The sequence below is a fragment of the Wolffia australiana genome, chromosome 10 (genome assembly GCF_029677425.1).
Source record: "Wolffia australiana isolate 7733 chromosome 10, ASM2967742v1".
In the NCBI taxonomy this organism is placed as follows: Eukaryota; Viridiplantae; Streptophyta; class Magnoliopsida; order Alismatales; family Araceae; genus Wolffia; species Wolffia australiana.
This window is the reverse complement of record NC_135844.1, coordinates 2,766,172-2,837,035: the sequence shown is the minus strand read 5'-3', so window position 1 is coordinate 2,837,035 and position 70,864 is coordinate 2,766,172. Positions and strand designations below refer to the sequence as shown.

General features: G+C 39.4%; 5 protein-coding genes across 12 annotated transcripts; 2 read left to right on the top strand and 3 right to left on the bottom strand.

Moving 5' to 3' along the window:
• Window positions 1–16,849: 16,849 nt before the first annotated feature.
• On the bottom strand, window positions 16,850–18,380 carry LOC144708679 (Cyclophilin-like peptidyl-prolyl cis-trans isomerase family protein). The gene is made up of 2 exons (XM_078582097.1): window positions 17,662–18,380; window positions 16,850–17,215 (listed from the first exon to the last, which is right to left on the bottom strand). The coding sequence occupies exons 1-2, from the start codon at window positions 18,326–18,328 to the stop codon at window positions 17,007–17,009; spliced, it is 876 nt and encodes a 291-aa protein (XP_078438223.1). The 5' UTR covers window positions 18,329–18,380; the 3' UTR covers window positions 16,850–17,006.
• A 15,854-nt stretch (window positions 18,381–34,234) lies between these two features.
• LOC144708693 (uncharacterized) lies at window positions 34,235–36,295 on the top strand. 3 transcript variants are annotated; one of them, XM_078582114.1, is made up of 4 exons: window positions 34,235–34,392; window positions 34,553–34,836; window positions 35,634–35,657; window positions 35,728–36,295. In XM_078582114.1, the coding sequence occupies exons 2-4, from the start codon at window positions 34,593–34,595 to the stop codon at window positions 36,039–36,041; spliced, it is 582 nt and encodes a 193-aa protein (XP_078438240.1). In that variant the 5' UTR covers window positions 34,235–34,392; window positions 34,553–34,592; the 3' UTR covers window positions 36,042–36,295. The 3 variants fall into 3 exon arrangements, with proteins under 3 accessions (XP_078438240.1, XP_078438241.1, XP_078438239.1); XM_078582115.1 differs by having other exon boundaries at window positions 34,239–34,392; window positions 34,540–34,836; window positions 35,737–36,295; XM_078582113.1 differs by having other exon boundaries at window positions 34,239–34,392; window positions 34,540–34,836.
• Window positions 36,296–40,578: 4,283 nt separating this feature from the next.
• Window positions 40,579–45,762, bottom strand: LOC144708563 (Calcineurin-like metallo-phosphoesterase superfamily protein). 5 transcript variants are annotated; one of them, XM_078581955.1, is made up of 10 exons: window positions 45,558–45,693; window positions 44,769–44,859; window positions 44,447–44,497; window positions 43,557–43,578; window positions 43,371–43,485; window positions 42,005–42,037; window positions 41,781–41,920; window positions 41,159–41,265; window positions 41,013–41,084; window positions 40,579–40,948 (listed from the first exon to the last, which is right to left on the bottom strand). In XM_078581955.1, the coding sequence occupies exons 6-10, from the start codon at window positions 42,005–42,007 to the stop codon at window positions 40,638–40,640; spliced, it is 633 nt and encodes a 210-aa protein (XP_078438081.1). In that variant the 5' UTR covers window positions 42,008–42,037; window positions 43,371–43,485; window positions 43,557–43,578; window positions 44,447–44,497; window positions 44,769–44,859; window positions 45,558–45,693; the 3' UTR covers window positions 40,579–40,637. The 5 variants fall into 5 exon arrangements, with proteins under 5 accessions (XP_078438081.1, XP_078438078.1, XP_078438077.1 ...); XM_078581952.1 differs by lacking the exon at window positions 44,769–44,859 and having other exon boundaries at window positions 40,579–40,930; window positions 41,781–41,906; window positions 45,558–45,762; XM_078581951.1 differs by lacking the exon at window positions 44,769–44,859 and having other exon boundaries at window positions 41,781–41,906; window positions 45,558–45,761.
• A 2,506-nt stretch (window positions 45,763–48,268) lies between these two features.
• LOC144708348 (deSI-like protein At4g17486) lies at window positions 48,269–52,414 on the bottom strand. Its single transcript, XM_078581602.1, has 6 exons — window positions 52,285–52,414; window positions 51,688–51,802; window positions 51,469–51,589; window positions 51,145–51,364; window positions 49,728–50,015; window positions 48,269–48,731 (listed from the first exon to the last, which is right to left on the bottom strand). The coding sequence occupies exons 4-6, from the start codon at window positions 51,281–51,283 to the stop codon at window positions 48,475–48,477; spliced, it is 684 nt and encodes a 227-aa protein (XP_078437728.1). The 5' UTR covers window positions 51,284–51,364; window positions 51,469–51,589; window positions 51,688–51,802; window positions 52,285–52,414; the 3' UTR covers window positions 48,269–48,474.
• A 255-nt stretch (window positions 52,415–52,669) lies between these two features.
• LOC144708347 (serine/threonine-protein kinase GRIK1-like) lies at window positions 52,670–63,020 on the top strand. 2 transcript variants are annotated; one of them, XM_078581601.1, is made up of 13 exons: window positions 52,670–52,804; window positions 53,159–53,524; window positions 60,215–60,289; window positions 60,360–60,404; window positions 60,660–60,734; window positions 60,845–60,932; window positions 61,025–61,149; window positions 62,126–62,221; window positions 62,289–62,355; window positions 62,437–62,552; window positions 62,635–62,713; window positions 62,789–62,887; window positions 62,972–63,020. In XM_078581601.1, exons 2-12 carry the CDS (start codon window positions 53,213–53,215, stop codon window positions 62,875–62,877), a joined length of 1,167 nt encoding a protein of 388 aa, XP_078437727.1. In that variant the 5' UTR covers window positions 52,670–52,804; window positions 53,159–53,212; the 3' UTR covers window positions 62,878–62,887; window positions 62,972–63,020. The 2 variants fall into 2 exon arrangements, with proteins under 2 accessions (XP_078437727.1, XP_078437726.1); XM_078581600.1 differs by having other exon boundaries at window positions 62,789–63,020.
• Window positions 63,021–70,864: the final 7,844 nt, after the last annotated feature.

The window sequence follows — 70,864 nt, the reverse complement described above, 5'->3', positions numbered from 1 at the left end:
TTTTCAAGCGGGCACGTCTTACTGCTGAAAGCATCGAGCACCTGGTCACAGTCAAGTGTTGGTTATCTGCTAAGAATGCTCAGTTGTGTGATGGAGATAGTGCGAATGACTCTTCTGACGACGAAGACTAGTGTAAGTTACTACTCTTCATTTACTTCTATCGGTCCAATCTTCTAAGGTAATTGTATTAGACAACTTTTTTGCAGCTATGGCGATCGTCATCAGGAAAATTGTTTGTTCCATTCTTCTAGCCCGATCGATGTCTTTTGTCTTGATCCAGGAGCAGGTACCTTTTTTTTAGAACAAAGTCGCAATCCTCTTTGAGTTGTGGACCGGTATATTGATATTAATTATTTACGTTAATGTTTCAATATTTGGGTTCCACTCCCCATAACGGGCCACAAGTCAGACCTATTTAATTTCTGCTGTTTTATAAGTTTCTATTCACGCTTTCTCTCTTTTTACTCAATGTTCCTATGACTTTTAGGTATGGGTTGATGAATGTGATAATATCGAATAAAGTTTCAATATGTTGGTGAATTAAGATTTTTCTCATGTCGGAACGTGTTGGATAACATATGAAGAGTCAGCAGGTCTGCCCAACACCTTCTTATTTTCATTGTTTCAAGTCAGGCCTATTTAATTTTTGCTGTTTCATAAGTTTCTATTCACGCTTTCTCTCTTTTTACTCAATGTTCCTGTGACCTTTAAGTCCCTAGCTTCACTGCCCATTGATGTTTCTGCCTTTTGGAAGAGTGCTTCTAGGCGTACAGATGTCGAGTGCATGATATTCAGATTGTTTTTATCTCTATATATTTGGCTTTCAAAGTGGATGCCATTGGAGGGCCCAAAACATTCAATGCGACGTGTCACGTGTATCCAAATCATTTAAAAGACCTTTTGCAAAAACTTCATACATAAAAATTGTTCATGATTCTTAGGTTGCCATATCTACTTTCAAATCGTGAAATGCGTACTCAGCTAAACATATTCTTTTATGCACTTGGAAATTAGTCACTTTCACCGTGTGTATATAACTTAATAAATAAATATTTCAAACCATATATGTCTATGCATACATATTTATTCTCATATATTATTATGTACGAAATGTGATTGAAGTTGAGCAGCTCACAAAATAGTTTCGCCACAAATGGTAAGTTAGTCAGCCATACAATAATTCAAACTAAACAATGCCTTTAAGGCACTATTATGTTAATAGAAAAAATTTGGAGTAGGGTTTTGATTTAACAGAAAAATAATAAAAAAGAACAAACACTAATGATTGATTATGAAAAAGAGATATTGAAAGTTTGAATCAGGAGAATAACACTTTAAGAAATCACAAAAATAAAAATTATAGCAAACGGCCGACAGCAAATTAATTACATTCACAAAATTTAGTCAATAAATTAACTATTAAAATGTATTAAAACAAATGTCACTAAATACTTACTTTTTTGGAAAGAATTTAATAATTACATTAATTATATTCATAACTTTTCGTCAATAAATTAATTTTTAAAATGTATTTAAAATAATGTCACTAAATCCTTAATTTTTCCGTCAAGAAAGTAATTATTAAATTAATTATACTCATAATTTCTGGCAATAAACTAATTATTAAATTTTATTTTAAAATATGTCACTAAATCCTTAATTCCTCCGTCAAGAAATTCATTATTACATTAACTATATTCACAATTTTTCATCAATAAATTAACTACTTTAATGTATTTAAAAAAATGTCACTAAAATCCTTAATTTTTTTTCAAGAAATTAATTTTTATATTCGTAATTTTACGTTCAATAAATAATTATTAAATTGTTTTTTCAAGACCTTACTAAGTCCTTAATTTTTTCGTCAAGAAATTAATTAATTACTTAATTATATTCACAATTTTACATCAATAAATTAATTATCACAAATTATTAAAACAAAAGTCAGTAAATCCATAATTTTTCTGCCAATAAATTATTTATTTAATCAATTATATTCAGAATTTTCCTCCAATAAACTAATTATTAAAATGTATTGAATAAATGTCACAGCGGTCATCCGTGATGGCCGTTTCGTCATGTCACACATCCTGGGCACCCTCACCGTCACATCACAGTCACGCCAGCATCGTCACCCATCACCGTCACCGTCACCAACCCTGAAAATCGTCACCGTCACTGTCACGTCATCCGTCACATTTCCGTCACAATGACGTGTGACGTGACAGATGACGAGTGTCGTTCCCTCACAATGACGTGTGACGTGACAGATGACGAGTGTCGTTCCCTCACAATGACGTGTGACGTGACAGATGACGAGTGTCGTTCCCTCACAATGACGTGTGACGTGACAGATGACGAGTGTTGTTCCCTCACAATGACGTGTGACGTGACAGATGACGAGTGTCATTCCCTCACAATGACGTGTGACGTGACAGATGACGAGTGTCGTTCCCTCACAATGACGTGTGACGTGACAGATGACGAGTGTCATTCCCTCACAATGACGTGTGACGTGACAGATGACGAGTGTCGTTCCGTCACAATGACGTGTGACGTGACAGATGACGAGTGTCGTTCCCTCACAATGACGTGTGACGTGACAGATGACGAGTGTCGTTCCCTCACAATGACGTGTGACGTGACAGATGACGAGTGTCGTTCCCTCACAATGACGTGTGACGTGACATATGACGAGTGTCGTTCCCTCACAATGACGTGTGACGTGATAGATGACGAGTGTCGTTCCCTCACAATGACGTGTGACGTGACAGATGACGAGTGTCGTTCCCTAGGGAAGAAGAAAATCCGCATCGAAAGAATCCAAAGGGATTCCAGAGAACAGTGGAGAGGACGCCCACAGAGGAAGAACTCAACGAAGGCACCCTGTCGATCTCGAATGGGATAAATACTCCGAAGCTCGATTTCAGAAGAAAACTGTCGATGGCGACGGTTGAGATGAACAATCGCCACGACTGAGCTTCGAAACCAAGATATTGTCCCAATATGGACCAAGAATTGTGGACAATTTCAGTCAAATTACAGCAACAACGTCATCGGTGGTCGCGGAAGACTGATGAACACTGGAGTTTTCGGATTTACGATGAACGGTACCAGCACTCGACCAACAAGACAAACAGGGAGGAGCCTTGATCGGGCACGCTGCCGCAGCGTTCGAATGCGGCAGATCAGAGCATGATGATGATGGTGAGCAATATCTCACGGCAAAGACTCAAACGGAGACGAGAAGATCGATTTGAATTTTGCGATGCTGACGTTGAGTCTCCGAGGGCAGTATCGGGTTCGCAGGGAGAATCAGATAGAGTGGCAGCGACGACTTTCTGCCTTCTTCTTGCACGATTTGATTTCCAACAAGGGATCACGGCGGAGATTGGGCGGAGGCAACTTCCTTCCCCAGTAACCGCTCCCTCCAGTTAGATCTGTGGTGGGACCCACCACTAGAAGGAAGAAGAACAACTAACACCAATTTGAAAATTTTCCAAATACCAAGCTTGGCCTTCCATTAAGGCATACCCCCATTTATATATAGGTGGATGCCTTAATGGATCATTAGGGGAATGGTCCAATTGAGAGACCTTCCCCTAATGGGCCAAATTAAAACAAATTACAACGTAAGATAAAACTAGGCCTAAAAGGTGGCCCATTAAATGTCCTTACCATAAAGAAATGCATAAATAAAATAAACATCATAAATTACCCGATCAATTGTCGAGCAGTGTACTTGAAGGTCGGGTTCTTCGTGTCGGCTCGGGCGTCACGTCACTGTTGCTGGTGAGCTTGAATAGGAGCTTCTCGATGGTCCTCCATCAATTCACTTACAGAATCTTTCTGTGGCCATCCTGGGCAACCGCTGTTCAGATGAGCCCCACAGCAATTTTTACATATTTCTGGTCTAAACTAATAATATTTTATGAATGGATTGAAACATGGGAAAATTAGAGGCTACCCTTAAATTTTCAGCTTGATCCAATAGTTGGATCATGATATATCACATCCCAACATTCGGCCATTTGTGATATTTGGACTCTCCTATAAGGTGCCATCAGCTTGTTAAGGTTTGTATGCTCCGATTTGTTTCAAAAGGCGTGCCCCAATTTTCACAAAAAGCCCTTATTCATAGTGTTGTCAGTGTGAATCCCATGCATACTTGTGTCCATGAAAAATCATGTGCGAAATAATAGTTTGATCAGAAAATAAATATTATATTCTCATCTAGTTTCAGTGTGTTGCGCGTGCTTTAGGCTCCAAGATGCTCTATCATATTTGATTATCATTTCAGTTAGAATAATTTTCAATTCATCCACAGTGTCAAGGATCCTCTTGAATTTATTGTGAAACAGTGGAGAACATGTTTTTATTGGGTCACATCATCATGTCATTAATTACATTTACTTTGATTGAAAGAGCTCAATTTTTGTCCATGATTAGTCATTGATTGGTCATTTTGACTCCACAAATTCCATGGTCAAAATTACCTGTCTTCCAATATTATGAATTTAACGATGACATATGGGGAAACAACATTGTGAATTTAATGATGACACATGGAGAAACAATGTTGTGAATTTAATGATGACACATGGAGGAGTAATTTGTGAATATAATTATGACACGTGGAGGAGAAACTTGTGAATTTAATGATGACAAGTGGAGGAGAAATTTAATAATTTAATGATGACAAATGGAAGAGAAATTTGTGATGGTGACACATGGAGGATCAACTATTAATCAAATATAAACACAAAAAATCCATAAAACATTTAGAATAATTCAAATAAAAAAAATTAGGTGTATAAAACCATTTGAACACAAATTCGACATCAAAAAGTTCTATAAAAATAAAACAAAATCTGGATAGTCACATAATTAGCTGCAAGTGAATTAAATACAGTTTAGCAATGATAAAATGGAAAGATGGCCCTTTAAGCACACAATTTTAAGTTGATTTATATCTTTTAATTAATAAGCAGCACATTTTTTTCGCAAATAATGGCCACATAAAGAACTGTAGGGTGAAAATCATTTCATCGAGTTGTGTCACCACCATGTCAAGTTTGTAAAGTCACCTAGCCTAAAGAAATTGAAGGTATCTTTATCGATTATTTGAAATGACCTACTAGATGGTTAAATAACTAAAAGGTGGGGGTGAATTAGTTCATTTTGCTTTCTGTTTAAACAAGAATTCATGAATGGCAAACAACCAAAGCCTATTAATCACTACATACAAAAAATTCCAATTAATGAAACCATGTAATCGATCGGAAAAAAGTACACATGTCTGATGAAATGTGCTATCTGCTCCAATAACAAAGCATTGGTTTGGCCCCCATATGGCATTTTGTTTGAATGAGGTCTCCGCAACGAAACATAAAAACTCTTTTATCTTTTTATTTTATTAAAATTTCATAGAAAAAAATCTAAATTAAGGTTGAACTAAAGCATAAAAAAAGCAAAGAAAAATCTACGTAAGCATTAGAAACAATTATGAAATGGAATTGTATTTATGTATACACATTTTTTACATGTTTTATTAGAATTAGATTTTTTATTATAGTGTATTTAGATTTAATAGATTGATATCCAGATATATTGAGATACATGTATAAAGATATAGATATGAGATTAAGACTAAGTTTTATGGTGGGTGTTCTTTCTAGAGTTGTTGGATATAAGTCTAATTACTCCAATTTTTTATTCCTTTTTATATATTCTTTCTTTTTTCACTCAATTTCTCACATCAGTCACACACCAAATTTGTATACTTCAAAAAGTATCCAAACCCCTGTGCCAGTTCCAAGGGTAGATAGTCCCAATAGATTCTCAAATGAAGGCAAATTAAGGTGATAAGATAGGTAAATTTAACTTAAGGTGATAAGATAGGTAAATTAAGGTCATTGTAAATTTAACTTCCCTAAATCAAATAAAATTTCTAATTACGTAAACTCACTCAAATATTTATGCTGGGAGTGAGGTCCTCTCGACAGGGACTTGCCTTTAAAGATATGTCTAATGCTAGAATGAGGATTAAGAAGAATAAAATGATAATAAGGACAATAAAACAAATTAGTCAAATACTAGGATGAAATACAAGATGAAGTAATAATAATAATAATGATGTAGTGAAAGGTGATAAGATAGGCAATAAGGTAAAAAGAGGTAGAAATTCGGATGATATATAATAATAAGCAGAGTTAGGAGGAAGTAAAGAGAGATAGAAGCAAGATGTCTCTAACTAAGATAATATATTTTATATTATTATAATGAGAATTATTTTTTATATAGATTAGAGGTTGTGAGTAAGTGGGATAATGACAGTCATATAAGAGAAATAATCTAGAGAGAGATAAGTCAAAATATTATTCTTTGTAGAAGATATTTCTATTGTGATTATTTATTTTAATTAATAATTAGGTTTTATTTAATATGGGAGACATAGATATAATAAGTAAACGGATATTAAGATTTAAGTGGATAGGGTTATTTTATTTTTAATAAAATATAATAAGAATAATGGAGAGAAAAGTGGATAGTAATTATCTCGATGGTTAGAAGACGTTGATTCAGTATTTATATACATTAGTGGCGTGACTTCGATTGTATATATAAGATAGGATTTTGAGAGCTAGAGAGATGAGGAGAGAATATGTTTTAATTTTTATAAGAATTTATGAAATTAGATAAAGAAGGAGAGCTAGAAGATAATGGAGAATTATCAGGGTTAATTAAGGTTTTCTTCGATATATATATACATATGTTTCTTAGATATATCTATGTTTATTGCTTTATTATTTTAAAGATTTTTACAGTATAATATTGAAAGAAAATATGAAAAAAATGGAGAAAACTAAATGGGCTCAGTAGGTGTTTGCCAAAATACCTCAAAGAGACTCAAATATTAAACACAAATAAAATTATGATTTTAGATTCAATTTGTACTATATCTTTGAAGTCAATGGTGTTTGTTAACTGGACATAAACCATATTGAGTTTAGAAATCACCCTACGTTTCCCTGATTCAGTTGAGCAGGGTCAGGGTCGCAGATCATCACCCCTTATCTTTGGTGTGCATCCTTGCTAGCAAAACTCAAGAAAAAGAAAAATATAACAGAAAAAATCAAGAAAAAGATTAGTTTAGATACTATTCTTAAGAGAATATATTTTACTGTGATTAGTAGAGAAAAATATGGGAGAGATGGATTTAATAACTAAATGGATATTAAGATTTTAGAGGATAGTGAATTGGGGTATTTTATTTCACTTTGACTTTCTGCTGATGAAATGTATTCTTTGATAAAATTTATTCTCTGACTGAATGATATTCCTTTATATTGATATGTTGTGACAACAGAATCAAATTTATCTCTGATTTAAATTCAAATTGAATCAATCTATTTATAGATTCATAATCAGAATTTTGGGAACCATAATCTAATAATCTAATAATCGCAAAAGATCTTTGAATCTAGTCTTCTAAATCAGAAATTCAAAACCAGTAAGTACTTCAGTGAAATTAGAAAAAGTAGATCTAGGATTTACAACTAGAAGAAATATATTTTGAAGATGATATTTGAAAAAATATTAAATAATTCTTAGAGACCAAAAAAATGATATTTGAAATCATAAATTCAAAATCAATCAATGCTTAAGTAAGATTAAAAAGAATAGGTCTGGAATTTGGAACTAAAATAAATAAACTTAGAAGATGAAATTGGAAATAGATTTTAATACTAGTAGAGCCTTGAAATCAGAGAGTGATTTTTAAAATAAAAGAATTGGAAACATGAAAGAAGATTGAAAATGAACCATATGGAAATCACATATGGAGATTTAAAATGAAAGAATATTGACCATGAAATATTTTGAAATCAGAGATTGAGCTTTTATATAATAAAGAATTGGAAAAATAAATAATTAATGATTTAAAAATCAGAGATAGATATTTAAAAATGAAAGAATTCGAAAAATGAAAGAAGATTGAGGATGAAATATTTTGAAATCAGAGGTAGAGATTTTATAAAAGAAATAATTGAAATCATAGAAAGAGATTTAAGAAATCAAATATTGAGATTGAAGTATTTAAAAATCTCAGAAATGGATTTAAAAGTGAAACAAGGCTGAGAATAAATGTTGTTTAAATCAGAAATAAAGATTTAAAAATGAAAAAAAAATTAAAAGAACAAAGAACTTTGATTCAGTTTGATGATCTCATTTTTATTCTATGAGATGTGGACTGGAGCAATGGCACCAAAAAAAAAATCTTGAGCAACCACACATGCATGGTGAGGGAAAGAATCATAATCTCAGGAGCATTTTTTTAATTTTTTTAGAAGAAAAAACTTTTCTTGAGAAATTTTTTGGAAACATTTTTTCTTCATCCTGAAGCCTTAGGTTCCTAAAGGCAAAACAATAAAGTAAGTGAACATGATTAATATGTGTGATATTTAAATTAAAAGTTTCTCAACATTAGGATATGATAAAAATATGAATGATATATATAGTTGTGATATACTTATAAAATATTTACTTTTGTATGTTAATTTCGTCTTTGAAAATATTTTTGAGATAATAAAAAATTATAAAATCATTCATACGATGATCTGGGGCTGACATAAATACTTACACTAATATTTAAATTACTTGAATTTAGTTTTCACTATCTTGTTTCATTTTATTGAGTTCCTGTCTTACAAAAATATATATATAAAAGATAAATAATTCCAAAACAATGAGATTTAATATAAACATAAACACAAAAAAAATTTCCCAAAACTGTTAAAGGTTTTAATGGCAGAACATTTGAAGAAAATCAAGGTTTATAGAAGGCAATGATACTGAAAAATACACAACACAGATAACAAACTCATGGGAAGCCAATTTTCATATCCACGTCCATTTTAGACTCACATAGAATATCATCATATAAGGAAACATAACGGCATGCGTTTAGAAATCTTATTACATCAGTTTACATAGTATCAAATGACCACACACATCTGGATGAAGATGTAGAACATAACAATTTTTTGAGAGTTACCTAAGAATATATATTTATCATATTCTATAGACATGATTGTCCACACTTAGAAAAACGTCATTTAACCTTATATTTATTGAAATCTCTTTTGTTTCATTGTACTGCACATACCTAATCCTTAGTGCACAGCCATCAGAGACAATATTACGACTGAGAGGACAATAAGGATTGAATTCACATTTCCTTACAGTCATTTAGAATATTGGACAATATGCACTATGTTTGTATATTATGGAAATAACATAATTCTAGTAGGGAGAAAAAACAGTTTCAAAATTATTATTTTTTTCAAAAACTATTTTCACCAAGAGGGAAGGTTCTCAAGTGTATTTAGGATCTAGAGAATACAAAAACACTAATGGTGTAGGTTCAATAGGGTGAAAGTTCTAGAATTGATGGAGTGAAAGTTCTAGAATTGATGGTATTCCATTGGAGTGATTCAAGACCACGTCAAATAAATTCAACACAAAAATATTTTACAAGGTGTGGCGTCTGTGCTTCTACTAGGATGCTAAAATTATTTATACAGTTCTGATCCTTGAGCACATAATTAGGGATACCAACTCCCTTGCGGAGTTATCTCCAGTCTTCATGGGCAACACACGGGTCAGATAATCATCATGATGCTTTTATTACATCCTACAACTTCTTAGCTCTATTCCCAAAATCAAAAGCTAATTGATGCAGAACGGACATTGTCGACGTCGTGCGGCGGGGGCGTGCAGTCCGTTCGTTCCTCTCGGGGACGTTCATCTGGGGCGGCACGCCCGCCTTGTTGGTGGGTGTCCCTGAAAGATCTTGTCCTGGGGTCCTCAATTCGTGGAGGGCCAAAGTAGACTCTATCTCCACATGGTCTGCGCTCCACAGGTAGTCGTCAGGGCGTTGGTGGGCCCGACTACCGGTGGAAGGGGGCTGTTCAGCCGGCCGGATGGCGAGGACGGCGACGAACTAGCAGCTGCATAAGACGGCCATAGGCGACGTCGTGTGGCGAGCGGCGATGGTCAGCAACAGTGGCGGCGGCGGCAGCCGAAGATGGTGGCGGCGACCGCCGGAGATGTCGATGACCGAAGGTGGGCAGCGGCCAAGATGGCGGCAGCGGCGGCAGCCGGATATAGCGGCGGCGGCGGCCGGAGATTGCCGGGATATTGAGCCGCGGTAGTGGGCCTCCTTCGGGGTAACAGACCACCGAGATGGTGGCGGTCCATTAGGTTAGGCCCGTAACGGGCATAGAGCTGTCGTGGCATCCTCGAGATGCCTGCATGGCGATTGGGCTTCCCGGAGAGTGGTTTGAGGCGCGAAGGCTGGCGGCTGGACTTCGCGGGGATTCGGAAGCGGCGACGGCGCTTTGAGGTGCGGGATGCGGCACCGCGGGACGCAGGAGCCGGTTCATCGAGTGGACCCCTTGGACCGGAATAGAGGCACCGACCCATAATGCTCCGGCCGAATGGGCGGAGTCGGCACGGCTGAGGACTGACCAGTGTGGGGCGCGGCGCGGCGGGCGGCCGTGCGAGGGCGCCTTGAAACTCGGTGCAGCGGCAACGTGCGCGGTTTCGGCGGTTGCGGGTGGCTGCGGCGGCTGCGGGCCGCTGCGGCCACTCCGGCGGCTGCGGGCCGCTCCAGCGGTTGTGACCTGGTGCGGCCGCTCCGGCGGCTGCAGGCGGCTACGGCCGCTGCGGGCTGCTGCGCGCCGCCGCGGCTGCTGCGGGCGCCGGCGCTCGGCGGCTGCGGCCGTACGCGGCGGCGGCGGTGTCAAGCGGCTGCGGCCCTGAGGGCGGTGGCAGTCGCTGCGCGGCTGCGGCCGCTGCGGGCGGCTGCGGCCGCTAAGGGCGGCTGCGGCCGCTGCAATCGGCGGTGGCCGCTCGGTGGCTGTGGCCGCTAGTCGCGGCGGCTGCAGGCGGCTGCGGGCGGCTGCGGCCGCTGCTGCGGCCGGCCCGGCGAATGCGGGCGGTTGCGGCCGCCGCGGGCTGCTGCGGGGCGGCAGCCGCTCGGCGGCTGCGGCCGGTACTCGCGGCGGCGGCCGATACTCGCGGCGGCGGCCGGTGTCAGGCGGCTGTGGCCCCTGAGGGCGGCGGCGGCCGCTGAGGGCGGTGGCGGTCGCTGCGCGGCTGCGGCCGCTGCGGGCAGCTGCGGGCGGCTGCGGCCGCGGCGGGCAGCTGCGGCCGCTGCGGGCGGCTGCGGCCGCTGCGGGCAGCTGCGGCTGCTGCGGGCAGCTGCGGCCGCGTCGGGCTGCGGCGGCCCCGGCGGCTTCAGGCGGTCGGGGGCGCCGCCGGCTGCTGTGCGGCGCCGCCGGCTCGGCGGCGGCGGCCGGTGTCAGGCGGCTGCGGCCCCTAAGGGCGGCGGCGGCCGCTGAGGGCGGTGGCGGTCGCTGCGCGGCTGCGGCCGCGTCGGGCGGCTGCGGCCGCTTAGGGCGGCTGCGGCCGCGTCGGGCGGCTGCGGCCGCTTAGGGCGGCTGCGGCCGCTGCGGCAGCTGCGGGCGGCTGCGGCCGCGGCGGGCAGCGCTGCGGCCGCGGCGGGCAGCTGCGGCCGCGTCGGGCTGCGGCCGCTGCGGGCGGCAGCGGCCGCTGCGGGCGGCAGCGGCCGCTGCGGGCGGCTGCGGCCGCTTTGGGCGGCTGCGGCCGTTGCGGGCGGCGGCGGCCCCTACTCGGGCGGCGGCTCCGCGATCCGGGCGGCGCTCCACCGACCTGGGACCCCGGCGGCGGCGGCCGCCTAGGGTTCCGTCGGCCTGTCCTGACGGAACGGGGGAGGGGCGGAACGGGACGGGTGGCCAAAATCGGCCCCGTCCCGTCCGCCCTTCACTCTGTTTCTCTCTCCTCTCAAAACGGGAACGGGATCTTTCTTTCCAAAAATTCAAAATTAGACTTGTTCTTACTCTTACCTTAGGGGTCCTATATATAGGCCCCTTGGGTTACAAAGGAAAAACCCTAAGCGAAAACTGGAAATTTTAACCTAGACTTAGAAAAACAAAAAAAAATAACTAGATAACTTGAGGGCTACGCCATCACTAATTTTTTACAAAAAATCAAATAAATACCAAAGATGAAAATCTTATACTCCATCAAATCTTATAACAAATAGTGCAAGTTTTACAGGCTCTTTTGTTATTAGAGTCATATTCTAATCACAATATTTATTGCTATCATATAGTGTGATATTTTATCTAAATATTGCAGAATTTTTAGCACTGGAAGGTTCTTAATGGTCTATAGTTGCGTTATGGTGAATTAGTTTCTAACCTATATTTAACACTGTACTGTTACCCAACATAGACACTAAACCACTTGAGATTAAGCATTAATGATCAATCGTATGAACTCAATTATCAAACATCATCAAGCCTAATGAAGACTTATAAACCAGAAACTGGGATTTAAAATTTCATTATATGGATCTTAATTATGAAGTCAAAGCCATGGCATTTTTATTAATAAGAAAAAAATAAAGGTTGACTCCATAGAGCACATTATTAAGAAGGTGAATTTTGGATACCTTTTAAAAATTTTCAATATATTTTTATATTTTTATGATTCTATAGGAATAATTTTAATACGATGAAATAATATAACTAAAATAATTTAAGTAAATTAATTAAATGATGATTTTATTTTCAACAACTTATGGAATTTTATAAGTTTTTAATTTTTTAAAAAAATTATAAGGAAAAAAAGAATTATAAATTACTAATATACCTTCACTTGCATTTGTGAGTGGTGGTTACAGGTGCATGTGCCCAAAGCAGGAGGCAGTTGGGGTAGAGGGGTGTAAGGGCTGGTTGAATTAGGTTGCGGTATGCAGTGTACAAAAAATGTTGCAACTTTCACAATAGGTGGAGTTTTGAGGTATAGTTGGTGGTGTTGGAAATCTCTGAATCTAGCATATCTTTCTAAATGGTAATCGAGAAATAAATAAAAGATAAAACCTTTGAAAAACTAGATTTAACATAATAAACTTATTGAGGCACAATTTAGTGCCTCAGGATGGTGCCTTTATTCTTGCTCTCCAAATAAACATACTTGGATCACTACTCTCTCAATATGAGACCCTTAAGAAACAGTGGAACCAAGAAAACTGATGCATTAGTGCTGCTAATAGTGTGATGGAACATAATTGAATGAAGATATGCGACGAGGGGAACGGGAACTTTAAATAGATAAGCCTTAATGTTCTTAGGCCTTAATTAGGTGACAGAAATATCTTGAATTTATGCTTTGATCTAAATTTTCATTTATCCTGAAATATGAAATAAGTTTACATATTTGAATTATGGAGTAAGTTCTATAAATCAAATCTCCTTTTGACATTGTATGTTGGGGTTTTTCACCTTGTCCTTATCAGGCATCCTATTCCTATCTACTTAAAAGGCTTGTCCTTGTCTCCTATTTATTCCCATCATAATATTTCATTTGCCAAAATCTCATAAATATCATAATAAAATCTCGATATTATAATGAGAACAATCCAGTTCATTCAAGAGAGTCAAGTGGGGGTAGTTTTCTAAAATAATAAAGTCAATAATATATGAATCAATTGCTATTGAATATTATTTATTTTGAATGATCAATAATTTATAACAAGTATAACTAAAAATAATTTATTAAGTACATCCATAATCATATACAATTATAGCTTTAAATTTGCATCCTAATCACACATCCACGTATTCATCAATACATTAATGAATTCAAAAGTAGAAGTTGGCATAATCTAATATTTCATTGAAAATTCTTATTTGCCTAAATATTGAGTTCTAGTTATTCTTCTCCATAAACTATTTCTAACATCATTTATGTATTCTAATAGATCACCTATGCTCACAACATTTTAGAGAACAAACCACATTAGAGAAAATACTTGATGAAGCCAGTTACTAAGGAAAAAGGAATTATTTTCCTCTTCACTCTCTGTTTAAGAGTATTCCATGAATTCCCCTTAGAGAAATTTACTTCATGTCTCGTCAGCACTATACCTTTCTTAGAGTTCATCCCAAAACTCTTAGAGTTGCTTCATATGTACATGGGCTATAAAAATTGTAACAACCTTAATAATCTATTTCTACCAATCTTTACTCCTAATACGTTGGTTGCTTCTTCCAAATCCTACATATGAGCTTCCTTGACAGCCATGCCTTTCGTATGGACAGCAATTGTACATCATTTATAGTAATAAAAAATGACCTTTATATAAAGAATTAATAAAATAACCAACCTCCCACTAGTCCTTCTATAGGTCCATGCCTTATCTTCATTCTCAATGAAGTCATGAGATTTGATCAATTTCTTAAATTTGAAATTACAACTTTGAAAATTTCGGTGAATCCGTATGCGGACCTTCTTAACTTTAACACCTTGTATTTATCATATTTAGGATGTATCGTATATAATTTTTCCTCAAACTTTCCATTGAAGAAGGTTTTCTTTGCATATCCATTTCTTAAATTTCATAATCATGGAGTGTTGTTATGGAGAAAAGAGTTCTTATTGACTTCATCATAGACATTTTAGCATAACATTTTTCCTCCAATACTTCTTTCAAACTGTCAAATTTTCCATAAACATATGTTGGTTGCTAGACCCTTGAGCAGGTCTACCAAGTTCCAGACTTGATTTTTGTGCATGGACTCCAGTTCAAAATCTATTCTTTCTTATAACTTCTAGAGTTAGAATCAGAGTCGCATCATTATAGGTCAAAGGGTCAGTAAAGATTGAGTACTGGGATGTTTATATTAATCATTATGTTTGTCATCTTTATCAACCTATCTAGTTACTATACCAGCCCTTTGAAGTTATTATGTGTGTACTTGAAAATTTTCAGGGATTGTGAATCATCTTCCAAAATTTTTTAATGAACCAGAACGGTAATTTTTTCCTAGATTACTTTAATCCTATATTCTTGTAGAACATCTGTATCTTCTAATATGACATTCCTTCTGGTGATAAATAAACCCTTTGATCTTAATGATGGTACTAGTATCCGAATGTCTCTGTGGACATATGTTAAATCCTTATCTCAGAGTCTTAGGCTACCTTATTCTAGTCATGCCTTTTCTCGTGTACTAGACTCTAGACACTTTAAATATGATTTTCATCATAAAATTTATATGGAATGTAAGTCATGGGTTTCAAAGTAACAGTCCGAATAGATATGTAGCTAATTCAGTTGCCTATCCCCAAAGGAAACACAATCAGTATTGAGTGATTATCATGAGTATTACCGTGCCTAGTATAGTCCAATTCTTCATCTTTGTTAAATATTTATCTTAGGTGCTTTTTGAGGAGTCAGCTGAGCTAGGATAGCATTTTCCTCCATAAAGTATGTGAATTACATAATCAAGTATTCTTATTTTTGTTCTGATAAAAACTGTTACAACTCTCTCTGGTTTGATTCTCTACTTCATTATTAAAATCGTTCAAATTCTCTAAGAACTCAGTTTTTTAATTCATTAAGTTCACTCATATGAGACTAGATTTGTTTTTAATTATGGAAATAAATAAATTATGAATAGCCACATTTTTTTGGATGGGAATAAGGCTCAATACATTGGATGTTTCAGATCCAATATTTCATTTGCACGTTTTACATTTCCAAAATTGGATAGTGGATGCTTGACACTTATATCATGATTAATGAATTTGATATTGTTCAAAATCAAATGCACCAAGTTATCCTTGTGAAACTCAACTAATCTTCCTTTGTCATTATTCCCGAACTCATAAACGTACACTATTTTTGCATTGTTCTTGCTCTTCTTAGGATCCCATAAATTTGGATACAGTTCAAAGAATATCCGATTAATATATTTATTGGACTAAGTATGAAGGAGCATTTAATTTATCTATGAAAATAAACATAAAAATTTTATTTGGGGATGCATAATTTCCAATTATGTTCAAATTCAAAGTAATGTTCTTTATTATTCTAGTAGAATAATGTTAATATGATAAGATTATGGATATGCCAAGGGATAATTTATAATCATTGCCCCATAGTAATCACCGCAAGCTCTGATATTTGTTACTCTCAACTTCATCTTGTCCTTTATCAACTTCCCTATGCATGGCAATTGAAAACTTGGCATGCTTCAATTTGTTTCATGTTATCTATACGAGGGAATACTTTTGGTTCTCCTAGTTATCTCTTTTACCATAGTGAAAGTATTTATTTTTGTGTATGTTTACAGGTACTGTCGTAGGTCCATCTAATGTTCCAGTTTTATGTTGTCCCAGATGGCACAGCATAATATTACACATTCTTAACTAAAAATGTATCATATACAAAATTTAATCCTTTTCAAGCGCTTGACAAATTTTAACATGATAATCATGCTTTAAAAAAACAAGATATAATGATTTAAATATTAATCAATGATTTCATAGATTTGATTAGATATAAATAATTTATTTTACATCTGCGGCATGTGTCAATCCAATGCTGGCTCTAGCCAATGTTGCAGCTCGTGATGGTGTTGACACTGATCGGTATTAATGTTGGTGATGGTTGTCATTGCGGCTAGAGATGGCACTCGCACTAGATGTCATCAGGGTTATCAATGGGAGTGGCACTCAAATTAGTGACCTTATATCTGGCAACAATGCTGGCATTGGCCCTGGCTTTTGTCCTGGATGGTACACATGTATTGGCCTCCATAGTAGCAAGCAATAGCATTAGCCCTAATGGCCAGAAAATAAGTTCCTATATGTAAATCATTTTTGGACAGAGTAGAGCACCAATTTGATGTGAATCATGTAATAACCTACGTCTACCCATAGGTGTTGACTCTAATAAAGTAAAGTAAAAGGATGAGAAAAGGAATGAGGGACTGAGTATTTTTTCAGTATCTATAATATCTCACACAAAATCTCCCCATCACCACAACCAAGGAATGGAGAAACCGAAACCACCGAGTGAGACAGTACCATGTACAAATGAGAATATTGGGCAGCAACTCTTTCAGCAATCACGGCAAGCTGGGGGACAAAGACGGCTTGGCCACCTGCAACTCTCCGCAGCCACTGATGAAGACGGTCTTCAATGGCCGATTCCACATCGCTCGTGCATTCTGCGCCCTATCATCCCCCAAGAACTCTGCCAGATCATTGAACTGCCTAATCCTCTCCGTAGGCATGTACGTAGGAATGCTCCCTATCCCTGTCACCACGTCCATACCTACAATCACCAACCCAATATCAAAACTGTCAAAACCAAATAATCAATAATCACTAATCACCACTCCAATTATCACCAACCCATCCCAATAATCAAAACCGTCAAAACCCAATAATCAATAATCACCAACCCAATAATCACCAACCCAATAATGAAAACCGCCAAAACCCAATAATCAATAATCATCAACCCAATAATCATCAGCCCGATAATCAATAATCATCAACCTGATAATCATCAGCTCAATAATCACCAACCCAATAATCAAAAGCGTCAAAACCCAATAATCAATAATCATCAACCCAATAATCAAAACCATAAAAACCTAATAATCAATAATCATCAACCCAAAAATCAAAACCGTCAAACACCCTGAAAAAGTGTAAGAATAAAAGTAGCACCCTTGCTATCAGCTATAGCTTTAAGCACAGTACATTCAGCACTACCTTCGAGGACCGTGCCAAAGACTATATTCTGGCCATCCAGCCTAGGGCAGGGGCCGGGCCCAGTGGTAACCAGGAACTCCACATTCCTATAACTAGGGTTTAGCCTGATCTCATCGTAATCATCATTCTCGGTGAGGCAAAGGGAAAGTGTCCCGGGCCTCCGGTGGCCGAGATTAAAAGCCGCTGGAGAGAAAGTCTCAGTATTCGAGGCGAGGCCGGGCGGGGCCCGCACCTCGCCGCGCTCCCTCCGGCCCTGCCGCCCGGCCGCAAAGTACTCCCCAGGGAGGACTTTGTGGACGGTGGCGCCGCGGTACGCGCCGGAGAGGACGGTGGACTTGAAGTTGGCTACTGTTATAGGGACCTCGAGGCCGAAGAGGCCGAAGACGACTCGGCCGAGTGGGACCGGGTCGGGGCAGGAGCCGGGGTCCGCCGAGCCGATGGTGCGGTCCGACCGGGAGTGGCTCGGGCAGAGGCTGAAGTCGAGGAAGACGCGGTCCGTGACCAGGGGTTGGGGTTGGGTCTGGGCCTGGGCCGGGCCGGGGAGGAGAGAGAGAGAGGCGGTCGCCATGGAGAGGAGCTCGCGGCGGTGGAGAGAGAGGGAATTGGCGGAGCTCCGCCGTGGCGGCGGCGGGGGGGAGAGGAGAGGGGCGGCGGCGGAGCAGCCCATCGCGCGGAGATTGGAGAGAGGAGGGAGGAAGGGGGGGTGAGATGAAGGGATTGAAGGTGGCGGTAAGTTCACCGCGCGGTGAGGGGAAGGGGGCAGATTTACATCGGGATTGGACGGTCGGGATTGGCTGGATGAGCTGAGTGCGGATCGGACGGCCATGATCGCGCAGAGGTGAGCGGAGGACGAGAAATCGGACGGTCAGGATCGCGCTAGCTGGACAGGTGGTAGTGATGGACGGTGGATGAGGTGAATGAGTGGGGAGTTTGATCGGGATTGGACGGTCGGGTTTTGCTGGATGAGGAGAATGCGGATCGGACGGCCGGGATCGCGCAGAGGTGAGCGGGGGAAGAGAAAGCGGACGGTCAGGATCGCGTTAATTGGAGAGGTGGTAATGATCGGACGGTGGAAGAGGCGATTGATGAGGACTGGGGATTTTGATCGGGATTGGACGATCAGGATTGATCGGATGAGGTGATTGGGGGGATTCGGTCCCGATCGGACGGCGGGATGGGTGAGCAGAACGAGGGGAGATTTTGCTCGGGATTTTACGGTCGGGATTAGTCGGATGAGGTGATTGGGGGGAGTTGGTGCGGATCGGACGGCGGGGATGGATCGGATGGTCGGATCGCGCTAGCTGGAGAGGTGGTAATGATCGGACGGTGGATGAGGAGAATGAAGGGGGAGTTGTATGGGGATTGGACGGTCGGGATCTGTTGGATGAGGTGATTGTGGGGATTGGCTGTGGATCGGACGGCCGGGATCGCGCAGAGGTGAGCGGAGGAAGAGAAATCGGACGGTGACTTGGAGAGGGGATAATGATCGGACGGTGGATGAGGCGATCGATGAGGAGAATGAGTGGGGATTTTGATCGGGATTGGACGGTCGTTAGAGGGTGAGCGGATGCAGATGAGGGATTGGACGGTCAGGATCGCGTTTGCTGGAGACGTGGTAATGCTCGGACGGTGGATGAGGCGATTGATGAGGAGAATGTGGGGAGGCTTTGATCGGGATTGGACGGTCGGGATTGGTCGGATGAGGTGATTGGGGGGATTCGGTGCCGATCGGACGGTAGTTAAAGGGTGAGCGGATGCGGATGAGGGATTGGACGGTCAGGATCGCGTTTGCTGGAGAGGTGGTAATGATCGGACGGTGGATGAGGCGATTGATGAGGAGAATGAGGGGAGGCTTTTATCGGGATTGGACGGTCGGGATTGGTCGGATGAGGTGATTGGGGGGATTCGGTGACGATCGGACGGTAGTTAAAGGGTGAGCGGATGCGGATGAGGGATTGGACGGTCAGGATCGCGTTTGCTGGAGAGGTGGTAATGATCGGACGGTGGATGAGGCGATTGATGAGGAGAATGAGGGGGGACTTTGATCGGGATTGGACGGTGGGGATTTGTTGGTTGAGGTGATTGGGGGGATTCGGTGCCGATCGGACGGCCGGATGGTCGCCGGAGGGTGAGCGGATGCGGAGAGGTTTTTAATGAGCAATTGGACGGTCAGGATCGCGTTTGCTGGAGAGGTATATTCTTGAGAGCTTTCTTTTTCAGGGAAGGATAAAGGAACGAGAGCTTAAAATGGGGGAATATATATATATATATATAAACACTAGAAAACTCAAGGAAGAACTCAACGTATCATTGTTGTTGTTATTATTACTACTGCTATTTATTTCCTTCTCTTTTGGTAGTTTAAATGAAACTAAAAGAAGGAAATTCCCATTTTTATATGTATGTTGATGATCGTTACTCCAGATATTAGTTGTTCTTTTCCTAATTGAGATTAAAAGACTCTCTTGTCATTAAGGGTTTGCTTTTGATGTATTAGGAATTAGATAATTCAAATATTTTTTGGTTAATTGAATTGAAATGTTTAGATTGAGATAGGAAGAAGAATAGAGTTTGAGAGAGGTAAAACAAATTGACATCCTTAGATAGATTTGAGAAAGGAGGAGAAATGGAGATCACTTATTTGATGTATTTAATCAAGACTAGAGGCCTTTTTAGTATTGTATTGAGTGGACTCTAGATTAGTTGTTTTCATTTAATGAAATCCAGAAATTTCATTGAGAATAGAAGAATTGGTTTTTTCTCATATTAGATCTACATGAATCAATATTGGAAAATAATGTAAATAAAAATGGACTGACTTTCAATTCCTAGTTATATTGATTATTTTATTTTGAGAACGATTGCATTCGGATTAAACCTGGCTGAGAAGCATATTGAGTTAAATTTGGTGAATTTAATGTAAAGTATTTGACGTTGGTTGGAGAATTGTGATTTTGGGCACTGGTTAGGAGAGAATTTGTGAGATATCCAAGGTTTGAAACTGTGAAATATTGTAGAAGGCTTTGTAATAGAACTAGGAGGATAAGATATTTCCTAAATTTGTGGAAGCTTTGGTGACTGAGGATAAAATGAACATTAATTAAGGGTGATATTAGTGGTTTATTTTTAACGTTTTATCACACTGATTGGGTGGGATTATCTTTTTCTGGGTTAGAAAACGCAGGGAGATAATGGCAGAAATGCATGTTAGGATTATACCGAAATAAGTTTTATCAGACAAGGCCCCAAATCGATATAAAAAATATGCATTTATGCTCTCTCATTTACCATCTTTCCCCATAAAGGACTATACTTAATTTGCATGTTTAGAGAATTTTAATTCCTGATTATTTACCTCGGTCACCAGTTATTCCCAGGCCAAATAAACGAGAAACACATTTTATTGATTTAATATTTAAAGTTGAGATGATGAAACCCATAAATCAACTCATTTGTAGGTTTTAGACTCCATGTTGGTGTGAGTTAATGATTTCATATGAGTCTTTAATTGAATCCGCGTGAAAAAAGAAAAAAATATATAGACCTCCAAACATGACATGTTATCATACTAAATAAATTTCATGGGTATTAGACATGGTCGTTCTGTTATGTTCGTTTAAAACGAACAAAAAATCTCACAAAATAACCGCACAGGGGTCTGTTCGTTCTTCTGTTCCTTTTTGTGTGAAAATTAGAACAGATGTTTGAACAATTCGCACAATTTGCACAAATTCGCACATTTCGCTCAAATTCGCACAATTCGAACAATTCGCACAATTAGAACAATTCGCACAAATAGAAAAATTCGCACAAATAGGAAAATTCGCATGACTAGAACAATTCGCACAACTAGAACAATTCGCACAAACCGAACAAATTTTCACAAACCGAACAAAATTCACACAGAGAACAAAATTCACACATATAGTCAAAAATTGCACAAAATTGTTCATTAATAGCACAAAAGTGCACAATATTGCACAAAATCTACCAAAGTATATTATACTAAAAATATTCTAATTTATTATATATTACACTAGTTCACAACACACCATCTTCAGTAGAAAAGTTATCGGTACAAATCTAACATTTATTGAATCCAGTGATAATGGCATTTATAGTTCAATGGTACCTGGTATGTCTTTGTTTTAACTTAGTGTTAAGAGAAAATATTATATATATAAATACTCTGTAATATATAGGGCAATCTATAGGTAGACAATACTTCAATTTCAGACTTATCTTGAGGCTTGGACAAAAACAAATGGAGTAAAATGTAAAATAGATATTTGGGGGCTTCTGTCTTACTTTCTGAGATGTTATGTTATTCAGGATGTAGTATTAAAGAAAACTCAAGAAGAATTAATAAAAAAATTTGATTATTTTACTGAATTCATTTGGTAAGTTAATTAGAAGAGGGGATTTACTGAAATTTGGTAATGCATTTGAATTAATTTGGTGATTTTACTGAATTCATTCGGTATTAAAAAAAGGGAATTAATGGATTCAATAGATTTTTAAGAATTAATTTCATTAAAAATGACTTAAACAAAAAATGGTGTACTTCGATGATTTTCTAGAATTTAGTTAGAGGGTGGAATGATTAGATTTCGATAATAATATATTTAGGTATTTGTTCTTAATTTTTGCAATTTTAATCTCTATCTCTTCAGGTGCTCCACTTTGTAACAGTTTGCCGCTGACGTATTTGTGATCAAAGATGTGTTCAAAAACGAATATCTAAGACCACTAAATCTTAAATCACCAAATATAAGCTTGCCAATGCATCCCATATCCTGATGGCATGCCTTGGACACTGTGTTTCTTTGTTCTTTTATGAGAAGGTAAGAGTGTTCTTTCTTTGCTTGTTCTTACATAGAGAGAGAGAGAGAGATATACCCTTGATTAATTTGATCTACACTTCATCATAATCTTCTCCGATTTTGAATAATGTATCTACCCATCTATCTTCCATGTATCCAGATGGAATGTCTTGGAAGCCCTATTTCTTTGTTGTCTCATGAGAAGATAAAAGAGTGTTCTTGCTTGCTTGTCCTTACACAGAGAGAGAGAGAGATATCCCTTGTTGTTTCATGGGAAGAGAGGGATAAGGTTCTTACATGAAGAGAGAGACATGGTGACTTATGTCGATGTTAGCCGAAGGTGGCGATGAGGAAGTGCTTCTAGATGTTCAAGAACTTGTCCACAAAAGCTGTCCAAGTGCAAAGAATAGGTGTTACCCAGTCGTTCTTTCATTTTTTAAATAATAAAAAACCAAATTCTCCATCTCCATCATCATCATCAAAATAAAATGCGATGTCCAGTAAAACAATCAAGGATGTGACATGTGTCATACCTTCTATGTGGAGTATCTCCTTCTGCCCGAGGCACATCCTGTGCTCCTGCGTCCAGTCATTCAAATAACAGTTGATAAAGATGACATGGAGAATAGAGAGAGAGAGATTATGATGAACATCAAGAAAGATAGATATAGAGATGACATGGAGATGTGGGTTTTAAATCAGAATGCGCTCATTAATATGCTGCCGTGAGGCAGAACATAGATAGAGATAGAAAGAGATGGAAATGGATGGTGATAGAGATGAAGCTCAAAACTAAGCACTGATACCCATGTCAGATTTGATCAAGTAAATCCATTCAAAATTTTGAAAGTGGGAGAGTAAACATACGTCAACAAGTCACCAAATAACACAGAGGATTAACCCAAATATTGGAGGATAGGGGAGAGTCATCACATAGGGTAACATGTGACGACTAATCAGGGAATTATTTAACATATGTAAAAAAGACTGTTGGCCTACAAATATGGGAGATCTTTGGGGTTTTTAAGGATATTGGAGCAGCAAATGTGAAATGAGAAAGAGATGTGTTAGGATGAGACTGAAAGGGTTGCTTGAGCTTGCTGGAATCATCAACATCAGAAATGGAAAAGTTTATTGGCTGGTATGTCAACAACAAAAAAAATTTCTATATTTCTATCACATGTATGATCATCAGAATGGAAGTACCAGCCTAAAATAGATGCAAAAACTGTCATAAATAGTCATACTCTTGCTGAAGAAAAGTGTGGGCTAGATTAAGGCCAGTGATAAAAAAAAATGTATTTAAATCCACTCTAGATTAAGTACAAGATCACGCTATTTAAAATGAGACAAGCTCTTGGAATGGTATTGTCAATTGACTGAAAAGATGAAATATTGTGTGCAAGATTCATATTAGTTATACTTGACTATTGACGGAGAGCATTAACTTGCATGAGTCTTCAATGTCAGAATACTTAAGCTGATCATCAATAAATTGTGGAGCTTGTATTGGGGCCATGTAAAATGTACTTTGGGCAATGACATGATTAGGATGTTGGTGAGCTCATCCTCATTGGAAAGAATGAGATGAGAATCTATTGACAGGCAACTAGTTTTCATAAAAATTAAAAGTCAATCTGATCGTGTTTGTTGTGGGGATGTAAAATGGGATTGATATAAATATTAGTATCAATGTTGTCCAAAAAACCATTGGAGATAAGTAGATAAAAAGGTAAAGTTCATGTAGAGAATACTGACTTAAAGTAAGATAGCTTGTAATGTCTTCTATCACCTTGCATTCATCCTCTGTTCTTGATAGGGAGACACTCAACTGTTGGAGATCCATGAGAAGAGGTTAAAAATAGAGAAAATGAAGTAGCTTTCAATGGACCTGAAATTGGAACTCAATCATGCATAATATGGATAACAAAGAGAGGCCAATGAATAAATAATTCATAGAATAGAAACCGTTTGAGGAAAAAAAATGTGTTTCAAGAACAAAAAATCAGTGGGTGAAGGATTGTGCATAGATGGGCACACCGTTTGAATGCAAAGCCAATGTCAAGTGTTAATAGAGTAATGTAATTAAAGGCATCAACAGTTTCTGAAATAGAATTGGAATTTATTTGAAGAGATAGAATGAGAAGTGGGGGGTGAAGTTCAAGGAGTGGAAGTTGGTTTGCAGTGTTCCATGTTGGTTTTCCTTAGTAATGAAATCATGTATTTAGATATGGAAAGGATGAAGCCAGATGAACGAACAAAAAATATTATATCTAAATGAATGTCTCATGTATTATACAATGAGCACTGAACAGCCTTCTTGAAAAACTTTTAACTGATTGACGGAGCGTAAAATATTTACTGCCAACATTGTATTCATCAAGTCACATGCCATGACACATGCCATTAAAACAAAATCATCAAGTCATTTAGATTCAGCAGTCATAAAATAGACCTAATTAAGAAAAATCTAGCTCGCAAGACAGAATTTGCAGGAAATAAGGTGAGTCACGGCGAAAGATAATGCACATATCAAACTCTAAGTAGAAACATCAATATTAATTTTACTTTTACTTTGGCAAGTGTTTTTTTCCCGCAAGGTTTGCCTTGTTCAGCATAACATCAAATCTATCAAATAAATAATAGAGTTCTCTAATTTTAAATAAACTGATTGTACAATACACCAGTCAAGGAGCAACAACAGAGTCTAACTGATGGTTGCGTTCACACGAATGTCAAATGGCCCATCATCTTCATCACCCTCTTCATCCTCATCTACTCTACTCATCGTTGCTTTACCATGACTTCAACATCATTATGACTTCAACGCTCTCTGCCGTGAGCCTCAATCGCGTGTATTTGATTACACGGTGACCTTCTAAGAATAGACGCTCACACGCCGCACTCGTTGCTTGAACAGCTAGGAATTCCTTCGCCACCAGTGCTAACATGGGGTAAGAAAGCTGACCTGTTATGGGGGTGAAATTGATCAGATATTCAATGAGGGAAGCAAGAGATTAGGAATATAAAAAATGCAAAATATATGATACCCATCGTCTTCCACCAATGCAACACCGCCGTACAGAAAGTTGGTGGGGCCATCGCATATACATCGAGCTCTTTAATCGGATCAACTCTTTGTCGTAGTTCAGATGGATCTAGTAGTTCTTCAAGCTCCATTTTTATGAAATCACTCGTCGTTGATAGAGTAGATGGTTCGGTGGGTCGACTCCCAACATTTCTGGATACTGAATGTGACTCCATGATATTGCGGACGGTAGATAGAACCTCATTCTTAGCCTGTGGATCAATCTAGCGAAGCTTCATAAATGGGTCAAGTAGAGAGGCGATAGTGAAAGCCTCATTTCGTGTCAGTACAGACACATATTTTTCTAGCTTTGCCCGCATAGCATAACATACATTAGATAAGGCATTCCTTTGCCTAGCGGGCATAGCGTGTCCAATAGGAAGCATAGAAGAGTTCGTTACTCCCACTCTAGTTCGCTCAAGATGCCTCATCAATCCCTTAATAATGACATTACCCTCATTTGACTTCGGTGCCTTGCTCCGAATAGCAATAGAGGTACCGTGCTGGAGTGGTTTGAGTAAGTTGACAAATTTTTCTACTAGGTCCCATTCTATATCAAGTAAAGAACATTCACAAAGAACGGTTGACATCATCATATCGATAATAAATTTCTTCTCAATTCACCAGCGCAGCATTTTGAAAGTTGAGCTCCACCTTGTAGGGAAATCTATCAGGATCCTCCTCATGTCTGACATATTTAACTGTCTGTAGTAGGAAAATATTTTGCCTCTTTCTTCGACGATCCTCGTATAGCGATGACCACCTCTCGTACTTGCCGAACAACATCCTCTAAGGAAATTGCAGGAGGATCCGACTCCTCCGCATCGAACACATTATCAAGGTTTGTGAGGTCTACTTCATCAATGAAACTTGATTCGGGCCCATCGTCGACGACATCGAGCGCCTTCAATCCGGCCGGCATAACTAAGTTGATCACATGTGCAATACACAAGACATGTCTCATTAGAGTAAAACGGGGGTTCACTGAGCGCAACTCCCATTCTAATGTCGCCATCATTGTTGAATTATTCGAAGCATTGTCTATTGTAATTGCACATACCTTTGCACTCAACTTAAAATCGGCAAGAACCTCCAACACAATCTCGCTCAAGCATTCCCCACTATGCGAGCCCTCTAACTAGCATATAGCGAGGACACATTCACACATTTTCCATTCTGTATCTACCCAATGAACGGTGAGACCTATAAATGAGATTTGATTGGCAGAAGTCCATCAATACCAATCTTTAACTCAATGTAAAGCTTGAAAGCTTTATCCTTCACTGCCCTTGTCGATGGAATGGATATCTCCTCTTATGCAATGTATCAAAGTAGTCGTATGAAGTATTTTTTACAGACAATGTTCCACGGTGAGGCTGACTGACCTATGAAACGTACAAGCTCTTCTTTTGTCATCTCCGACATGCAACCAGTGAAGTACAATTTGTCTGTCCTTTGTCGGTCAAAGATGTTCACCAGTGATGGTTAGTTAGAAGAGCTCCCTTCTTGACCCTTCAATTCATTATACTCTTTACGGTGCACATTTAGCAAATGTCGCCATAGGACCATACTACAACTATACTTGTTCTGATGTACTGTCACTGCACGACCCCTTGTACGAGTTGCACATAGATTGCATGTGAAAACCTTTGGCGCCACCTCTGTGAAGTGTATCCGTGCGGCGCATTCATGCTTTATCTTTCTCTTCTTTTGGTTGTGGCCAACACTCCCCTCAGACGATGCAGAGCTCTCAAAGGAACCAGAAGCATGCGATCGAGGTGTTATAGGCATCCTAAATTACAATTGCAAATGTAAATTTCTCAAATTATTCAGACAATACCAAACTTATTTTCGTCAAAGTTTGATGTGCACTTATAAAGTAGAAATGTTAAAAAAAAACAAAAAAGATGAAATATATGATAATTAGCTGACAAAAAAATTCTATGATGCGTGCCTCATTTTTCACATATCTGCACGACTTATAAAATACCTCCGAAGGAAAATTCAGGAATTGCTCTTATCATTATGGAGAAGGCAGAGAACACCGCATAGAGCTTTGTATTGAAAGGCAGAAAAGATTACAGATTCCTAGATATGACTTCCTGCTGATCAACAATTAGACACAAAGAGAGAGAGAGAGAGGGAAATCAACAACAAGAAAGATAGATAGATCAATAGAGAGTAAAAGATAGACAGAAATCAACAGAAACGTACGATTCGCACAAAAATCAAAAGATAGACATGAAATATATGAAATAACTAAATCAATTTTGAAATTAAACATATCTTTCTTACTCAAGAGAAAAAATCAAAATAACCTTACCTATGACTTTGTTGAGCCAATTAGCCTTACTTTGGTGGTTTTGTAACCCTTTCAAAGTTGAAGTAAATCGTTCAAACCATGCCCTTGGTTATTTTTTAAGTCCATAGGGCGCTTTCTTTAGACGAGTTAGTTGTCCAATTAGAAGATGTTGACTGATACTGATCCCTCAGACCCATTTAAAAAAGGAACGGGAACCGAGATGCAAATCGTAATGGTGTGGGGCATCTCAAATGAACAATGGCAAACTTCCAATCAGATCAAATCCACATGTATAAGAGTTGCTGTACAATTTTCAGAATTGACGGAAGAGGTGAAGGATGGGGATAGAGAAACGTGGAATTCAATGATGAGACCGGATGAGTGCCACCGTCATGGAGTCTGCTGGATCAGCTTCTTCCTCTTGCCATGATATTGCATTGTACCTCCCTCCTCCTGAGCACTCCTGTCTGAGTTCCAGAATTCAATTAATTAAAACCAGCTATCCACTTGGAGGGAAACTCGCTCTTATTTATACCTACTTGGAAAAGAATGGTACCTTTCTCCCTATGTGCGAGTCTCCTCTTATATTTACGGGGAGACTTGTATCAGTAGCCTGGAGGAGGGTTCATATAAACCTCCTCATTCACAGTTCCATGCTAAACAACAGTTTTTACGAAAAAGCGGAATAATTCCTGACTTTGGTCGCCCTGTAGAGATATCAGAGATTTGGCACCAATACGGAAAAAATTTCACCCATGGTCCAATAGGGATATCAGCCATGGCCTGCTGCCAATAGGGTGATCAATGGTTTCATGAAGTGACTTAGGGACACTGACATGTTGAAGATTCATCAAAAATGTTTTAGGACCAGGGGACATTTTCCGATAGGTTAGAATATGACTAAGAGGAAAGAGAGTAGTCTCTTGATGGATAGGAGAATCCGATGGAAGTGCATCTAAATAAGTATCTCTGATTAAGGACAATGTGAGAATTGTGTAGAGAGAGTTGTCTGGTGCGCCTCCTTGTAAAGTGTTTTAGAAAAAGAGGAAATCGGCCATATCCGAGGAGTTCTTTGGTCTGTAGTTTCAAACACGTTCTTTGAAGATGTTTCAGGTGATGCACAAGGTGACATAGGTGGCATTAGTCGAGAAGAAGAGCCTGAATCTGATCTTTCAGGCAGAGCAATAGGAAGAGATTCCAATTGTTGAGGAAGAACCCTTGGTCCCAAAGGTTGAAGGTCTCCAACGGAGGGTGGCAAGGGCTCTGCTGGTAACTTTGGGCAATAAAGCTTAGCTCCATTAAATGCAACATCTTTGGATATCAACATCCTCCTTTTGGGTGTTGGGATTTCAAACAAAAACACAGATATTATCGTGTTGAGCTAACTTCTTAGTTTGGTTAGGATCAAGATAAACATAACATTGACATCCCAATACTCTAATATCCACTGGTTGATGAAATTCAACAGAGTGAAAGGAGCTCGTCATAACTTAGAAGTCGGAGTAGACAACTGATTTGTCAGGTAAACTGATAATACAGCTGCTTCTTCCCAGATTATTTTTAGGACCTCTTTTTCAGTTGTGAAAGCTCTAGTTTTCTCAAGGGTATGACCCAATTATGTTATGTTAACCCATTCTATTGAGGGGTGTAGGTGCATGATGATTCTTGTAGGATCCCTTGCTCTTTAAAAAATGAAGTAATTTCTGAATTAATAAATTCTTTGCTATTATCAGTTTGAAAAAGTTTAATTTCTGTATCAAATTGGCAACAGATCATAGTTAAAAAACTACAGATTATCCTTGGAACCTCTGGGTTAGCTTTCATTAAGTGAATCCAACAAACCCGTCTCAAATTATCGACAATAACAAAAAACCATTGAAAATCATGAATATCTGGAATAGGAGTAGGACCCCAAACATCGCAATGGATGAGTTCAAACACATGAGTGGAACTAACCATGGAGGATGGATATGTACTCCGCATATGTTCATCCAGATTACATAGGTGACGTGTTAACTTGTCCAAAGATATTCCTTGACAAGGTTCCGGAAACATAACTTTTAAAAATAGAGAACGAAGAATGTCTTAATTTGAAATGAAGCATCCCAATAGTGTCCCCTCTTGATGAAAATGCAGCGAACGCCATTGTACTTACTCCATTTTATGGGCCAAAGGTGTGTAGAAAATAGAGATCGCTTGAAGTTTAGATATCCAATGCTATTGGTCCCTAACCTTGTCGCAGAGATGCATGAATCCCATCAAGGATCAGCTTACAAAATAAAATATGTGCTGATTTGTACCAAGATTAGCTAACAAGGTTTTGGAAAATGCAAAACATGTGTAAGTTTTCCCAACATGTGTAATTTGTCTCTTTTACACTGTACCAATTCCAGTTACTGAGTAATGTATCATCTGAAATCTGAACCTTCCTACTGCGAGGACATGGTTCATACTGTATGGAGGCTTATGTACTTGGTGTCATATGATAAGTAGCAACCGAATCTAGGATTCTGAGTGCAGATCGATGACATGGTTCAGTGGAAATTTGCCAGATATACCTGAATGTACCATAAAAATAGAGCCATTTACATTGGGATGATTCTACAGCAGTTTCTAGATTCAGTGAAGCTCTTTCTTGATCTTATGCATATCATCGGTCTGTCATGATTGATTGATTATTGTTCCCCTTCAGTGGTCGGTCATGAAGCTTCCAATAGGTCTCCCTATTGCAGCGTGGTTGCCTGCATTGCAAGCAAAACATTTGGTCATTCTCATGACCCTCCTTATTATGACAGAATATCCTTCTCAAAAGAAGATTTGTTTCCAAGCAATGATCAATGCAACCAAAAATTAACGCGGACATAGAGAGAGAGGGAAATCAATGAATTCAAATCAAAATAAAAAACTTACCAAAAATTTAGCAATCCGAAAAGACTCTGTTTCCTATGCTCCTCAGCCGAATCTGCGCCAGAGCAGCAAGTCTGCAGGGTGCCGATGGAAACCGTACAGAGAGAGTGAGAGTTTGAGAAACCGAGAGACAGGGAGTTTGACAGAGATAACGGATTAGGGTATTCAGCTACATGCGATCGAGGATGGCCAGAAGGGCCAAAGAGAGAGTGAGAGACCGAGAGACGGGGAGGTTGAGTCAACGAGAGGGAAGAATCAAATTTGTTTTTTTTTTAAAACCCAATCGTAGGTTTTAGATACTATGTCGGTGAGATGAGTCAATGACATGAGATGAGTATTTAATCAAATCTGAGTAAAAACAAAAGTAACAAAGTATATACACCTCCAAATGTGATATGTTATCATCCTAGAAAAAATCATGGATATTGATATTATATTATATCATCATTAAAAAAATAATTTTTTATCTAGATACTAAGTACGTACTCTAATGCTAGCATAAAATTATTGGGACCTGAAAGGTAATACGTTTTATCTCATCATAAGAAGCTCGTGTTGTATTCTCATACAAATATTTAAAACTGACAAATATTTCAACAAACTAAGATGAATAGTTTTGAATTTAACAATAATTTTCAAAACAATTGTAGGCCAAGTATTTGATTGTACATTGTTTCCTAAAAAATATTGTAATACATAACAACTACATATCTTCTCAGTTGAAGGAAAATATTTGGTAAACTGGATATCTCTGAGGAAATCATTCATAACATATTATCATGTTATACCATACATCTTTAACACATTTATTTTAGTGTGGAACCCATCCATCGTATTGTCAACCCCCTAAAGAGTTGAAGTCTGACATTATTTAGGACACGAATGAATCCATTTTTAGGTGGGGCTATTTGAAACTTCCGGGCTATGTACTTTGTAGTTGCATAGCCAATTAGTATCAACTATGTTTCCACATAGTTAATTTGTTAAATTTATCGACTCATTTTGTTTCTTTTTTCTTATTGTCATAATGACCATAACTTTACGATTGGGTGAACTATAATGAGATCATTTTAAAGATATGTGATCTTTGGAAATGTCCCTCAGCTTTTTTTATGTCACTAGAGATATAATTTTCATGCTTTTTGGACTACAAATATAAATCAAATAAAGGACACGTGAAAACAAGGTGTAATTACTTGATTGAACATTCAAATGTGAAGCTTATAAAATTAATTTTACTTGGGCTTTGAAATCTGAAACTTTCAGTTGATGAATACTATCTTGTATGAAGCTCACATGAATGATATTACACGAATGTCCATTTATACTGAACTTTTTAAAACTCTTAAAAACTTTATCCATGTTGTAACCCTCAAAATTCTAGGTCATTGGTGGATAATAAGGGACGTTTATTGATGTTTTTCTTACACTTTATACAAATGTCATTTACCCTGCCCAGGTACAAGAGATATTGACTAAAATGATTTAATGATGAATGTTTTATTAAGCTTTATCCATGGAAGTATTTAGTATTTATATGATAGTCTAGGAAATAGAAGTCATGAAATTTATTTTTTGGTATTTTTATGAATGATGGTTTTATGTTCAAGTCAATGATGGAATTGTATATTCCTGAAAGCCAATCACACCTGTTCCTCATAAATGCAAATGTATCCTTCTAATGAAGTCTAAGGTTTATGCAATGATCAATGAATTTTCATGAGATCATAATCAACTAATAACCTTAAGCATATATTATAAACATTCCAATTTATGGGAAGATATTTGAAGACATAAATAACTGAATAGAATAACACTATCTAGTCTCAACCGTATGATGAATATAGTCAATCCCACAACCATTTTTGTAAAGGCATAAATAATAGATAGTGGGTGCTCTTTATGGAACGATTTCAAAGAAATAACTTACATGAATCCCTGGATTGTACTATACTTAAATTTCAATCACATTTATTCATGTCATGGTTGTGTAAATGGTCAAAGTATAATCTTATTTAGACATAGACCGGATACACCAAAGACATTACAAGGATGGACGGTTGCATTTTAACTACGTATAAATGGTTCCTGTAAGGATCAGAAAACATCTTATAATTGTATGTACCAACAAGCCCACAAAGATGATTATGTTGCTGAGATTGGATTATACACCCTCAGTATAAGAGGCGACAACTCAAAGAAGAGGATGCAATGCAGCCTTTGGCCAAGGCAATGGCAATATAAGAGAAGTAATTCTCTCATGATTGCTTAATTCATCATTTCTAATTGGGATGATTTATAAGGATCTGATGGTTGACCATATCTGAAGTCACCCTCAAAGTGGTGTGTCAACGAGGAATTTTATGTACACCATACTTTGTGACAGAATGATTCAATAAAAGACTTGTTAGAGTCACTTTTACATTTTAGAGAATGTGTGGCTTGACTGTAGATTTGACATATCAATTGAGTTAGATAGATCCATGATTAATTAATCTAAAATTCAAATATAGTCAATTAATCAGCTTAGCCAATAAAAACTTAATAGAAATATTTATGTTATTTACTAGACATGAACATATGCATAGAGGTTCATACATAAAAGGTTCACTTGACATGAAGCCATATACTTGAAATATAATAGTTTTTATGAAAACTTTTAAATAAGAGGAAGCCAAGTAAACTCAGTGTTCTGTTTTAATTCAGTGTTGGTGCTTTTGAGTTTAATCAATAGAAATATAAAGTGAGGTAGGATGGGTTGGTTTGGTCATATTAGATTACCCAACCAGGTTAGCCTACTAAGAAATGTAGTACCCTTTAAGTAATGTTTACTGTTTTTTGTATTAAGCTTAAAGAAAACTTGCCATATAAATCACTCTTACAAAAAAAATAAACACATCTAATATAAATATTTATGAAATGATGATTACAATAAATATAATAAAACTGTTGGAAGATTTAATAACACGTCTGAGTTTGAATAAATCCAGAAAATAACAAAAGCAGAACATATTTTAAAAAATGATGCAGGTCAAATTTTAGTAAAAACTGGCCAGCTGGCATATTTGCAAGTAAACCAAGAAAAACTGGCAGCTTTGTGAGAGAACCTTCTCTAAATGGAGCTGTAGATTCACTAATTAAGTGCATAAAATTTTGGTTCATCAATCATCACTTGATTATCTCTGTTCAGACATGGTCGTTCTGTTCTGTTCGTCTTAAACAAACAAAAAATTCGCACAAAAGAATAGCACAGGGCCTTGTTTTTTTTCCTGTTCGAATTTATGTTTGTTCAGTTTGAAAAAACGGACAGAACAAACAACTCTCACGAATTCGCACAAAAAGAACAGAACTACCATCTACACAGACTCCGTAGAACTTCCATTTAACAACAGGTAACAAAAATTCAGTGGAATGGACTTTCATACTGCCAGGTAAGTTTATTGATCCCAGACACGTCCAATTATGAAAAAAGTCACGGAAGCGCATCTACAACCGACCCAGTTCCCCATTGTCGGCGCCAAGGAAGCCTTAAGAGAAATACCCACGTCTGGAATTCAATCTTCCTTTCCTTTCTCTCTCTAGGGAGAAGCCGCCGACCCTCAACGCCGCTGGTAAGCCTCTCCACCGCCATCTCTTTCTCTCTCTATCGACCCATCAATCAATCCATCTATTTTTTCTGTTTTTCGATTGATTTCTCTCTTTGTACCCATCAATCCGTATATCTATCTATCTATCTATCTGTTTGTTCTTAATTTCAGTGGGAAATTGCAGATCTGGGAGAAGGCGGAGGAAGGAGAAGAGAGAGAGAGAGATGTCGAGTGGGGGGAGGCAAGCCGGCGCCTTCGCTAGATTGTGTTTGGTGATTCTTGCTGTGTCTTCTGCTCTTTTGGTTTCTGGGCCAGCCTTCTACTTGAGAATTATGAAGGGATTTCAACGAAACCCTTCTTCTTCTTCTTCTCCTCCTCCTCCTTTTTCTTCTTCTTCTTCGTCGTCGGCCTGCCCGAATTGCATTTGTGACTGCCCCGCCACTATCTCCCTCCAGAAGATCGCCCCTGGTGAGCAATTACTTCTCTTTTTTCTAAAAAAAGAAGATAGATTTGTATATCATCGTGAAAGTTCATCTTTGCTGCCTATTTTTGGCAGAAGGGCTTAAAGATAGTCGTTTTGAATCATTATTGCAATTATTTATAACTTGTTATGAAATTCCTGTGTTCAGTTTACTTCAGCACATGGGTGTGATGCTATGGAAGTGCCTGATTGGAAGAAACCCTGAATAATTGTTCATTCTTACCCGATTTTTGTCTCTGGGTTTTGAGTTTTTGTTTGCTTCGAGTTATCTTGATTTGTTTCTACTGTGGGTATTGAAGATCTAGAGAGATGTACTTTATTCTTTTGAAAAGCTCCTTAGAGATCTGGGTTCTGTGGATTATTGTTAGAACTTTTTAGTTGCCCATTCTTCATTTTTTAACCCAGATTTATTCTGGAATTCCTCAGCATTCAAAGATCCGAGATTTGGATCATCGCCATTCTAAATAGACTATTTTGGTATTTTGATGCCTGCCGTTTATGCAAGATATAATACTCTGCCATCCATCCATCCTTTCCTTCCCAAGGCTGACGCTCTGAAATTTCTTGAATTTTTTTATCCTCCATTCTTTTTATGGATTTTAAATCAAAATACCCTTACCCGTGGATGAATCAAAATACTAAATCATAAGTTCTGGGTTTTCACTAATCCTTTGATCCTTGATTTATCACCATGGAGAATTACAGCCATTTTCTGACACTAGAAAAATCAGATTATTTGCATTAACTAGTGTCTGATCCCCTGTTTTCTCCATTGACTCAACAGGGTTGGTCAACCTCACCATACCAGGTCAGCATGCTTACATGACAACCACACTCTTCTTGTTTCCTTTGTACCCAATTTGATGTTTGAGTTTTAGGTGGAGCAGATTGTGGGAAGGAGGATTCAGAGGTGGGGGCAGAGATGGAAAAGGGGAGGGCAGATCTGATGAAGGAGGAGGCAGCGCTACGGATGGCGGTGGTGGAGGACGAGCGGCGCCACATGAACTACACTATTGGTGAGGCAAGGCGACAGGGATTGCAGTACCAGAAGGAGGCTCAGAAGTGCAACTCTGCCACAGAGGCCTGCGAAGAGGCCCGGGAGCATGCAGAGGCAATGCTGAAACGCGAGAAGAAGGTGACGGCAGCCTGGGAACGTCGAGCCCGCCAGCTTGGCTGGACTGATCCTGCCTAGGCTTGCTTCCTTGTTGGGGCCATTTGTCCTTTTCCTCTCTCTTTATCTCTCTAAATGCTGGGGTGAAGGGGGGAAAACTTAAGTGTGCTGCTAATTCTTGGGTTTTTTTGGGGAATATCATACATACCATTTGAATATAGAGGTGGAAGGGGAACCAGAATAAACACAATTCTGTTGTTCATTATTGGTCTTTTTTTTGGGGAAGCCTGTATATTAAATCATAGATTGCAGCCAACTCACTTTCCAACTTTGTCCGTCTTTAATCCAATTTGGAGAGCTCATAAATTGAAATGAGTTAAATCTCATTCAAACACTGTAAAGAAATAATCGGGCTTCCCGTATCTCTACATTGATCCAGGCTGCTATTATATGGATCTACTTGTCCATTATTACTTTGTTTGCCATTCAAATTCAAGGCATCCTGCTTTGAAAAAATCCTCTTGGATTGAAAGTATCTTCATCTACTGACATTCAAGAATTAAAGAATTTGATCCCAGTGCGAGTTTAAAGACGGATACTTCGTAACCTTCACTTCAGAACCTTTTACTTCGCTCCTAAGTGCTAAGCACCTTCTACATCTTCCAGGGAAAAGACTAGCAACGTCTTTGTAGCTTTTTCATTCTTCCTCCTAAAGTCAGAACCTAGATCTCGAACTTTGCCTTCCAGGGCCATGACCCCTTCTTCCGGAGTGGCTTTACTGTCAAAATTAGTTTGTGTCATTGGGGATTTCATTGCAGGCTGGGCCTAGGATATGTTTGGGGAAGGAGGATACCGTCGGATAAAGATGACACTGGCCATTCTTTGCAGGTTCTATACCTTTACCCTGATGCCAAGGCATCCACTGAAGTTATGTTTACATAATGATGGGTTAAAGCTCATCGTTTCTAGACGTTCTTAGATGTTTTTTGTTAATAGGCTTTTCTGATCAAGGCTTGAGTTTACGAGCGGGTTCTTAATTCTTGCAGAACCTCTAGACAAAAATTCCTAATCTAAAAGCCAATTGTATCTTGTTATGACTGCAAGGTTCTTATTTATCAGAAAAACATACTCCATCTCTTTCTTTTACCAACACCATAATGAAGATTGGGAACTAATAGCATAACTCTTGTAAAGCTTTTTTTCTCTTTTATCAATTCTTGGTTCACAAATTAATTAATAACACAATTTACAGTAAGATAGCTACCAGAATCATATATATTAGGTGTTCTATTTCCGAGTAGGTTCTTACTAGCGCATCATGAATAGCTTATGCCAGAAGATGGAGAGAATAGAGCATGATAAAGGTAATGCGAAGTGTTAGTGGGAAGGTTCTGATTTCTCAGAAACTTCAATCATTTCACACGTGTAAATTTCAGGTTCTGCAAGAAAAACAGAACTTAATAATTGTGATAAACTTGAAGTAGAGAAGCCATTGATGTAAATAAATTATTTCTTGAATATTGAAATTGTTGAAGTGCAATGTTCTGCAAAAAAAGAGGTTCCGAAGTCGCAACTTTAGGAGCGGAGTGAAGAAGCGACGGAGCAGAAGGGGCGAAGCAAGTAGTCATTGAGTGTGAGGACGAGTGGAGCGGGTCTACTTGCTGTGGAGAGAGTGTCCCTACCACAAGTGCATACCTTCTTCCTTGATTGGTTGACGTGATCAGACACAGATTGGGGAGCGGGGATCGAGGTGGGTGGAAGATTGGAATCATCATCCTAGTTGGATATTTGAAGGAGAAGAATTCACCACAGACATGGAGTATCTTGTCTGTGGTGTGATTGAGAATGGGTATTGGTTGGAAGAGTGCGTATTGTTTTATGTTTGTAGGACATGAGGAACTCGGAGGAATCGAGGGAGGATAACCTTACCAAATGTTCTTCAATACAATTTCTGAATCTTCTTTGTTTACAAACAAGGTGCGACTTCAGGAGCGAAGCAATGCGTGACTTTAGGAGCATTGGAAAAAATGTTAAGAAAGTTTCCGATTTATTAGAAAAAAGATAACTGAAATTAATAAGAAGAAGAAGAAGGCACAACACGCGACGAGCGAAGAAGTTATGTTTACGTAAAGAATGAATGAAAATTAGAAGAATCTCATGCATTAAGAGTTCAATCGTGGCTCAGGATCACGCTCATTCGGCTGACCTGGATTTGATTACATAGACATTCGGCGTAGCGAGAGTAGATAACGAAGTAAATAAAGAGAACAAGCAACACAGCCTAACCGTCTGTGTAACACAAGCGAACCTTCAGTACCATGGAACGGATCTACCTTATTGTTATCCTTTAATATGATATGACATACCTATTTTATGAGAGAGCCATATACAAGTACTACTGTATTGTAGTACGGTATACCTTAATAATTTAATAGAATACCTTATCTGTCTATCTTTATACGATTATAGCCTAACCCGTAAAGCTGGTCGAGTCGATTACTAATGAATAGGCTGTAGGGGTGCTACGAGCAAAGTGGATAGAACATGAGCGCTTTACGTGCATTCTTGCAGTTCATGCTGAACCTTCGTTCTTATTAACTTGATGTTTTTTCCTTCTTCTGAATTTACTTCATAATTCAAACACCACAATTCCCTAATTCTCAGTCGAGGTCCATTTTCCCCGAAACATTTTATCTAAAATTGCTTCAAATTAACTAATATTATCTCAAATAATTTGAATTTAATATGTTTTGTACTGATAAACTAGAAATTAGGGTTAAATATGTCATTTACGGTTTTCAATTCCTAAAACACATTTCTAAATTTCATTACGTGCACAAAACAAGTCAAGGTCAAAGATATCATTGAGATAAAAAATGACATATTGAGATTTTGGTTTTTCATATTTTTAGGAATATATACATATAAATACATATATATACATATGTGTGTGTGTGCATTCATTTAGGAATTAAAAATATTAAAGAGATAAAACTAGTGAACATCACTTCAAAATAATCATTGTAGAAAATACTAATATATCATAGTTAGTGCATCGGGAGGGGTGGGTACTGGTGGATCATGGAGATCATGTGCGGTGTGCATAAAGTGAGAGGAGCGGAGTAATTTTTGTCATTGTTAATTCCAACAGAAATGATGGTGAGTGTGTGTTGACCAGCAGCCCAATGGAACAAGAGATGCAGACTTAATCTCTGGTAGTAACAGATATTTGAGGTGGATATGCACAGGTGAGTGGTGGAATTGGTGATGTTGTGTAGAAAGGTGAGAACCTAGGCTACTCTTGAGGATGATAACCTAGGGAAAATGACATAAAAAGGAGATTGAAAAAGATTGAAGCTCACGCTAGCCTCATCATCACGTGTATGAAGGTAAAGGTGTATAAATCTTCCTATTTATTTAAAATATTAAAACTATAATGGCAAGTCTCACAATAAATAATTTGTAAAGTTTTTTTTCACCTTCCAACACTGGTACAAAATTTGTAAAGATCTTTAATACATCATATGGTATTTTGAATCAACTGACAAGGATGCCAAATAGTTTTGAAAAAAAATGAGTTAAATTTGATTAATTATGTGCACAACTTCCACAAATAAATGCAATCAAGATAGTGTTCGAACTTAAGAAGTGAAATAATATAATATGGATGCAAAAGAGGTAAAATATTAACTAGATAAATCTGGGAGGTTCTACAGATATGTATTAACCTTTTTATTTGTATAAATATATATTGCTTTTGTAGACTCAATCCTGCACTTTACTGTTTGAAAGTTATCCAGGATCATTCTTAATAATGAATGATTGTTGAATGGAAATTTTTTGTGCTACAATTTTCTGCTAGAAATGTGGAAAAAAAATACTTAACATATTCGTGTAAATGGGACATTATTTGGGTCAACTAATCAGAGACATGTTTTAAACTCTTCACTTACCTACACAAATCTGAGAGATAGTCCCCTTGTAAATCATTGTTATTTCTTATATCTCCAAAATTATCAAATGAAAGATGACACTATCATATCTTAATGGAAAATTTACCATATAAAATTATGAATTTTGAGCTTGAATAAAGCTAAGAGTACACCGTTTCGTACAAAAGCAGTAACGACTAGATGCAAAAAGGAAAGTAGATATAAAAAAAATCATTCAAAGGTATGATTACATGAGTACTTTAATTAGCATGCAATTAAACTAATATATTTATTGTGTGTCTATTTTTTAGTTCAGATAAATCCACACTGACCTTACTCCCAATATTTAGAATAGCTTTTAAATATTCATGAGGAAGAATAGGGTAAAGCATCTGGTATTGCAATGGTGAATGATTGACCTTGGTAAAACATTTTGACCCACATTTTACTTAGAGAAAGGTTGAAAGAAATATCACAATGGAAACATGTGTTAAGAACACTTAGGCAAGGAGCCCCATTTTGTCAACAAGGTGAATGAAATAAAGTTCTGTAGAAGAGTTGGGCCCATTTGCTAGCTGGATTTAAATGCTGGTCTCTTCTGAAAAAGAATATTTTTTCTGGTGTCATGACTTCAATCTTCCTCTGAAGTAATGGCTTCCTCTTGTCTCTCCAGGAAATAATGATCATGCATTCTCAAAGATGAATATGAATTGAAAACTTGGAATAATCACATAAATTTACAGCATCAGAGACACTCAAAAATCACCCTCTCCTCTGCAATCCTGGGTTGTTCATCGTCTCCGCCGACGTTGACCCAAGTTTCAGTGATCTTCCTCGGTCGATCATCTATCATCTCCACCACCGTGAAACCCCTCATCTCTGCTCTCACCCGGGGAACCAGAGCTCCATTCAGATACACCTCGCCATCATCCGAGACAACAATCATCTTCCTCTCGCCGGCGCCGCCAGCCAGCTCCTTGTGCATATGACCAAACACGACAAGTCGAATAGCCCGGCCAGCCCGTCTCTTCAGGTCAGCTATTGCCATTGCCAGATCTACCCAAAGTCAACGGTAAGTCAAAATTTTGAGATCAACGGTTCAGATTGAGGGAGGGGCGACCTGGGTCGCCGTGATCGCCGCCCCCTGGGATCCAGTCAACACCGCAGATGTCGTCTGGCCGCTTGCCGAGGCCTGTTTGGAATCATCAGCTGAGTTGAGCTACATGGTGTATTGACTAAAGTTGTGAAAGTTTGACTTGGGTTGACCTTTTGGACCGTTATGGGCCAGGAATATGAGGGCATGATGTGGTGGTGCTGCCATGGCGGCGTTGAAGATCTTCCATGCGCTGGATTCCATGTCATTGACTCCATACCTAAAATGAGCAAGATTCAGCTTTTGCAATTAAATATCATCGTTTCTCATGATGAAGAAATAAATGAAATATTTATTTTGTTTGTGACGTTTCTATTTCAGCTTGGCTTTGAACTTCTACTTCATGGCTTATCGGATTTTGGTCGGCATGAACTTATTTTCATCCTTTTATTCTTATTTCTTCTATTTGGGAAGTTTCTCCATCTTGGCTTTGAGCTACCACTTTCTGTTTAATTCAGATTCTGGTAAGCAGGAAAATATTTTTGTCTTTTTTAATCTTCTACAGATAAAAAAGATAAAAATCAAGATAATGCGATTTCCCTAGTTCCTAGTTCATTTTAAAATAATGCGATTTTTTATTCTGTTTCAGATGCTTCTCCTTCTGCTTTTCTTTGAACTGCTACTTTCTGGCTTATACAGATTCTGGTAGCCCTGAACATATTTTTTCTTTTCAATTCTTTTTCAGATAAAAAAGAAAATGAATAAATATTTCTTAGTTTTTTTTTCTCAACTGACCTTTCTAAAAGAAGCTTTTCTCGAAAGAATCTCTTGCCCCCAGCGGAAAATGGACGACCGCCGACAATGCTGAGGTTCAGTAGCGGAAAATCGAGACAGCGGTAGCCCACGTGGTGCTCCCCGAGGCTGAAACACATTGTCTATAAAAATCATATTTAAAGTATTTTGAAATTGGCTCTTCAAAATAATGTACGTTTAGAGATTTTGGGTGAATGGAGCATCACCATGCCAGCTGAAGATGGACACGGTCAGTCTTTCTGGAATTCACAGGAAAAAAAAAATGTCAATGAAATTATAGACGCCCCTGGGATCCACTTCCCTTCCAATCTATGAAAGTAAAAATATCAATCACATTCAAGCGAAAAAATCTATGTTCAAAGACCTCTTGATTCTTTTTCTCAAAGGGTGTGTTACGATCTGCAACCCTTTACATGGGCCATCTTGCTGCATTGTAAAGCGATTATTTTCAAGGGAAGGACAGCATTGACGAACAGTGTCATTCATGAACTGGGGGGTCTTGTTTCATGCAGGTTTAGAAGGATGTGAATGGCCAGGGTGGAGGGGGAGTGGGGTAGTTTGGTCCTCTGTGTAACTCGCATTTATATTTATATAGTATCAGATTGATCAACGATTTTGGGCATCCTCCTTTTTCATTTCACAAAAAAATATATGCAACCCTAAGGAGGGCCATCAAGAACATGTCAAATTGGCTAAGAGATCCTCTCAGAGACAGTTCAGGCCCCGATATAGACATATCATAAGTCTCTATTCAAGTGATCCTCATTGACTTCATAGAATGATGCTAAACCTTAGTTATTATCATTGGGAAAACAGGGAAAGAGGACAAGGAACTGGCAGAAAGATGATAGGATCCTTGAGAGGATCCTCAACCAATCTAGGGGTAGTTTTGTCATGTTATCCCACAGGGGCATTTCAGTCATTTGACTATTATGTATTCCCTTTAAATAAGGATGCCCTCCCTTTAGGAGGGTAGCCAAGAAGAAGAAGAAAGAAGTACTCTTGTCTCCCCTCTCCACGTCTAGGTCAGTCCTCCCTCTCCCCCTCTACGATCCCCGTCCTTGTGATCGGCTCTACCTCACCGCATCTTCAGGCAGCTCGTCCTCGGCCGATCCCTACCCTCCTCTGCTCGGCCGCCTCTCCGATCCTTCCCGTTTCACCTCTCTACCCCGTAAATTTCTTCCTCGCCTCGCCCTCTACCTCCTTCCGATACGAACCCAGACTGTGGTTTGTATCATAAGAATGTCTCTAAAAAGAGAGGGAGAGGACTTGGCATAATGGACTTGCCCAGAGAGTATAAGAGAACGAGAGAGAGAGAGAGAGATGAACACAACTTCACTATTTTTCTTCGCTTCCCTAATGGATCAAATGAAAGAAATCGCCCCATAGTGGGTTGAAGGTCTAAAACATCCCAAGCTACTATTGGAATCATATCATAACATGAATCTTCAGATAACAGAGTTTGTAAACTTTATTGACTTTGTAACTTTCATCAGAATATTCATTTGACTTCGTAAACTAGAATCCAACCTTCATTTTATGCCCGGAGAAGGGAATAAAGAAAGGAATTACCGTCTGGAGAATTGGTAAGTTCGCCAGCAGTCATGATTCCCCAATATGGCTGCCTTGGGTAGATTAAGCTCCGCAATATTTTTTACGAGCTCGACATTTTCGTTGCCAAAGTCGCCTGAGAAATTGAGGACATATCATTCTGAGAGCGAATGTTCTCTAAGGCCATCTAGGGGAAGAGACGCATGCCTGTGAACAACACTAGATCAGCCTGCAATGTCAAGGTTTATCGCTATCAGATACACAGAAGCAAAGATAAGCCAACAAAATAAACACAGTTTTCAATAAAAATGTAAATTTGCAGGGATTCATGGAAACTGTCGAATTCAGCTAAAAACTTTTTCCCTTTAAATTTTGGTTACTGTAAAATGGAGTACAAGTGGACTTCAGTTGAAACAAGTCTCCTTGGAAATAAATCCTTCACATCCTTCTGGATCATATCTTCTCGACTTCTGATCCCCTATCGATCATGTGTTCTTCCCCTTATTTCTGTCCATGCGTTCCATGTTAGGGGCCAATGAACAGATTGGATCCCATTGGATCGAAAGATTTGATTGTTTGATTGATCGGCCCTGATAGCAATTGGATTGGGTAGACTGAGATTGGATCAATCAGTCTATCCGATCAATCCAATCAAACATCTGATTCATTGACAAACTCTATTAGGGAAATGGGGTTAGTGATCAGATCGAGCTGATCGTTCTACCTGATCAATCCAGTTACAATTCCAATTGACTACGAACCTTCTGAAGGGTAGGTATTGGGGATTGGATCTGATTGGATCGAACCAAAATAAATTCAGCCTGATAGTGATTGGATAGATTAGCTGAAATGATTGATCTCTATGAAAATCCAATCAATCGTCAATCCTAACACAAATTCCTACCAGGAATATTTCTGGTAGATATGAGGATCAAGAGTTTTCTGGAGGAAACATTTCCGCAGAACGTGAGCTTTTGCTATAATTATCAAGTTATACCATGTCACATTTATGGATGAAAGGTATATTGCCTGCAGTTTTTACAGAAAAAATTGGAAAGTACGAAGAAAAAGCCTAAATGAAAAATCACCAGCCTTACCCCTAAGAAATGTAGAGCTTTGGCATCCTTCTCTGAGTCCCAGTCGTCATGCTTAAAACAGAAAAAGTACAATTTAGAATAGAGAACTATCCGGTATGAAGCATCAGAAGTCAAGGGCAGAGAAATTCGTGATCCAAAAACAGGATCTGAAGTCATCATCCAAACTTAACATGTTCTGTAAGATTTGACCTCTAAAAGTAGCAAAGTATAAACCATAGAATAGAGCTGATGACGCCAAGCCACTTAAGAATAAAACCCAACACTTTGAAACTTTAATGCGCAGCGAGAAGAACTATGGAAAACAAATGTTTCCTCCAATTACCAAGAAATAAAATATGGGTTTTTATTTTTCCCTAATCCAGAAGATGACCAGAACGATCAGAAAAAGTTTCCCAGCTCGTCGATCCTGCGATCTGATCAAATGAGATGAGATAAACCAGGCCTGAGAAACTACAAGGAAAAAATCTTCCATAGTATAATTTTTCGACAGTTATTCAACGATCCATGTCGGATCTACTTTGAGACTAAAATAATAATTTCAACAAAATGCTTCATCATTACAATTCAAGACAAAAATATGGTTTACATTACGCCGCGCATAATTAACAATGACAAACTTTTAAGAAATACGAAAAATCTCCCAGATTCATGCCTAAAGAGAAAAAGATGAGAAAAAATCAATGATCAAACTCGGGCAGCGACAAGCGCGCCGTCAAATAAAGGGAATTATCCGCAACGTATACCACAACTCCAACAAAGAAATTCAACGAATAAATGAAATATCAAATTTTAATGAACAAGTAGAAAACCAAACAATCAAAAAACGGAAATTATACGCAAACACACCCCGAGTCCTCCAACAAGCGAATTTCACAAATACGAAAAAAACTCAAAGTTTCATGAACAAGTAGAAAACCAAACAACCAAAAAACCAATCAAGGAACGGAAATTCGACGCAACAAACACCGCGTCTTCAACAAAAAAATTCTACAAAATACAAAAATCTAAAATTTCCATGAAAAATGAGAAACCTATCAAAGAAAAACAAAAAATCAAGCTTAGGCAGCGACAACAACGCAATCAAAGAACCGAAATTCTCATCAGCACATACAACGTCGCCAACAACAACGATTCGAACGCGGCGCGACATGGCGGGTCGAGAATCAGGCCAGGAAACGGCAGAAACGGAAGAAGGAACGAAGACTGGCGATGGAATTAGGGTTTGAGAGTGCAGATTTGGGGCAGTAGAGGGAGGAAGATGGCTGCTTTGAGCCACCCATCTCTGAAACATCGCCGATGACGGACGAATTGTAACGCAGTGGTATATATATAGTTTGTGGACGCGGACGGGACGGTTTTTTCTTCCCGGGAATACAAATCGTCCCGTCCCAGAAGAATATCTAACTAAATATAATTTAATGATATTTTTGTCAAATTTTAAAAATTCTATGCAGGGACGCGGACGGGACGAAAAAAACGTCCATGTGAGGATACGGGCGAATTTTGGGACGAAAATTCATCCCGGGACCACCGAATGGGACAATTTTCGCCGCGTTGGACGAAAAAAGCGTCCATCCGGACGTCTCAGATGATGGATGGATGGATGTGGACGAAAAACCGCTGGATTCACATCCAACGGTTGAGATCTCACCACATGACCTCGCTATGACAATTTGCATCAAGGTCCCGAGTGCAAACTGACGTCGCTCAGAATTAATTGTACATATGTCCATTTGCATTCTCTCTCCTCTATATTTCCCTTAAAAAACTTAGAAAAATCTATATTAATTTATTAAAAATATATAATGGGTTTTTTCCATTCGGTACGAATTTCGGGACAAAAATTTGTTTCGGGAGGACTGGACGGGACAAAAAACCATCCCGGTATGATTGGACGGGACGGTTTTATTAATCGTTGGACGAAAAACCATCCCGTCCTTCGTCCCTGAAATTACTCTGGACGCCGGACGGGAAAAAATTCGTCCCGTCCCATCCATTGTCCACGTCCTGGACCATCTGGAACTATAACTAGAACTAGTGTCCCGCCATCCCAAACCCGACATCAGACGACGATATCAGGATGAATGCTGAACCCGATCTCGGAGAGGGGCTTTTTAATATCCGTCCATACCGATATCATGATGCCGGATGACGATATCAGATCTCTGCTGCTACAGTACCGATATCCGATACCGTTATCCATCTTGATATCGGCATCCGTCCTCGTCTATAAGGTCGGATTAAGACATCTGATATAAACCTCAGGTATCAGTTTTTTTGTCTGATATACGATTCGAAATCCGGATATCAGACATCGTTATTCAGATACCATCTTTCAGTATGGATTTTGATATCCAATATTTGAATATCGGATTTCGATATTAGATATCGGATTCGATATCAGGCACTGGCATCCGCCATGTCCGCAGCTCTGCAATATCTGTCCCGATATACAATGTCGGATGGATGGTTGATATCTGATATCAGAAATCGCCTCAATTTCTGCCAGATATTTGATATCAGTTGTCCAATATCGGATATCGGACGGGCTATTGTTAACTGCAACGTCTATTATTTTTCCATTCTGGATGTCATACAGATGGAAGGGCCACGCCAGTTTCTGAACTGGACGTTTAGGCTGCACCCGAAAAAAGTGATGAGGGATGAGACGAAAACTGTCCCAAACTTTTCGTAATCCCCGTCCATGACGGTTGTGCACTATAAATGATATGCCAAATTTATATAAGAAAAAAATCAAGTGTGGATGTTCCATATTTTGTGTATGAATGCACGACATGAAATGAGTTAATGAAAATAAAAAAAATGCATCAAATTTTAGGTATACCTCTCTGGTTCAAAAACAGTATAAAATAAATGTGTATTATCAATATTTATGTACATATAAAAAATCAAATATCGACGATACATTTTGGCGAATAAGGCATACAATTAATTTTTTTACTAAAACAAAAATATATGGATCAAATCTTAGGTTTCTGGTGTAACCTTACCTCTCTAGTTCATAAACAGTTTTGAATAAACGTGTCTTGTCATTATTATGTAGATAGAAAAAATCAAGCATTGATGACACATATTTGGTGAATTAATGCAGAACATGATCTTTTTACTAAAAACAAGAAATGTGCATAAAACTTGAGGTTATTTTACACTACCTTAGCATCGTAGTTTATGATCGGTATAAAATAAATGTGTACTGTCGTTATTACGTGCATATAACGATCAAGTATCAATGATACATATTTGATAAATTAATGCACAACATGAGATTTTTTAACTAAAAACAAGAATATCTTTCCCTCTCACCACCAACATACCTCTCTTTCATTCACCCAGTCTCTCTCCACCCACTTATATCTTTTCCACTGTCTCCTATCTATCTCTTCCACTCATACCATACCTCAATTGCTCTAATCACAACCCATGTTTCCCATGTTTCTGATACCCTTACAAACCTTAAACACAAATATATATATATATATATATATATTTCTATCCAGATTTAAAAATGTTATGAAGTCGAATAGGAGATCAAGTTTAGTGGAATATATTGAAAGGTGAATATCATGTGCTTCAATATTGAGTTACAACTTAGATGCATTATTCCTCTTTTATAAATTCATGTCAAGATTTTTTTCATTTATCGTACTTGTTCCACGAGCAAAATTACATGTTTAATTTTTAGTATTAACCATGACATTGAATTAACTTTTAGTATGAACTTTGACTTTGACATTGACTAGTCATCGCTCGACGACCTCTAGGCCGAACAGATCAACTGGTAAACAAAAAAACCCATACTGCTTGTCAAACATGCAATAAGATTGAATGGCCACGTAAAAACTAACAATTCACATAAATTTCCCATTTGGAATATAACACAAAGAAATCCATCACTCTCGAATAGGAGAGATGAGGACCCGAGGGAACGGTGGCGCTAACCTGGTCCAGCAGCTCCATCTTTGGACAGGTTGTGTGACAGAGATCTCGCCATATGGCGAGATAACAGGCTAGACCTTCCAGACGGCGGGGTAAGGCTGATGTTGACGACTCCGTCGTCTGCGATCGTCGACGGGGGAGGACGAGCAGGAGGAAGACGAAGACGGGGAGACCATGTACGTGACTGATCTGGCGTGGATCTTCTTGTTTTCCACGTGGCATGACGATTTCCGGCCGCCGGCGTCGTGCGGCGGCGGCGGCGGGGGAGGCCGCTGCCTCACCCCGGCCACATGGAGGCCTACCGGCAGGACACAATTGCAGAGTAGACCTGGGAATAGTGGTGTAATTAGAATTAGAGGCTCGACAACATGGTTTTCTCGTCTCTGGATGAGGTAACTGTCCCGTCCAAAACCTGTGGACGATGGACGGGACGGGGACGAAATCAGCTCGGGTCTCAAATTCTACAGAAACTGCATGAAATGCTTCTAGATTTCAGGTCAGGATACCATCATTTACTAAATTTAATGCCAAAAATGATTAATAACATCAATCCATACGTGACCCAATATTGAAGACCGACTGTAGGATGGGATATCGATCAGTCGGGTCAACCTTTTGAAAAACAGTAATTACTTGAATTGTAGGGTTTCATCCCTAATCATCAGGTTGTCATGGCTATTTCTAGACTTTGTCATCCTGACCCCATTAGTAAATCAAAACTTTGATACAATAATGATGGTAGAAACTTAATCAACAGAAAGCACATCGATCAAACAGAGGATTGGTCAGAGATTTTGACTGGATCACGCTGATCTGATCTAATCATAATCAATGGGCAATCCATTTGGGGGACTGAATTGAAACCTGATCAATCAAGGTAACATTATAGTGATCATACAAACTTACCGATAAAAATGCGGAATGATCAAATCAGGATCGCTCTGAAACTCTGATCAAATCAGAGCTAATTCTGATCCGAATTTGCTCGTGATCCGTCCAAGGCCCCCGTTTGATTGATCTGATCACTCAGGGCTGATAGCATTTGATCATAATTCATGACCAATCCATTTAGGATGGTGATCAAATGCCCAATCTGATCAATCTGGTTGGAATAGAACAGACAGGAAACGACAGAACGGCAATTCAAGAGTAAATCACCGGGACTCGATGACGGAGCAGAGTGGATTGGGAAGATTTCATTCTGTTTCATGTTTGAGGTCAAGACGGATGACTGAAAGGTACGGGACGGAATGGATGATTGATCATCATCCGTCCCCAAACCTTAACTAGATGTGGTTTGGGGAGAGGGAGAGAGACTAATTACCAATGTTGGCGAGGCGGTTGACCCAGCGAGGGATAGTTCTGCCGACGAGGCGCAGGCAAACATCATTGCAGAAGTGGTTGCAATTCTTGGTGATGAGGTGGTAGGAAGATCCGGAATACGACTCGGCCATCTTTGCCATGAGCGATCTCACCTCGCGAGGCCCAAGATCCGTCCGTCCAATCAGAATTGATTTCCGGAAGCGGAATCCGGGGCACTGACGCGGCTCTCCTGAGAAGATCCCCGTTGACGGATGGTCGTGAGCACCATACGCGTACTCCACTCCATGCACTGCTGAATCAAATTGATTAGGGGTAAAACAGAAGCCATTATTTATATAGTGCACTATCATCCAGGACAAGGACGGTTGAACGGTTTGAGACAGTTTCCGTCCCGTCCCATATCCATTTTTTGGGTTGTCCAAAACCGTCCGAGCATAAACTGGCACTAGACATGGTTGTTCTGTTCTGTTTGTTTTAAACAAACAAAAAATTCTCACAAAAGAACTGCACAGGGCAACCAAATTTGAACAGAACAAACACAAATTTGAACAGAACATTGTACAGAGCCGTGTGCGGTTCTTTTGTTCGCTTTATGCGAATTTTGTTCTAGTTTTGTGCGAATGTTCTTTGTTCTGTTCTTTTTGTTTTCAAAAACGAACAAAACTTGCATATTTGCACAAATTCGCACAAAACTAGAACAACATTCGCATAAAGCGAACAAAAGAGCCGCACACGGGTCTGTGCGATGTTCTGTTCAAATTTGTTTTTGTTCTGTTCGGAAAACCGAACAGAACAAACAATCCGCACAAATTCGCACAAAAAGAACAGAACGACCATGTCTAGGTTTGGGACAGTTTTTGTCCCGTCCCATGACCATTTTTTGGGTTGTCCAGAACCGTCCCGTCCAAAACATTGGGAGTGGAAAACGATACACATTCTGATTCATAAAAGTTCTACAATTCAAGAAAATAATTATATGATAGAAAATTAGTAGAATTGTCCTGTCCGCCATCCAAGAAAAAAAACCATCCCGTCCATCATCAGTCAGATGAATTTCAGTCTTCATCAGTCTGAGAGGTCCTGTCCAAGTCTGTGCACTATACTGCCCAATGGTACGTTTGAGACGGATGACAGAATGGGACGGAACGGATACGCGTTCAGTCATTCATCACAGAGTCTGAAGTTTTTTTCCGTTCCGTTCGGCTAGAACGGGCACCGATGCGGAAGGGGACGGAACGGAAGGATAGAAGGCTTTCATTCCGATTTCCGTTCTGAGGATGGGTAAGGACTAAGGAGAGGAATAGATAGATCGTCATCCGTCCCCGAATATTAGATCTAGGTTATTTCTTGGCGAATTTTTTTTTTTTTGAAAAGATTTCTTGGCGAAAATTGAATTGAGGAAAATTGAATTGTCGGACCTTGCACGCCGGAATGGTAGATGCCGAGGCCGAACCAGTACGCGTAGCCGTTGATCGGCGTCAGATCGTAGACGTTGAGGTAAACTGGGACGCTTCCCGTCTTCCTCCGACAGGAGATCAAGAGGCCTTTGATGAACATTGTCCTTCTTCCGCCGTCGATTTCGATTCTAAGATCGCAGGAAAAAAAGCCAGATCTTGCCGATGCGGACCGGATCAAGAACTGAGAGAGCGCGAGATGAAGCGTAAATCGACGGAACAGAGAACAGACGAGGATAAACGACATCAGATACATAAAAAGGAAGAGAAAATCTACGAAAAACGCACCTCTAGATCGGTTTTCTCGTCGTCATCTTTGATCACAACGATGGCGGACCTCTCTTTCCAGCTTCTTCAACTTCTCCGATCGCAGACACACGGATCTCGCAGATGTGAACCGGTATAAGAACTGAGATAGAGGGAAGATGAGTTTGACGGAACAGAGACGAGGCGAGATCAAGCGAGTTCGGATCTTAAAAAAAGACGAAAGATTTACGAAAAACACACCTCAACCTCGATTTCCAGCTTCAATCACAGCGATGCCGTACCTTCCTTTCCAGCTTCTTCTACTTCTCCGACCGCAGAGAAACGCGGAACTCGCAGATGTGGACCGGATTAAGAACTGAGAAAGAGAGAGAAGCAGAGTTTGACGGAACGGATACAAGTCGAAATCAAGCGAATTCGAATCCACGAAAGCACGGGAAGATCTACGAAAAAAAATCTTTTAAATCGATTTTCTCGTCATCTTCCATGATCACAACGACACTTCTCCGATCGCAAAGAGACGCTGATCTTCCAGATGCGGACCAGACTAACAACTAAGCGAAAAGCAGAGTTTGACGGAACGGATACAAGGTGAAATCAAGCGAATTCGAATCCACGAAAGCACGACAAGATCTACGAAAAACGCACATCTAGATCGACTTTATCGTCATCTTCCGCAATCACACCGACTCTTCTCCGATCGCGGAGACACGCGGATCTTGCAGATGTGGACCAGACTAAGAACCGCGAGAGAAAAGCAGAGTTTGACGGAACGGATTCAAGGCAAAATCAAACGAATTCGAATCCACGAAAGCACAAGAAGATCTTCCAAAAACTCACCTCAAACTCGATCAACTCTTCGTCTTCTTCGATCACACCGACGGCGGAAGTCTCCCTCGCTCATCTCCACTATCTTCGCTGTCCTTTGCTGGCTCTTGCAAGCTCGTATTTAAGGTCAGCTGCCTCTTTATTTATATGTCGCTCTGCATCTCTCTCTCTCTCTCTCTCCTGAAATTTGAATTATCAAAGCAGCTGGGGCCCGCCACGGCACGTGGCAAGGAACAACCGCTCGCACGTGGGAGGGCTCAAGAACCCCGTGAGACGTCCACCGTCAAGATCGAAAAGCCGGTAGGGATCATCGTTTGGAGCCGTCCAATCGATAGGCCCAGAATAAAAAATAATTTTTTATTTTTTATTTATCAGATGGGAAAAGTATTTATTGATTTACGTCATGGTTAAAGTTTCTTCGGTCAGCTATTTTCTGTTCTTCTTCTTGCCCCCTTCGCCGGCCCCGCGGAGCTCTCTGCGAGGCCCGGTGGAGTGGGAAGGAGAGGGTTGGCGCCGTTTCTACCGATTTCTGGTAAGATTTTCTTCTTACTTGTCGCCTTTTTCAATAAATTTTTCCTTAAGATTCCTGATTTTCGTAGTTTTTTGGTGATGTTCGATTTTGGAAAGATCATCTCGATTTGGTTAAAATTTGCTCTTTGCATTGTTGTTTCCTGAGAACGGTACGGTTTTTCTACTCTTAGGTTCTTGATCTTCGACGCGGTTCTGCCCGTTCTTTTCCGGCACGTTAGGTTATTTGTTTTTTGTCTTGTCTTCTTCGAATGAAAGCTCCAGGAGGATAGATTAGGGTTTGATTTCGAAAATTTACTGCGATTAAACGTGTTTATTTGGAGAAATTGATCGTGATTCTTCTGCCTTTGCATTGCAGAAAAGCGAATGGAAACGGGACATCCGGCGTGTTAATAAGTTCCGTTAATTCCCTATGTGCGATTATATTTTTTCGGTCGTGAAGATGGCCTGCTGTGGCTGCTTTGGATTTATGAGAAAAACGCACAGGTCACTCGTGGCTGTTCGAGCACCGGGAGGCCAGTTTAAGCAAGAGTTCTTGTTTCCTGAAGAATCAGAGGATAACGATAGGTTTTACATGTACAACGGTGAAGGCGACTCGTTCATGAGCGAAGGCTTGAGTAGGAGCTGCAAGAGCTTTGAGGAGATACTGCAGGCTAGGGTTAAGAGCGGCTTAACCTCTCGTGAAGTCCCTGTTAAGGAAACTCGTCAGCTTATCCGTTCCGAGGTAATCGACTTCTTTAAAGAGATTTACTCGTCTTTCTTTTAATATAGTTAGAATTTGAATATGCAACCTTTCTGAATTTTTTTTTGAATATGCATTAACTGTTAACTCTTCATTGTTAATATTCCTGTGGTGGGTTTGTAGCCAACTCTACTAGAACAGAGTGAGATTGTTTGTTGTGATCTATAGCCTTCTGGGAGAAGTTTTATTCTAAAATTCTGAAAATATTCGGCTAATTTTTCCTTTCATCTTTTCCATAATGGCATGCAATCTCGATATTTAATACCTGAATTTTTTAAGCCTTGATGAAAAATGCGACTTCATATACCTTAATTTGATTAACATTCATTGTTGCCGATGCGAGTGAAGATGAAAACTCGTAGCTATGCTCTATGCTAAATCTGATTTTGGAACCGACTTTTCAAGAATAGACAGCGATCGTTGGTAGTAATCTATCGTCTTCTAGGAGAAGTTTATATTCTGAAATTCTAGAAACTTGTAATTGATGCAAATTTATTGGTAAAGATGCGACTAAAATTTTCCTCACACGGCCTTCATTTCTCTCCGTACGGTGCGCTTACTCGATTTCAATGAAGTCCTCTATGAGATTTTCTCCTCTTCATGATTTATATCTTTGCTTTTAAAATATCTTTATCTTTAAGTCATAAAGCGAAATGTGATTTCATATAACTATACATTTGAAGTTTACTATTAGGAACTACGTTATATCCCCATACTCATTTTGGCACAAATTCCTCGAGAACGTACTGTGTTTGTTGATTGTAATGGATAGTAAACTGTAATAATTTTATTCTAAACATGTGGAAAGCTGCGTCTTTTGGTATTTTTATTGGTAGATTGATAGGATCCCGAGAGATTAGGAAAACCTCTAGGAAATTTACAATAGAATGCCACACCCACGTTCCTCTCAATCACATCAATAATTCCGACTGGGCCAAATACAAGCAGATTTATAATGCCGTTCGTAGAATTCGGTGTCGGAATCAACAGGGTGACTGGATAGTAATCAAAATAACAACGGAAGGAAATTCAAACAGAAAGGATAAATCTGCTCCCTGGATCGGGAGCGAGAGTCGCCGTCCGGATCGGGCAGCCCGCTGGAGAATCTCCTGAAGCTCGAAAAATGTCCTCGATGTCCCCTTTCTTGCTTTCTTTTATTCTATTTATATTCTCCCCGATTGGCGCCACTTTCCCGCGCATTTTATTCGAATCTCACACGTGCCAATTCAGCCCGCACGTGTGATAAGGTTGGCAGTAGTCTTTCTCTTTTTAGTCTGGTACGTTCTTGGAAGACCCTTATCAGTACTTCCCCCCTTGAAGACCAATTGGTCCCTAATTGGAAAGCTGGGAAATTGCCTTTCGACGGTATGGACATCCTCCCACGTAGCTTCATAGTTTGGCAAATTTTTCCACTTGACGAGTATTTGCATCCCGTCTCGGTTGAATCGGTATGAGAGTATGCATTCAGGATAGACCTGCCATTCCAAAGACTCAGATAGGTTAGATGGAATATCCAGGGAGGATTGGTTAATCCCAAGAGATTTTTTTAACATAGACACATGAAAAACCGGGTGTAATTTGCAAGATGTAGGAAGATCTATCTTATACGCAACAGTTCCGATTTTCTGTAGAATTTTGTAGGGTCCATAGTATCGCGGTGAAAGCTTTTCACAAGGCCTTTTGGCTAAGGACTTCATGCGTTACGGGCGTATTTTAAGATAAACGGAATCTCCTTCCTCAAATTCCACTTCACGCCTATGTTTATCAGCCTGTTGTTTCATGCTACTTTGGGCCTTAGCCATATTGTTTTAGAGTATATCTAGAATATGGTCTCTTTCTTTGAGGAGAGCATCCAGAGAATCCAAGGGTGTTGAGGGGCTTCCATATCGAATAAGGTTTGGAGGTTCACGACCATATACTGCCTGGAAAGGTGTCATATTAATAGCAGAGTGAAATGAGGTGTTATAGCTGTACCCAGCCCATGGTATCCAATTTGCCCACTGCCTGGGTTGCTCAGATGTAAAGCAACGTAAATAACACTCTAGGCTTCTATTTGTAACTTCGGTTTGTCCATCTGACTCTGGATGATACGAAGAACTCAACTGTAGTTTAGTGCCTTGGATTTTATGTAGCTCTTTCCAAAACCCACTGGTAAACAAACTGCCTCTGTCTGACACTATTGATCTGGGAATGCCGTGCAACTTGACGACTTCTTTGATGAACACTGTGGCGATATCATAGGCTGAGAAGGGATGTTTGACTGAAATGAAATGAGCATATTTACTCAGTCTGTCCACTACTACCAAAATAGAATTAAATCCCAGCGATGTAGGTAATCCTTCAATAAAGTCGAGAGAAATATCTTCCCATATTTTATCGGGTATAGGTAGAGGTGTTAGCAACCCAGCTGGAGTTAACGTGGAAGACTTGTGAGTTTGACATATATGACAAGATGATACGTAAGTCTTGATTCTCCTTTTCATGCCATGCCAAAAGAATTGCTGTGAAATTCTTTTGTATGTCTTTAGAAATCCACCATGGCCACCCACCTTGGCATCATGTAGTTCTTGCAATACCTTACTGACCCACTGTGAGTTACTCGGTAGAACCAACCTTCCCTTATGAAATAGGAGGTTTTGGTGGATGGAGTAATGTGTATATTTTCCTTCTTTGGCAATCACAGATCTTTGAATCTTGGAAAGTATTGGATCTTGCATAACTTCTTGTTCCAGGCTAGCTTTATCAAGCCAATGGGTCACTGAGATGCTGTTGATCGACATGTCTTCCATAGATCGTGATAGTGCATCCGCTACCACATTAGTTTTGCCTGTCTTGTATCTAATTTCAAAATCATATCCCAAAAGTTTTGAGACCCATTTGTGATAGTGTTGAGGCACATCATTTTGATCATTTAAGAATTTAAGTGATACCTGGTCGGTCAATATATAAAATTTTCTAAAGATCAAGTAATGCTTCCACTTATTTATAGCCCACACGATAGCAATCAATTCCCGTTCGTATGTCGACTTGGATTGAGCTCTGGTGGATAGAGTTTTACTGAAATAGGCTATTGGATGTTGTTCCTGGATAAGTACAGCTCCAACTCCGAATCCAGACGCATCTGTTTCAACCGTGAAGGGTTTGGTGAAGTCCGGTAGACTGAGAATAGGAGTAGTTGAAAGTGCTTCTTTTAACTTTGAGAAAGCTATATCAGACTCAGTAGACCATTGAAAAGCCTCCTTCTTGAGTAATTTTGTTAGTGGAAAGGCTATGCTTGAATAATGTCGCACAAATTTTCTATAATTGTTCGGCAGTCCCAAGAATCCCCTCAGCTGTTTAATGTTGATAGGCGTGGGCCACTTTTGGATAGCCTCTATCTTCCCTGCATCCGTGGACACTCCATCTGCCGTAACCCAATGCCCCAGAAACTCGATTCTATCTTGGTGAAATGCACATTTTTTTGAGTTCACACATAACTGATTTTGTTCTAATAATTCAAACACTAGTTTCAGATGGTGTTCATGTTCACTCAAGGATTTGCTGTAAACAAGTATATCGTCAAAAAATACCAGTACAAATTTCCTCAAATGAAGTTGAAAAATAGAGTTCATCAACCCTTGAAAAGTAGCTGGGGCTGTGGATAACCCAAAGGGCATAATGAGGAATTCATAGTGACCTTGGTGTGTCTTGAAAGCGGTCTTTTGAATGTCATTCTCAAACATTCTTATTTGATAATATCCAGATTTCAAGTCTAACCTTGTGAAGATCATAGTTCCATGCAACTCTTCTAACAATTCTTCCACTACCGGGATGGGGAACCGGTTGGGTATAGTGATCTTGTTGAGGGCCCAATAGTCTATACATATCCTCCATCCTCCATATTTTTTTTTATCAGCAATGCAGGACTTGAAAAGGGACTAGTAGAATGTCTGATGATCTGGGCATCTAACATCTGTTGAATCAACACTTCTATTTCATTTTTGTGTAAGTATGAATATCTGTATGGTCGTACATTCACAGGGTTAGAACCTGGAGTCAAATGTATACGATGATCCAAGGCTCTTTTGGGAGGTAGCTTCAATATAGATTCAAATACTGATGGATAAAGGCATTCATAATTTGAAATGACTGAGGAGAGTTGAAGAGTGAGTACCATTGCACGGTTGGGGTCGCACAATTCATGGAGTCTTCTGAATTGACGCTTTTGGCCGATGATAGCTTGAGGAGGCAGATTGGCATTTTCTCCATACGGTCGGAACTCGGGATCTGATTGGAGTGTGTAAATTTGGTTGTTCCACAATACCTTGAGGGTCAATAAGTTGTAGTTAGAGTAAAACCAATCAAGTGTTCTCAACCATTTTGCGCCCAGTACCACGTCGAATCTTCCAAGTGATAGTGGAAAGAAGTCCTGGATAATATCCATTCCCTGCAAATATAGATGCACGTTGAGGCATATGCCTTTAGATGACCTCAAATACCCATCTCCCAACATCACATCAAATTGAGGACCATCCAGTATTGGAATTTCCATTGTGTTTATAATAGCAGGATTGATGAAGTTGTGGGTAGCTCCTCCATCAATAAGGACTACCACACTAGCACCTTTGATAGACCCCCACATTTTAAGTGCCCCCGTGGCTGCCTGCCTCTGCGCTTGTCTAAGATTAACTCTTGCCAGGAACAAGGCTCCTTGCGTTATAGGTTCTTCATCGGTCTGCATTAGATCATCTTCTTCAATATTATCATGGATTTCAGGCGATTCATCCCCCTCTCGGATCAAGATTAAATTCAAATTTTTCTTACAACGGTGACCAGGGGTGAATTTGTCATTGCAGTAGTAGCAAAGCCCCTTGTCTTTCCTTTGTTGGTATTCTGAATCTGTAATTCTGATATTACTTCTTTTGTCAATTCTACTGTTTTGTGAACCTCTGGGGTTGACTTGGTTGTTCGAATAATGTGTAATCGGGTTCCTTTGTAGTGTCTTAGGTTCTTGTTGTTGGCTAGAGTGGTATCTTGAGTTATGCCCAGACGACTGCCTTGTGGCTGCATAAGTGCTAGGTGCAATAGTGGCATAAGGAGGAGTGCTCTGCCAAGCTCTGTACAAAGTCCCCAGGTCAGCTTCAGCTCTGAGTGATAGATCCATAATCTCACGTAATCCATAGGGTCTGTATCTCAATACTTCCGTCCTTATCTCTGGTAGTAATCCTCGGAGATAAGCACTTTCCTTAATTTCGGGTTCTACTAAGGGTAGCTGGATAATAATTTCTTCGAACTCAGTTCGGTAGTCACTGACAGTGGTTTTCTGTTGTACCTCAAATAACTGTCGGTGTAGAACATGAGTGGCTAGTGCGTATCTTCCTTCGAAGTGACTTTTAAAGTCTAGCCAAGTGGTCATGCCGAAATTTTCTTCGGTGTGAATAAACCATGTACGAGCAGCATCATCTAAGTGTAAGGCCAATAAATGCAACTTGTCGCGGTCAGCCATAGGGTGCAGACGAAAGAACCTCTCAACTGTTTTTAACCAAGCCTCGGGTTGATAGCCACTGAATACCGGGAGATCCCCCCTTTTAAACCTGGTGTCAAACTCAATTCTCCTCTCAGAAGTTTGTAGAGGTGCTTCTTCACAAGAATTGGAAGTCCCTTGAACCGGCGCCTTGCCCTTCAATTGTGCATTCATAGTAGCCATTTCCTGCATGATATGCTCCAAGACGCTAGTGACACGACTTTGATTCGCCTCTACTCGAGCAGAGAGTGCTTCAAGCCTATCTTCCAAATCAGCCATGGCACCTCTGGAGTATTAGTCTCAAGCGATGTGACCGAGATCTCCTGGGTTATCAGCTGGATTGTTATAATAGCAAGAATTGAGTATATCGTCTGAACCTTTGTCAAGTTGTCGATGTGTAAAGCCGTCAATAAGATTCCATTAAAATCTGATACAATATTGATAGGTATATATTTCCTTACTCAAGAACTTCTGCGCATTATCCCCCAAAATCTTAGGCTCTGATACCAAATTGATAGGATCCCGAGAGATTAGGAAAACCTCTAGGAAATTTACAATAGAATGCCACACCCACGTTCCTCTAAATCACATCAATAATTCCGACTGGGCCAAATACAAGCAGATTTATAATGCCGTTCGTAGAATTCGGTGTCGGAATCAACAGGGTGACTGGATAGTAATCAAAATAACAATGGAAGGAAATTCAAACAGAAAGGATAAATCTGCTCCCTGGATCGGGAGCGAGAGTCGCCGTCCGGATCGGGCAGCCCGCTGGAGAATCTCCTGAAGCTCGAAAAATGTCCTCGATGTCCCCTTTCTTGCTTTCTTTTATTCTATTTATATTCTCCCCGATTGGCGCCACTTTCCCGCGCATTTTATTCGAATCTCACACGTGCCAATTCAGCCCGCACGTGTGATAAGGTTGGCAGTAGTCTTTCTCTTTTTAGTCTGGTACGTTCTTGGAAGACCCTTATCATAGATAAACGGCTAAAAGTTTCCAGACACATGATTACATGCTTACTCTAATCGAGAGAAGGAACTAGGGAATGTTTTCGTACAGTATAATTAGAATTAATCTCCGATAAGTTAATAACTTCTTTTGTAACCAGTTTGCTAAATGATGAGAAACTAAAATTTATGTAAGTGTATCTTTCTGTGTGAAATATCAGGACGACAATGGAAACAGGATGGTCAACGAGTATGTGAGAGAATGTAGAATTGGTGCTGGAAGCTATGGAAAAGTGGTAAGTGCCTTCAGTCGATATCCCAACGATTATTATCATGAGAAATCATGCCTTCTTTCCCCCTATTCAGGTTCTCTACAGAAGTACTAAAGACGGAAAACACTACGCTATTAAGGTTAAATATCTTTCTTCCATTCTTTATTCCCTGAATTATTTTGTTTAACGACGACCCTTTCTGAATTGTTTGTTTCTTATGGTTTAATCCTTTCCTGTCATCATTTTCATATTGATTTCTAGCATATTTGCAGTCCTTTTACATTTATATTTATATTAATTTTGTTGAACTGCTGTTTCATATTTTTTTTCTCTTTTTGGTTAAATGCTTTTCATCTCAGCTGTTTGAAAATGTTTTTAAACTTTTAAAGTTCAGGTTTTCCACAAATCTCACTTACTGAAGCTGCGAGTGGCTCCATCAGAGACGGCTATGTCTGATGTTCTACGTGAGGTTAGCCCGTGATAAATTCTTGTGTTCGGCTGAATTATGAGAAATGTGACTCCTTTGTATCTTAGGCTGAATTATATGAAATGAATGATTTATTTTTCCATGGCATGCAGGTGTCGATCATGAAGATCTTGGACCACCCAAACGTAGTCAAACTTATTGAGGTGATTGATGACCCAGACAGCGACAATTTTTACATGGGTATCCTTTTAATAAACCCCAACTTTGCCCTTCCATTCCTCCAAGATTAAAAAATTATCGTCTATCCATCATTCTTTCCATTTTGTCTTTAGTTCTTGAGTACGTTGAAGGCAAGTGGTCCTGTGAAGGCTGTGGTCCAGAAGGCGGCCTCGATGAAGAGACCTCCAGAAGGTACTTGAAAGACATTGTTACCGGGCTCATCTACCTCCACTCTAACGTGAGTATTTATTTTTTCCGTTTTCTTACAAAAATATAAATTTGCCTCGGTACATGTTTAAAAACTACACCAAAGTATTCTTAAAACAATTGTGAAACCAACATTACGTGTATATTCTGTGCTTGCCGTTTTCTTAAATTACAAAAACCCTTTTGAATTAAGAATTATGGGTTAGTAAAATAAAAAAAAAATCTTGCGCGCCAGAAACCCTTATTAATAAAAAATCGGATATTTTGTCTTAGCATGTTTCCCCGTACTTCTGTTCCCAAACCCAAGGGCGATGTGGTACTTAAATGCACGGTATCACCACATGGCACCGCTGGCATTTGCTATGTTGATGCCACCTGCAGGAACCCTAGTTGGCGAAGAACAAACTTTTTTTCTCTTAAAAAAAGAGATTTCCTACACGATTATGTAGGGTTACAGTGCAGACAACACGTTGAGTGGTCCTTACTGGGCCTATTAAAGAAATTCCTAGCACGTGAGCCTCATTAGGGGACTTACACAAAAATAGAGAAATACAGGGTATGGGAATAATATAAATAAATCAACATGAGCATGAAGTTTCTAGTGGGAGAGCCTTATTTTTTTCTATTCGTACAAAAACGTAAATTTACATGCATATGTTGATCAAAAGCCCGCCGAATCATATGTATTTGCAGTAAACTCAACTGAATGAATCTGAACTTTTGAAAAAAAAATGAAAATCTGGAAAAAATTTCTCAGCCTTTCCCCCAAGGTTCAGCTCCAAAATCCCATGATTTATGGAAATTGAAAGAGAATACAATCAAGTTTTCCCTCTTCTCTTCTCAATCACCGTCTTATTCACTTTGCCAACCTTCCTTGCTTGTTGGTTCTTCAATGGGGTAATTAAATGTGTGGAGCTTCTAACACTAGTCTTCCTTATTATATATATATTTTTTGTGTATGAACATTTATCACTTGTAAACTAATGTGAATATTTTTGGATCCTTAGAACATCATCCATGGGGACATCAAGCCCGATAACCTTCTGGTCACGAGCGACGGCAGGGTCAAGATTGGGGATTTCAGCGTGAGTCAGGTCTTCGAGGTATCCGCCCGCATCCATCAAATAGTTTGATCGTTCTTTATTTGATCTGTTATACATTTCGTCCTAGGACGATGACGACGAGCTACGGAGGTCCCCAGGCACTCCTGTTTTCACTGCACCGGAGTGTTGCCAAGGTGACAATCACTTTTTATTTTCATTTTATTTTGAAATTTGTATTTTATTTAAAATATTGGACTGAAATCCATTTTTCGAAGGATTAACATACTGTGGAAGGACCGCGGACACGTGGGCTGTGGGCGTCACCTTATACTGCATGGTCTTTGGTCGGTACCCTTTCCTAGGGGAAACCCTACAAGATACCTACGACAAGGTGAGTTCAATTTTTCAGAGAATTTCACAAAAAGGAAATAAGTATTTTAATTTCTTTTATCTTTTTTTGTGGGATTTTTCAGATAGTGAACGACCCCTTGGTCATCCCAGATGGGCTGAACCCTCTCTTGAAGGATCTTCTTGAAGGGCTTCTTTGCAAAGGCGAATAATATAAAACTCTTCCTTTTTTATTTTTAAATTTTTATTTTCTCTCTCTGATTTGGTTTTTTATGGCAGACCCGCGTCGGAGGATGACCTTACAAGCTGTGGCTACGCACCCGTGGGTTACTGGGGAAGATAATGCGAGAGTTGCTGCCCAGCTGTAAAAAAAAACAGGTTCTTGTTTCTCTCCTATTCTCTTGTTTAAAGCCTGAATCCATGTCTTGCTTAACGTTTTTAAGCATATTAATCATGTGCCAGGTGGATTATAAATCAATAAAAGGGTTAACGAACAGTTTTCTCTCAAGAATTTTCTTGAATTACATTGATAATCTCAAGTTCTGTGAAATTCTGAAAGACCCTCGTGGTGCGTCGTTCGTTAATGGTCACTAGGATTCATCGTCAAGGATGACGATGACGAGTTGTCATAAAACAAACTGAAATGATTGCCTCGAAAGTACTCAAGAGATATGGATGAATATTGGATGATTGATTCTTGGAAACTCAACAATATGCTTGAGCACTATGTACTTGAAGTGTTCTTATTATCAATATATCTTTGATAGTTTATCTCATGTTGAGTGCTTAACATCTTTTTTCTGTGAGTCAAGCTTTAGAGTGTATGCTTTTATATTTTTCTACGTGTATGAATTGTATACATAGTGGTGCATGTATCATATTGTATGCTGATTAGCTACAGAGCAGCTAGGACAACATTTGAGTCCCACATGAATACATTGGAGGGATAGAGCAAGATGAATACATTGAAGTTTAATGATGTTGAAATGTTTAATGAATTAAGGTTCATTAAATTAGTTATTGGAACACAATTAAATCACTCATCAAACAGAACAAATGCTGTTCTGCCTAATATTTCGTTGTGTTATATTTTGTTTTAAAAGTGATAACAGAATTGTCGTAAGCCGGCTTTCCCCGACATCAACCTTGATGCTATCGCTTTGTTTCCTTTTGAATTGGACTTAAATTCAGCTCATATGTCCACCAAGAATCAAATTTATAAATTGGGATAAATGATGAAAATAAGAAAATCAAAAGACCAAATTTTTATTCATGCTTGGCATTTTGAAAAAACATGTCTGATTGATTTTGGTATTTCCTTTCTCTTTGGCCAAATGATTTATTCTTTCAGCAGTTGGCTTGCCATACAAATAATTGCATAAACTGGGTATATGGTGTCTTAATCCAAAAAATAAGTGAATAATTTTACTACTTTATTCACCTTTTGTGAGAACCGAGAGTATTAAAAATATGTTTTCAGCAAAGAAATTTCCTTTGTATAGAAATTAAAGCGAGCATATTTATTTGGGTGGGATAAAGTTGTTGCAAAATATGCATTTCCACAATCTATGGTTCACCCGATTTTAAATCACTGATTTATTAATAGTAAATTGGAAAAAAAGCATCTCACACTCATGAAAAAATATATTCATGTCACATAGGCCTTCAAATGATTCTAGTGTACTTTGAAATCTCATACGCCAAACATATCAGCCCCCACATTGAAACATCTAGAATACTTTGAAGCGTGCTACTTGATAATGCAAAATGGAGGCATTAAACTTTAGTCAAATTAGTAATCAATTAAATAATCTCCATTAAAATTCATTAAAGTTGACTCCGGAATTATAAATCTTAATTCAAGAGGTCAACGTGAAATCTTAAATCTTTCTTGAAGAAGTCCAACTTTTGAGAGATTATCTCTATTTTTGGTAAGTTGAAAGTGATGATATACATCAAGTTAACTTAAAGAAGGTAAATTTTGGGTGATCACAGATCCATGCCAATATTTAGGAAGAAGTAAAAAGTAAATATGCAATATTAGGGTAAAAAATAAACTCTTATATGCATGATTATAATGTTTATCTATTTGGTATGGGAACATCAGTTTAGTGGGATGTGCTCCTTGACATCCATGTTCACCAAAAGCACATAGTGGAACATGCATATGACAGTATTTCCTTTATGGCATTGGCTTGTGGAATAGTAATTTAACCTGCATGAACACTACAAGCAGCTGGACATACCATCTACATCTTTGTAAAACCTGACAGGAATGGGTTGTCTCTGTGTTGGTGTTTGTTTCAGCCCCGACATGCCCATTCTTCTAGCTTTCGCCTTCGTCTCAAGCCATATAAGGATGATGTCTGTGAGAGTCATCTTCACCATTGATGGAATTATTGATGGCCTGTAAAAAAATTACGCATTCTACATCTAGTTGACCATTCATAAATTTAGTCATCATCGATCTTGTGTGATAGTTATAATTAAGTCCAAGGCCAAATGTGATGTTCAGTGTATAAATCTACTATATACCGTATACTAGTAAATCTACCATAGACAGAATACTACTATATACAGATAAATATATCAATTCACAATGACAAAGGATGGATGGATACATTTTAGAGAAATAGTTTATGAAACCCTGAATGGTTTTATACCCAAAGTGTTGCCAGGCCTCTGCCAAAAAAATTGATTAATGTCATGGTTTTATAAGTTTCCCTCGGATTTGAGACACCTAGGACAGATTGTAGATGGATGACTGTGTTTTGACTATGACCTATAAGACCTGATCATATGATTCAAACATGCTTTGGTCAAATAAATAAACAAATCCATGAAGGTGATTAAGTAGTCAATATGGGATCTCCTGCCCATGGTTTAAGAGGATAATGCTCAAGGAAGAAAATGCAATGAATTCCTTAGCCAAGTCATTGGAAAGATCAGATAATGAATTTTTTCATTGTGGTATTATCATACCAAGTATTTTATGTGAATTTAAATACTTTTGCATTTCTCAACCCGATTTGGAAGTAATTCTTCTACTTCATCTTAGAAATGTGAAGTTGGTTCTTACTGTGAGACCTATGTGATGATGATCCAATGTTCTTCATGTTAACTTCTTGTTGAGATGGCAACTTGTTGCCACATTTCAGCTAGTTGCCACTCGTAGGTCTAGAAAAATGATCTGAATATTCTATATGATAATTCTCAATTATCTCTAGCCTTCATCACTTGGTCCTCGTGTACCTCTACAATGCTCTTCGGTTTTAAGATATGAATATTGATTCTATACAGACTTCCTTAGGAATAAGTATGTACCAATAAGGTGATAACACAGTAGTTAGTAGTTTAGGAGCATGAAGTTTATACATTTACATGCATTAAATGATTACATTTGTGTGTTATCGACCTTGAAATGATCAAATCACTTTTTAGTGATGTACTGATTTCAGTGGAATTTTTGTATTTTTTATGGATGTTTCCAATGTCACACTCTAAAAGATTTTTTTTAGAAGAAATATATTTTTAAAAATTCTATGAATTATATTTATGGAGAAATTATATTTCTAATCAGAATTTTTTTTACCAATTATAATTATTATTCAAGAAGTGTTTGGTCTTATTTTTTTCTTCCCTGGTAGTATCACTGTTTGATTGATCAAATGATGGCAATTAATCATTTTCGGAAATGATTAGTGTAGCTAATCATTGTAAAAGTAGGACAATATGTCATCGCAAATTGTGATGCCCCAATGGCCAATAATAAGGTGTTTTTTTCTTAGTTTTTCAAGCAACATACACCAAAAGAAAAGGCTCAATTTAATTTTAAATACTTTCCCTTGGATAATGAGAGAGGGAGACACATGTCAATGCTGAAAAAAACCATCAAGTTAACCTGAATTAAATTCTCAAGAAATCAAAACATATCAGCCCATTGACATATCTTGATATCATTGTCCCAAGAAAGTTGCATCATGCCTTTAATTTTGCAATCATAAAATCTGAATTTTGATATAAGGAAAGCGGCGCAATGTGATGATGCATCATTTGGTTAAATCAAATAACATGAAGACATGGTGTGCAGTGACATGTCGCCATGTCGCAGGTTTGTCATTTATTTTGCTTTATTTTTTTTGTCTTATTATATGCATGTACATGTGGCATTTTATGAGCTGTAGATCAAGAATGACATAAAAAGTGTGGACGATCTATGAAAATATTATTTTGGATAAATTAGGGATAAAAACCCTAGATGTGATGTGGAAATGATAAGGGAAGATAATTGTTTAATCAAACCATTGGCCATGATTTCTCCAACGTCAAACTTTGATATCTGACGATCCAAATGTCTAACCAAGATGAAATTTGAGGTTAGGTTCATCTTTATCCCTTCTTTTCATTCATGCCCTTGGATCTATAAGATGAGGAGCCGATCACTGCTAAAATTCTCCTTACACTTGCCTCATACATGTGTTGGAATTTTTTTTCTAGGGAGTGAGATTTGAGATTGGTGAAGACTGTAATTGGTTTCATTAGTGATTGAGGAGCAAAAAATAAGCAGAAAACTTGCATGCAACCACATATCAAAATGCTCATGGCATAACATAAGGACTGATGGATATTATGTGGCCATCAAGCAAAATCACACCACCATGTTTTATTTAAGTTCATTGACTAAAATATTATGTTCATTATTATTTCAGAGTGATGCTTATAATGAAGTCCATGAATATGTGCAATGTCATAGAGACTAATGGCCACGAGATCAGCCATACTCATACAATAATTATGGCTGATCTTGTGGCCATTAGTATGGAGACACTAATGATACATGGTGGGTGCTCTTTGGAGAAAGAGTTCACTAAATTGATCTGTATGAATCCCCTAATGGTATTATACCTAAACATCAATCAAGTTGATTCATGCCATAGTTGTATAGGTGGTCCATTGATCTGAGACACCAGGGACATCTCGTGGATGGATGACTATATTTTGACTTCGGCTTATGAGTCTCTAACCATGAGATTCAAACAGGTCTTACCTAAGATATAGTAAGAAGCACACACATGTAACTGAAAGGTCAAAATGGGATCATGTGCCCTCAATATAAGAGGAGATTGACTCAAGAAAGATGATGCAGCTAAATCTCTGACCAAGGTGGTGAGGATATTCGAAAAGGTGTTCTGTGATGATCCCCATTATACATCAGTACTTATCAAATGATGTATTAGGGTTTGATGATTAACAATACCCTAAGTCATTCATGAGTCTCACGCGGATGAAGGATTGTACACATACAATAACAGAGGACGATAAAGATTCCATGAGAGTTCAAATACTACTATATATCTTTTAGAGCATGAGGGTAGAATGATACCATGTGCTGGAAACTTAACCTATCGATTAGGTTAACTCGATCCTAAGTAAATTAAGAAGGTTGGCTAATAGTTGTGATTGAAAAATCTACTAGAAGTATGAATGGGGGGGGGCATTTATGTTGCATATCGTTGGTTCCATACCTTGAAAGAATTGATATTACATATATGCTAGTGTCTCACCATTTGTAAAGCACTTAAACCCAACAATTGGCATCGAGACTGCTATCAACATCTCTAGTATCCCACCATTTGGACATTTATGTTGCATATCATAATTGATATCACATATGACATTGTAAAATTTTATAGATACTAATAGAGGTGGGATCTGGGTCCCACTACCGTCTTCCATATGGACTCAAAATGGCGAGGTTGGACTACCGAAGTGACAGATCCTACCATAATCTACTCTTACCTATTCCACCCACAACCAAAGTGAAGTCGAGCATAGATTTGATGATCTTCAAGCAATCATGCATAGGCAATGGGGGTGTGGAACATCATGTGAGCAAAACTTCATTTACTAAAGAGAACCTTGTTATATAGGCATTTGGATTTTTGAAGTTTCTGATTTGGGATAAAACACCAACTGAATGTGAAAAACCTCATAAATGGCCCAACAGATAAATTCCCTTGTAACCGGCATGCAAAGCGGTCTCAATATTAATTTTTGGATTTCAATGATGCTTATCTATGGGTTTAATAGTAATTTTGAATTACCTAATTATAATGGTTTGGCAAATAAACATCAAAATAATACAATATAAATATTGTGATGTAACACGAGCGTCGGAATCGAATGGCTCGTGTTACACCACAGCGGAACAAACAATAATACGAGATGATGACGTGAAAAGATGTGTATGATTAAGAAATTAACGAGAAGTACATCGGAAGTTCAGTGGTCTGAGGCATAGCCCAGATGACGACACAGAAAAGGGTCACGGCATGGTCAAGCTCCCAATAATCCGCGTGATCAGCTCGAAGGTCGACGGAATGAGGAACAATCTTCACCAAGAGAGTCTGCACAATCGACGTGAACGAGCAGATCCGACACCGTCAAAGAATTATCCTAACTCGTATCAATAGCTAATCCTATCATATGTTCAATTTCACTCGAAGAAATGACGCAATCAAAGACCAGTACTGAAAGTAGTAATCGTATTGTGTAGAGAGGGGAGAAGAGTGTGACATGTGGGTTTCGGGGCAGAAAGATCCAGCGAATAGGTGCAATTCATCCTGATCACCTAACCCGGAGGGTTTTGGTTGGCCTCGTCCAATAAAGAGTGATGGTGCAGCGCCAACAGCAGCACCAGAAACGTCTTCGGAGATGTCATCATCGTCCCCGGCAGCTCCGGCAGCTATCCCAGATACGTCTTTGGAGACGTTACCGTCGCCCCCGACACCGCCAGCCGTACGTGTCCAACCCGCTCGGCAAGCCAAGGCGACGGTACGCACGCCCGGATTCAAGTATTCCGGGTAACAGACCCTTTATCTTCGTCTTTATGTCTTCGTTTGATCCTTGTTTTCAGTCTCGCACCTCCTCTTTCATTTTTTTTCTTACGCATAGTGATCACATGTACGGAGGGAGGTTCGACCCTATAAGGATCTCCCCTCCCCCTCTCTGTTCGGTCTTGTTTCCCCTTGATCTTCTCATCGTTTTCATGTCCATTAGGTCATAGGGTTTCCTTTGCTGTTCTTATGTTTGGTTTTTTGGGTTTAAGCGGTGACCCACTCCCCCCTATAAAAAGGGAAGCAGGGTCGCCCTAGAGGACATGCTATGTTTTTTGAAAGAAAGATCTCTCGATGAGTTTCAAAAGATGAAGGTTCATTCCTGTCTGAAGATTTAGGGTTTCGACCTAAGGAAGAAGGAAGCAGCGACAAGGAGGCCTAACCCAGGAAGAAGAGGAGCTTACCCTCCCTGCTTCTGCCCCATCAGGCTGCCAACCCTCGCATTGCCGTCGCCTGGACACTGCCCGAGCTCCCGCCTGCCAGCCCGTCGCAAACCCGAGCGCCCGTGAGCTACTGTGGACGACCCGCAATTGCATCAACGACCGCGGTCTTCCCTGCGCGTGCACTGCACGGCGACCCCCCTGCATCGGATCACAGCGTAACTGCTGCCCCAAGGGGTCATTCCGGGCTATCATCCCCTCTCAGGTTTTCCCCCGATTCCTGCCGCGGAGTTGCACCCCACGCTTCCTGCTGATCGCGGACCCAGCCGCTCAGCCGGTGGCTGCAACCTGTACGTGTGGTGCAACCGCGCCGTCTCCCACCGGGGATCCCGACCGACACTGTCGCCTGGTTCGTTCAGCACCCGACCCCTTTGAGCTCACCGTCCAGCGGGACTGAGAAACAGGCCGCCATGAACCTGCCGGTGAGCCATCCCGGGCGTTCGCGGGAGCCCCCGACACATCCGGGCCCCCATGTTGTTCCCCCCCCCCCCCCCCCGTGTGCCCGCCGAACCGCTTCCGTAGGCGCCTACCGTGTCGCGCTTCGCGAGACCTCCGCCGTCCGCCCGCTCTGGGCCTGACGCCCCTGCTGCGACGCCCGCCTCTGGGCGTTCCTTGTGCTGTACGCTCTTGTGGCACGAGCCATGCCCTGTGCATGCGCCGCTCCCGCTGCTTGGTGTTGCGCCCTTTCGCCCGCGCCGCACCTCGCGCCGCGCCACCTCCCATACGCCCCGCGACCATCTTACCCCGTTGTTCCAGCCACACCGTGTGTTTCCCCAGCGTGTTGCCTGTGAACTTGATTACACCGGCTTCAGCCGCCCGATGACAAAAGTCATCACTGATCCGAGCGAGACTGAGCGGGATATCATTGAGCAATTACATGATACGCCGCTCCCTCCTGCCCCGTCTCTTATTTCTTGCAGTATGTTTTTGGTTTCCTCCACCGCGCTCGGGTTAGGAATAGGTGAGCGTGACAGGAGGAGTGAAGAATTACGTACTACCAAGTGTCTTACCTGGTTTGG

What these genes read in the sequence shown, in the direction of transcription:
- LOC144708679 (XM_078582097.1), bottom strand. Translation starts at nt 18,328, where the DNA reads ATGGGCTGCTCCGCCGCCGCCCCTCTCCTCTCCCCCCCGCCGCCGCCA. An exon ending in CTTTGGCACGGTCCTCGAAG is followed by an intron (nt 17,216 to 17,661) that starts GTAGTGCTGAAT and finishes TGGTGATTGTAG; the next exon opens with GTATGGACGTGGTGACAGGG.
- LOC144708693 (XM_078582114.1), top strand. Translation starts at nt 34,593, where the DNA reads ATGTCGAGTGGGGGGAGGCAAGCCGGCGCCTTCGCTAGATTGTGTTTG. An exon ending in CCTCCAGAAGATCGCCCCTG is followed by an intron (nt 34,837 to 35,633) that starts GTGAGCAATTAC and finishes TTGACTCAACAG; the next exon opens with GGTTGGTCAACCTCACCATA. An exon ending in GGTCAACCTCACCATACCAG is followed by an intron (nt 35,658 to 35,727) that starts GTCAGCATGCTT and finishes TTTGAGTTTTAG; the next exon opens with GTGGAGCAGATTGTGGGAAG.
- LOC144708563 (XM_078581951.1), bottom strand. Translation starts at nt 45,737, where the DNA reads ATGTTTCAGAGATGGGTGGCTCAAAGCAGCCATCTTCCTCCCTCTACT. An exon ending in TCGTTGTTGTTGGCGACGTT is followed by an intron (nt 44,498 to 45,557) that starts GTATGTGCTGAT and finishes TTCTGTTTTAAG; the next exon opens with CATGACGACTGGGACTCAGA. An exon ending in GGCCCATAACGGTCCAAAAG is followed by an intron (nt 41,085 to 41,158) that starts GTCAACCCAAGT and finishes GATTCCAAACAG; the next exon opens with GCCTCGGCAAGCGGCCAGAC.
- LOC144708348 (XM_078581602.1), bottom strand. Translation starts at nt 51,283, where the DNA reads ATGTTCATCAAAGGCCTCTTGATCTCCTGTCGGAGGAAGACGGGAAGC. An exon ending in CTACCATTCCGGCGTGCAAG is followed by an intron (nt 50,016 to 51,144) that starts GTCCGACAATTC and finishes TTGATTCAGCAG; the next exon opens with TGCATGGAGTGGAGTACGCG. An exon ending in CAACCGCCTCGCCAACATTG is followed by an intron (nt 48,732 to 49,727) that starts GTAATTAGTCTC and finishes CACTATTCCCAG; the next exon opens with GTCTACTCTGCAATTGTGTC.
- LOC144708347 (XM_078581601.1), top strand. Translation starts at nt 53,213, where the DNA reads ATGTGCGATTATATTTTTTCGGTCGTGAAGATGGCCTGCTGTGGCTGC. An exon ending in CAGCGACAATTTTTACATGG is followed by an intron (nt 60,933 to 61,024) that starts GTATCCTTTTAA and finishes TTTTGTCTTTAG; the next exon opens with TTCTTGAGTACGTTGAAGGC. An exon ending in TCATCTACCTCCACTCTAAC is followed by an intron (nt 61,150 to 62,125) that starts GTGAGTATTTAT and finishes TTGGATCCTTAG; the next exon opens with AACATCATCCATGGGGACAT.